A 54,866-nucleotide genomic window follows, 5' to 3' on the forward strand; every position below is an offset into this window, starting at 1 on the left:
TTTAAAATCTTTCAAGTGACTTTGAACTTTGATTTATTGTTAAAGTCACTTGGAGGCTGCCCCATGTAACCCGTAACCCAACTACAAATCAATGTAACCTACGCCTCTGGGAGAAGTACTTTATTATTTGTAAACCTGAGTTAGCCTCTCTGAACAAACAGAATGAACTGATTAGATAACTTCATGTAGACATGCAAACAAATTCCTCCTGAAAAATGTCAAATGTTAAATTTTAAATTTTAAATCTTCTCTTGTATTTCAATAATAACAGAGTTTATTCCTAATTTCCAACTTTCCTTTGTTTTGTAAAAGCATTCGCTTATTGTAGCTATCACATTTCCAATGGTCGCTTGTGTATTTCAAATCAGTGTAATGATGTAAATTCCCATTTGGCAATTTTAGCCGATGAGTACTGCACACAAGTTGTGTAGTACGAAACTAAATAGTAATAAAATGTCAAGTCAAATCTACATTTGATTAGTTCGTCATCTGTTATTTTATATATACATTACATTAAGGTACATGTAAACCCTTTTTCATTGATGACCACTACAAATTTCAAGACAATTTGTTATAGTAATGTCAAACTACAGTGAAACTTTCATATAATGAAGTGCCAAGGAATTGGCAAAGTATGTTCACTATAACAGGGTTTTGTATCAAGGTTCTTTTCCCTATAGTCTACTATTACTGGGGCCATGAAAATCATTTGTTATACTGAGGACCTCGTTATATAGAGGCTCATTAAATCGAGGTTCCACTGTACTAACCATATTCCTTCCAAAGGTAAATATTGAAAATTGAGTTTTATTACTCATTTAGGTTATTAGCCTAAGGAGGAATTTGTTTGCATGTCTACATGAAGTTATCTAATCAGTTCATTCTGTTTGTTCAGAGTGACTATTAGCCATTCATTTCAGGTTAAGAGCTGAAAATTCAGAACAATATTGAATTTGATACTCAAATTTTGATTGGATTAATTAATGCATAAAAAGTTTGCACCATATCTAGCAAAAAATGAAAGGCTTCTAGAGCTTGCCTACCTTTGTCAGTGCAAAATGAAACATAATCTGTAACCTTGAACATTGTTGCTTGAATTGTTTTAATGTGTTTAAGCCCACAAACTCTGGCCCTCACATCCTTTCATACTTTGTTTGCACTGTAAACTTGATTAATGTGCAACACAACTCTCTCTTCTCTCAAAGACATCTTAAGTATGTTTTTGCATGCACTAGAAACCCAGGTGCTTACAGTGTAGCTTTCCAAATGTGACTGTAAAACTTTTTGGTCATCAATCCTGTCAACACTTAGTGTTGATCTCAGGTCTTGGTTTGAATTTTCAGCTCTTTGTCTTGAGGTTACCCTATATCTTTGCACCCACACCATTTAGCATGTCTAATTAAAGCCAATAAAGCTGGCTATCAATCTACACGTACATGTATACCAAGAATTTAGAAATAAAATGCATTGTCAAATTTTTCAGGGTTTCTCTATGCGAGCATCCAAATCACTTAAATTTGAAAGCTAAGTCAAAGTGAGTCTGCCTCAAATTTTGGACAGTAGCTAGTTTATCATCCACGTCTGTTAATTTTTATTTTGAAATATTTTTTCTCTGAGAGTGATTTTTGAATGATCACTCCACCATTCTTTAATCCTGTTTTGGAAATGTTCTGTAACTTTTTACTGCGATTGAATATGGCAACACACAGGCAATTTTTTTAGTGTTTTGCATCCAGAAACTGCGAAACAAATTAAATTAACAAGAAACAAAGTTCACTTTGACTTGTATATGTAGCTTTCAAAATGTGATAATAATAATAATGATTTGGACGCCAACACTTAAATGTCTAGAAAAATTTGGCAATTCATTTTATTTGAAAGTCCTTGGTATAGTTTGATGGCCAGCTCTATAAGTTTTAATTTGATATGGGGTTTACATACAATGTCTACAGATAAAATCGGATGCACTACATCCCTTTTGTGTGAGACACCTCTAAAGGTATATGGTAATGTTAAGAGGGTTCCAATTGTTGAACCAAATAATAATGATGTTAGAGTGGTTTTCAATTGAGTGTCGTAAAACCAAAACCAAAACCAAAACCAATTACTTACCAATTAGACTTCTCAGCTAATCTCGAACTGTAGTAAAACCAAAACCAAAACCAAAGTAATTGTCTAATTACTCTCGACACTCAACTGAAAACCGCTCTAAATATGCAAAGCAGCATCTAGTTCTAAAGTTTGCATACAAAATGTATGTGTTCTTTTAGACTGCTTCTCAGATGGTTCCGAACTTCTGCTTTTTCATAATATAGCAGCATCTAGTTAGAAAGTTGCATGCAAAATGTTATAGAAGTGGTTTTTTAGACTTTGCTTCTCAAATGCTTCATTATGCCTTTTCATAACACAGCAGCATCTAGTTATAAAGTTTGCAAAAACAAATGTTATAGTGTTTTTTAAAGACTTTGCTTCTCAGATGGTTATGCTTTTTCATAACAAAGCAGCATCTAGATATAAAGTAAATGCATACAAAATGTTATAGTATTTTTTTAGGTTTTGCTTCTCAGATGGTTCCTTATACTTTTTCATAACATAGGGTCTTGGCAATGTAAATTCTTCCATAGTTTGATGAAAATAAACATACACGAACAAGTAACATAAGTTTTATTATTTCAGTATTAATAAAGTATTATTTGAAATGAAATGAAGATGTCATAACGGCAGTTGTTTACTTTTTGTTGGGATAACATCCATATTGTCCTGGTAATTTTCTTTCTTTTGGGTGGGTTTTGTTAGGAATCCAAAGGAATTTAAAAGTGTGTTACATCGGCAGTTTGAACACAGTTTGGGGGATATACAAGCTTTGGTATGGGTCCTCAGTTGGCGTCAGTATTCAATCACGAATACGTTTCATACTTTACATGAGTCTCGTGTTCCAGTCGAACAGGAGACATGAATTGAAGTGTGTCGTTTAGAATACCTTAAAACCTCACGTATGCCTCAGTATTCGAACATGAACACGTTTCATACTTCGCATGAGTCTCGTGTTCCAGTCGAACACCACAGAACACTTGAAGTGTGTCGTGGAGAATACCTTAAAACCTCACGTATGCCTCAGTATTCAAACATGAACACGTTTCGTACTTCGCGTGAGTCTCGTGTCCCAGTCGAACACCACAGAACACTTGAAGCGTGTCGTTTATAATACCCTAAAACCTCACGTATGCCTCAGTATTCAAATATGAACGCGTTTCATACTTCGCATGAGTCTCGTGTTCCAGTCGAACACCACAGAACACTTGAAGTGTGTCGTTTAGAATACCTTAAAACCTCACGTATGCCTCAGTATTCAAACATGAACACGTTTCATACTTCGCATGAGTGTCGTGTTCCAGTCGAACACCACAGAACACTTGAAGTGTGTCGTTTAGAATACATTAAAACCTCACGTATGCCTCAGTATTCAAACATGAACGCGTTTCATACTTCGCACGAGTCTCATGTTACAGTCGAACACCACAGAACACTTGAAGTGTATCGTTTAGAATACCTTAAAACCTCACGTATGCTTCAGTATTTAAACATGAACACATTTCATACTTCGCATGAGTCTCGTGTTCCAGTCGGACGCTTCGGAACACTAGCTAGCGTGTTGTCTGAATGAACTACGCGGTAGCGTATATTACCTGCATAAAACCCGTTCTTGACGACACAATACATCTTTGGCTGTGAAAAATGTGACACAACTTTCGTATTCATAGCGTGCGATTCTCGAAAATTAGAGCATACTTGACGTATTCATTAGTATTCGAAGACGTTCACGTCAGAAGTGGCGTCGTGCATCGCGTTTTCCAGTCGCAAACTCTCGAACAACTGAGAGTATTCGAAAATGTTCGAGTCATAAATGATCGCTATATCTTCGAAGAACATCTAATGCAACATTAATCTACCAAAACGTGGCCCGTATGATTTATCGAACACTTCGAGTCATTCACGAGTATTAAATTTGAATACGGAAAAACAGGCCGGATTCCTCTAGAATATTCCAGGCGTATTTCGAGTCAGCCGTAATCGAATACGTCAGAACATTGCGGCATACGCGGCGTGAGCCGATCCGTATTCGAGCGAATTCGGGCCCGAATATTTGGCTTTTCGCGCAATGTCACCCGAGATGTCTTGCAGGACAGGCTCAATCTCAACATCGGTACAAACCATATTCAGGAGTTCGGCTTCTAAGTCCCTCAGCTCATTGTGACGTTGGGTAACGAACCCACCTTTCTTGCATATCATTGCGCGATCCACTGTAAAAGCATCACCGCATACACAGGTGGAGGGGATATCATCAACCGGCCAATCGTAGCGCAGTTTGATTGCATCGCGGAACTCTCTCTTATTTAGATTGAAACCCATTTCACGAAGGGGGAGTACCGTCAGCCAAACAGATGACCCTTTTTCCGCAGCAAGGTCAAGTGCCCGTTGGACTTTCTGTGGGGCTACCCCTCTGATATGCTCTGCCCTGTCTTGGAGCACCGTTGCTCTCTCACTCCTCATTGCCTGTTGTAGTGGCTTGACCAAAGAATCATCCGGCATCTGATGGGATTGGGCCACGATCTGTTGGACCAGCGGGAAGGTAACTTTGACGGAGGAGGATTGCTCAAGATTTGCGTCAAGACACGGGTTTGTCATGCCAAGCCCCCCTAGACGGACTGGCAGTGCTAGAATTAAACTAAACAATAATTCTTGAATATCAGGCAAAGTTCTCAAAAAATAGGTCCATCGGTGCTTGAGGCCAAAGGTGTAAGCAGCATAACACGCTTGAGGCTGAGAAAGAGCAAACTCTGCCAGCTTGGTAATCTCGCTGACCCAGTTGGTCACCTTCTCGCTAACGTATTCCTCTAGATATTCCCGTGAACATATCACCGCACCCAGATGTTTTTGTCCCTCTACCGTCACATTGACAGCCGTGTCCTTGAACACTTCTTTCACGCTTGCCTCTTTACCTGGCTTTGAGATAATCCAACATTTCTTGGGGTTGGGAAAATAGCCAAAGACTGGGCCAAGGCTGTTGAGGACATCCCACCATTTCTTGATTTCCAGTACAGAGCCAGCTCCACAGGCATCGTCAGCAAACCAGCACTGTTTAGTAATGGACGCCGCCTGCAGGCTTGTGATCAGCGGCTGCACACTTAAGGCGTAGAGGGCCATAGCAAGTGGGTCACCCTGTGTTGTTTCTTCAGCTGACATGATCTCTTTGCCGCCGGTAATAAACAGGCGTGCCGACTTCCTGTAAGTATTGATGGCATATGCTGCAATTACAGGGCAGAGAACCCGGATATTATGCAGTGAAGTTGCTCTGTTAAGTGCATTGAATGCATTAGAAGCATCGATGAGCAGTACCGCGTCCGTGTCATCTGCTTCAAATATGGCGTGCATAGCATGTATAGCAGCCTTGCTGCCGGACCTTTGACCTGCGCATAGCTGGAGTGAACCACTCGCCTCAACCACGTCTCCCTTAGAAACGTTCATTACACACTTTCCAATAATCCTTCGTATCACCTCGCCGACCCCTATAGGCCTCACTGCACCTTCACCTTTATCCAGGGGAATCAATCGGCTTGCCACTAGTGGCTCTATGGTTGCAGGGTCGATATAAGTTGTACGTAGAGTCCTTGTCATTGTGGCTATCGCCTCGCATAATTTTGTAGACGACTGTTTAAAGGATTTGCAAGCCATCATTCTTCTAAAACCATTAGCGTCAACACCGCATGGTCCCCCTGATCCCTTTGTTCTTGACGCAGCCTCCCTTATCACCTCACCATTTATCTCTGAGTACACCGATTCAGGGACATCATCATTAATCGGCCCGAAGAGAAGTGAGCCCAACGTTGTTGGTTGTGGGTTTGGATGTTTCTCTTTCAACTGGGCCATGACGTCATCTGTTAGCTCCAGCACGCCCCCTGTTGATGTTTCGCTAAGGGAACGCAGCGCTGAATTGATTTGTCCTTCGAGCACAAGCTTAGCAAATATCTTGGACTTTTCCGGTTGATCAAATGTCTTAAGCTTTCCAGTACGCCCCTGAAGCATTCTACCTTCGCGTAGCAACTTGCTGATTTCCCCTTCCTTCCAGAGCGCAAGGCGCTTAGATAAGAAATCCTGATGGTCTTTTGCCTTAGATTTCGGGCTTGGCTTTTGAAGTGCAACAGCCAAAAGGACAAAGGCTGCTTTCAAGGACATGTGCTGTTGATCAGAGTTGCTATTCCAGTCATTAATGTGCGATGTAACCTGATCAATAAATTCTTTTCCGGTTTTACCATATGGCACCAGAAAAACATTCTTTCTCCATGTAACAATCTCATTGTAAGCATCTGTTATAATGGAGGTTGGTATAACAGTGAGACTGCCATCACTTCGTGTGCCCCAAGTGATCATTGATGGCTTATCAACAACATTGTGCTCTGGCAGACACCCCAGTACACTCACATTGTCTAGATCGTTCTGCTCTATCTGCTTCATTAACTCTGCGCCTCCTGGAATTTCCGTACTGGTACTGGTCATATTCAAATCGCTCGCTATTTCTTGTGAATTAGCATATCGTGATTCATCACTTCCAGCATCTTGAAAATCCAAAGTAAATAAATCTGCGCTGTCTGAATGATCAATATTAGAAGCAGACCGAGTTCCAACGCCAAACATAGATTCATCAATTCCTGACATCGCCCTCGAGTCGCCCGAGGTGTTGTCCACTGACCTTTCTTGAATTTTTTCAAGTCTTGATGCTTGGTCCCGCAAATTTTGAGGTTTTAGTCCAAGGTCTCCATATCCTTTAGCGTCCCATAGGTTTTTCATAATCTCTATGTATCCCTTTTTCCTTCCAATCCCATTAACTGGGGCTCCGCTGGATGTTATAATAATAATAATGATAATAATAATAATAATAATAATAATAATAATAATAATAACAATAATAATAATAATAATGATAATGGTATATAATTATAATAAATAATGATAATAATAATATTAAAAGAGATTTATTTAGCTCCAGTATCGCCAGTATGTTCAAAGGCGCCTTACAATATCAGCGAAAATCTAAAACTAAACTAAAAATTAAAAACATTAATTAGTTTGAAATAAATCGCAAAAAGGCGTTTTTTAAAAGCAACGTTTTGAGTTTTTTAAGACGAACTATTTCTTATTTTAAATGGTAGAGCATTCCATAGCGTAGGTGCTGCCACGTAGAAGGATCTTAAGCCATATGTTTTCCAGTTGTAAGAGGGAGCCGGGGTCGGGGGAGAACACTCTGCGACGCCTGACACTTTTTGTGTATCTATTGTAGATCATCCAATGAAAAACAACGTCACATCAGGTAAAATGCGGGCTGAGGGGCAAAATCAAATTTGATCTCTTTAATTACCCTGTGTTTCGCGGGAAAAAAATTAAAAACCCAGCGCGCGTCAAAAATTATATTTTTTCACCAGAAAGTTAGCTCGGAACATATACATATTTATATTCGTTTGAATCGTCGATGAAATGACCTTTTCGGGATATTTTTTCCTTTGGGGTCAACAAAATCCTCCGATTACAAATTCACGCCGAACCCACACGTTGCAAAAAAAGTATCTTCAAAACCCTGATTTTGAAGCGATATATCACTTTAGTGTTAATAGCTACCACACATCGGTAGAAGGTAAATCTATTCCTTAACAATCCAGCTTTATCATGTTAAAATTTCAGCGAAATCGAACAAAACCAGAATTAATTAGAATTTTTTTGCGACCTCACTTCTCAGACTTGACCTAACAAAGGGCGCTACGGTCGCCCATAGCAACCGAAAAACACGGACATAACAAAGCCGACGTTTCGGCCAAAAAACTCCAGAATTATCACCTGAGAGCTTAAACTTGAATGGGAACATCATTTTCGAACTTTTTTCAACTGATTTAGACGAAAGAATGGCCTCGGCAGGCTAGAAAAAAGACCAAGAGAAAAAACAGAACAGGACAGCATAACAAGCCGATAATATTTCACCGCGTGGCTTTCGGCACGAAAACGAAAATACAGCTTCCCTCTGGATAAATTCAGCCTTAGAAGCCAGCAACTGGTCCCGAATTACTTTCTGTATCCTTACAAATGTCCTGACTTCCATCTCCGAAAGATTTTGCCCCAATTTTGAGCAAATAAACATTTCGCCGAGAGCGTCCGCCATTACGTTGTCTTGCATACTTAATTAGCTAACTTGCCAAAAATCTCCCGAGGGGGGGATATGACGAAAAGAGCTGAAAAATGGCCTGTTATTGGCTAATGATGAGATCATCCCACTGTCCAAATTTGGTGAGAATCAAAAGTAACGCCAATTTTCTGTCACGTTTTCAATCTATGGCCACTGGAGTGACCAAAATCGGCCAAGTGGTAGGCATTGCGTTAAGGCATAATCCTTCTCTTAGTAAGTAAAATGGCAATATTTCGCAATCGGCCGAATATTTTTAACGTTTTATTTGACCACGATAAACAAAATTCTGGCTTCTTCCTCGTCATGCATATCAGTTTGTTTGAAGAACAGGGTAATTATGTATTCAAAAACACGTTGTGTTGAAGGCCTAGGCGTGTTTTGATGCCGTCATTTCTTTGTCGCGGAATTCCACAGAAGTCATCGTTTGCGTGGAAATAATGAGTTTAAGGTAAGTTGCACTCAGTTCAAATATCTTATTCCCTTAGGTAGGCATTACACTGGGGGAAACTATTTAACAAAAGAGCATTTTTTCGAATTTACGTTGCCAAACACTCGAGAGTACTTGAGAGCTGTAAATCGTATCGCTTCAAGAATAGACCCACGTACAAAACGGGCTTTGCGGAACACTACACAAATTCATGTTTTTGAAGGTGGAAAAAATGGGGGTACCAATCACGCATTACGCTGAATTTTTCTATTAAATCACGCATAACGGAAATTTTTTCCAACCAATCACGCGTCACGTAAAAAGAAGTAAGTACATCGCCAATGTAGGCTGTGTGTAGGTATATGTGGGGAATTAATGAGATGTAAACTGTGTAGGTGTATTTGGGGGATTAATGAGATGTATGGTGTGTAGGTATATGTGGGGGATTAATGAGATGTATGGTGTGTAGGTATATGTGGGGGATTAATGAGATGTAGACTGTGTAGGTAAATTTGAGGCATTAAAGAGATGTAAGCAGTGTAGGTATATGTGGGGGACTAATGAGATATAAGCTGTGTAGGTATATGTGGAAGATTATTAAAATGTAAGACTTGTAGGTATATGCAGTGGATTGATGAGACGTAGGCAGTGTAGGTGTACTAGGGGATTAATGAGATGTAAGCAGTGTAGGTATATGTAGGGGACTAATGAGATGTAAGCTGTGTAGGTATATGAGGAAGATTATTCAGATGTAATATGAGTAGGTATATGTAGGGGATTGATGAGATGTAGGCTGTGTAGGTATATGTGCAAGATTATTGAGATGTAAGATGTGTAGGTATATGTGGGGGATTAATGAAATGTAGGCTGTGTAGGTGTATGTAGGGGATTGATGACATATAGGCTGTGTAGGTTTATGCAGGGGATTAATGAGATGTAGGCTGTGTAGGTATATGTGAGGAATTAATGAGATGTAGGTAGTTTAGGTATATGCAGGGGATTAATGACATGTAGGATATGTAGGGGATTAATGAAATAAAGGTTGCGTAAGTATATGTGGGGGATTAATGAGATGTAGGCTGTGTAGGTATATGTGGGGGATTAATGAGATGTAGGCTGTGTAGATATATGTGGGGGATTAATGAGATGCAGTCTGTGTAGGTATATGTGGGGGATTAATGAGATGTAGGCTTTGTAGATATATGTGGGGGATTAATGAGATGTAGGCTGTGTAGGTATATGTGGGGGATTAATGAGATGCAGTCTGTATAGGTATATGTGGGGGATTAATGAGATGTAGGCTGTGTAGGTATATGTGGGGGATTAATGAGATGCAGTCTGTATAGGTATATGTGGGGGATTAATGAGATGCAGTCTGTGTAGGTATATGTGGGGGATTAATGAGATGTAGGCTGTGTAGGTATATGTGGGGGATTAATGAGATGCAGTCTGTATAGGTATATGTGGGGGATTAATGAGATGCAGTCTGTGTAGGTATATGTGGGGGATTAATGAGATGTAGGCTGTGTAGGTATATGTGGGAGATTAATGAGATGCAGTCTGTACAGGTATATGTGGGGGATTAATGAGATGCAGTCTGTGTAGGTATATGTGGGGGATTAATGAGATGTAGGCTGTGTAGGTATACGTGAGTGATTGATGAGATGTAGGCAGTGTAGGTATATGCGAGAGATTAATGAAATGTATGGTGTGTAGGTATATGTTGGGGATTAATGAGATGTAGGCTGTGTAGGTATATGTGAGGGATTAATGAGATGTAGGCTGCGTAGGTAAATTTGACGGACTAATGAAATGTAGGCAGTGTAGGTATATGTGGAGGGTTAATGAGATGTAGGCCTTGTGGGTATATGTAGTGGATTAATGAGATGTAGGCTCTGTGGGTATATGTAGGGGAAAAATGAAATGCAGGCCGTGAGGGGATATTGGGGGTATATTTAGGGGGGTGGTTGAGGAAGAATACTTGGTTAAATATCCAGGAGGTGTTGTTTTAATAGAGATTAAGAGAGATCTGTATATTGCGGTGGAGTTAACTGGCCGCCCCACCATCTGGGTGGTGTCACACTTATAAAACGAAAGAACAACAGGCTTGGTTGTGAGCCAATGAGAAACCACTGACATCATAGCCAAACGGGACAAACGAGTTTCTGACACCGACTGGATTTGATTATTTAAAATGGCCGACATACCTTAATTTAAGGCTATAATATGCTAATTTGCCAAGGATTCTTTATATGCACGCTTATGTTCTGTAACGGCTTTGTAATTTATGCTATACATACAGTTACAGTATATTAACATAAGCGTTCACCTTGTGTATCTTGAGTTATAGTAGCCAGATTAAGACTTGATTGGTAAGGGTCATTTAAGGTTCTCTCTGCCATCTAATATTACACGTTGCAGCGAAAGGGTGGTTCAAATTCGTCGACAACGGCTACCGTCTACGAATGCGTACGAGCGAAAACAACTTCCGGTGCCTCGCCGCCTAAAGCATCACAATTTTCAATGTTATTCCACCAGATATCGTTGTCCCTGCAACATTTAGATTTGAGGTCAATTAAGTGGCGAGATCCTCGAGAACTGCATGCTATGGAAAGAAAAACACCGTTATAATTACTTGGTTTGGAGCGGGAAAGCCCCGAATGTCAAGACCTATCAACTCGCCATGTTCAAGCACGCGATTGATGACGATGGCCACTGAGGAAGAAAAAGTAAACGACTGCCGTGTAGTAATGGGGAAGATGAAAAAGTATTGCATCGGCGAAGTAACGTAAACGAGATTGTTTCAGCAGGAGGGAGAAAGTTCCTACCGAAACGCTCGACAACTTAATCGCTGAATTAAAAGAACTTTGGAAAAGGGTTGCAGTTTATGTGATTTTTTACGGTTTTTACACGATACTCTCATCTGCGTTCGATTGGTCTTGGGATAAAAAAACATGAGCAAAGCACAAAGCAGCCACTTAGGATGACAGACCCCACGTCAAACAAGTGTGTAGACCTTCCAGCATCCGAGATGCAAATATAGGGATCTTGACAATGGCGACGGCAACGCCGAGGACAACGCCTTGTAAAATTGAATTTGTCCAGGGTGCCTGTGGCTTTAAAATCTCGCTCAGACTAAGTATGCAATGACGGCGTTCAATTCTAAATGGAAATACGAAAAATTATTAGTTCGACTCACCGCGTTCGCGGTCATTTTGCCTTTTTAGGGAGTTTAGGAAACCACGACGGCGACGGCGAGGACAACGTCGTTAAAAAAATGAACTTATATTTTACCCTACCCGATTCTCGCGATACCCTTAAGTCATTTAGTTTGTTTCTCACTGTCAAAATTATCTCGAAACTGAATATGGAACACAGCGTTGAATTCGGAAGATCAATTTTAAAAAATTAGCCGTTATCGTTCACGTTCTCCGGACAACGCAGAATTTGGTCATTTCACGTTGTTGTTTTGCAAGGGACGGCAAAGAAATGTACCAAGAATTATAACGCACGTCCACAGCCATTGTTCTGCTCATTAAACCTATTGTTTAGCGATGTTCCCGTTGCCGTTGCCGTCGTGGTTTTCTTAAACTCCCTTACTGTTTTGCAAAGGACGGCTATCAAATGTACAAAAGGTTTACTGAACACACCTGTAGAGCCTTTGTTTTGCTCATTAAACCTTTTGTTTGGTGGTGCTCATTGACATCGTGGTTTGCTCCAGACTCCGTTCACACCACGCCGGAGGAATTTAAAAACGTATACAGCTTTATTTCTACGGTTAGGCCTACGGTCCAGAGCAATCCGTCATGAGAAAGGAGCTTTTCGAACCGCTTTTCAAACCGGAGGAATTTGAAAACGCCGGCTTTGAGTTTCGTATGGACGGAAAACATTTCAAAACGGACCTTTTCGAACACTATAGGATCAGGAGAATCACGTGATTTCCCTGGGCGAGATTTCCTCAAACAAAAATATAAAAAACGACCGGTGTTTGTTGTGTTTTTAAATTGCTCCGGTGTTGTGTGGACGCTTACTATAAAAGGCTCCTAATAAAGGCAGTAATCAGACGGCGTTCTTCAAAGAGTCCAAAGAGAAAAACGTTGGAGGAGGTCCCGCGCAAAGGAGAAATGCACCATAAATATTCATCGCAAACAAAATAAATATTTAGGAGTGGAACTCGATCAAGTTTAAAATTCGTTATATGTTACTAGCATTATCACAAAGGCTAACCCGGCGGCTAAATAAAGTTTTACTTTACTTACTTTTACTGTAAGATTTATCAGAAGGAACCTGCATCGAGGGTCCATAATAGGGTTTTCAGATCCCACTTTCCCGCCCATTTTTCCTGTCAATCCCGCTATCCCGCCCTTTTTTGCCTGGAAATCCCAATCCCGCCCACTTTTCAGAGACGTTTCTGCTTTAATTATTAATTTGTTAAATTAATAATTAATTTAATTATTAACACAGAAACTATTTAAAAATAGATATCATATAAAAGATCACAAAAGAATTCAGTGGGTAGCAGATAAGTAAGCAGGAATGATTATAACGTTTCTTTCCGTAAAAGGTTTACTGCTTTGTTTTCTTTTGTCCACGTATCAGTGGAAGAAAAAGATTGCTCATTCCCATATTTAAGAGATGGCCTGTAAATACACTCGACAGTTTCTTTTAAAGCTTTCAGCGTCTTCACTTCACTTGAAATCTGGGCTCAGAACTTTTCTTTCCTAATGATGGCATTCCTGCTCGCGCATCCTTTTCGTAATATATGGCGACGCAATTCGTAATATCGCATACTTCGTACGGTAAATCACTGTCACTGTCATCCGGTGTGGCCATCCTGGTCCAAACAAACCAAGCGCTCTGGAAAAGGTCGAAAGACGAGAAAAACTAGAAAGGATCGGGAGACCAAGATTACAGACACAAGCGTCGAAAATGTCGGAAATGGACAGATGTCATTGATGTCAGAGGTCAACACAAATGGTCGCAATCAGCAGGAATAGGACTTAAAGACCTCATAGGTCCTCATACAGTCTCATGATGCTAACGAAGTCAAGTGATAATGGATACGTTTGACAGAACCTGACAGGATACAGAGCTGTTGCTATTCATTACTTAAAACCCGACACAGCTGTACGCACGTTTCTGCCAGTTTTTGCGCTGGTCAGAGGTCATGTAAGAATTGAAATCTCATACCCCGCTCGGTTCTCCCTATGAATCCCGCATCCCAACCATATAAAAACACGAAATCCCGCTCCCGCTCCCAATTGTAAATCCCGCTTCCCGCCCCTGTTTTCAGCTCAAATCCCAAATATCACGGCGAAAAAAAGCCAAATCCCGCATCCCGCCAAACCTATTGGGGACCCTCTGCATCGTTGCCCCGAACACATTTAAGAAAAACTCTTGTTATTTATTAGAGACCATCTATGTGGGATTCACAAACCCAAAATGAAATTCATGACATCCAAATCTTGGGTATACAATTTATCATCGAATACCAGGGTATGTGATTCGCATACCTAAAAGGAAATTAATGACATCTAGATCTAAGGTGTAGAAAGACAAGCCGCACGTTTTGTTTAACATTTTTATTATCCAATACCAGGCTATGTGACCAGTAGTTTCTTGAATGAGCTAATAATTATAACGCATCTCATTCTGCAACCATTTCTCATTAAATCAGTTATCAGTTCATGTGGAACCAAGCCGGCTATATGCCTGATACATACTACTTCCGCGACGGTCGCTACATGTAACATCAGGAGCCATAATCGGGGACGGAGACCGTAAGTCTCGGGATTCGCGCGCACCTATGATATGGGACAATTTTTCTATTTTTAGAACAAATTGCGCCATCCTGACGTCATACATCCGCGCGGATTCACGCACATGTCAGGGACTCTCGCGTGGATGTTGTCACGTTGCGTGAACAAATGGTGAGAGTTGAGAGATTCTCTTGCGTATTTTACACAGCGATGGCAGGGAATAAGGCATGGAATACGAACCAGGGCGCTTAAATGTAGTTTTCTGATCTGAGCTAACGGAAAAGGTGGGTTTTTCAGGGTCGAAAACAAGACTTCAATCTCGCGCTGGGAATGAATAATAAGATCTGCTCACGCTAGTTGTAAGCTTAAGCGTATGTTTTTGCGTTTGCTCTTACTTAAGAATATAGCAAGAAAACTCTCTACTCTGGTATCGAGTTAATTTGTGAGTTTCTCAGACAATGGTTCATCATAACCAAAACCTGTTTTAACGGTTTCTTATTGTTTCTGCTTGTTTGGTGAGTTTGCAAAAGTTTTTGAAAGGAAAGTCTGACGCGTGCAGTTAGCTCATTTGCATAGTGCAGCTCGTGCACTTTAAAGTCCGAGTCGTTGTTTTCAATTGTCAACAAATCTTGACAAAGATTTCTTTCGTTATCTTTTGTGCTGAGATACTGTAACAAATTTCACGAACGCAAAAAAGGCTACTAACATCATGTGTGCTTCTTCAACATAAGCATAGTGAAGTTTTACACTGCGAAAATGAAAATAGACAAGGAGTTTTGATAGCTCGATCAACAAACTCGAAATCGTTATTCCAAGTTGATTAAAGAAAGCGTCATCGTAACTTTGCTGATTATTTCTGCTTTATTCACATATTTTCAGCTTAGCTTTAATATGTTCTCAAACATTTATCAATCTTAAACATATTTAAAAACTATAGAGTTATTGTTTGAGTTCGATGTACGCTTTCACACGAAAGTGCGGCGGAAGTACAATTTAAATAAATAAATAAATAAATAAATATACATTTATATAGCGCCATTTTCCACTAATTGTCCATGGCGCTTTACAATACTTTAAAATTAAAATCGTAATTCTTTAAAACCTAAAATCCTAAATCCTAAAAGTTAAAATCCTAAGAATTAAATACGCTATATAATACAATTAGGCTACAAATAAAGCAAATAAAATTTGTCATGTTTACTGACTGTACTGAAAACACGCATCGGCGGGCGCTCTCATTCATTGACAACAGAGAATTTACTTGATTTTTACACGAATAAAACTGAGCAGTATCTACGGACGTAAAGCTATTGGGCCTTGATGAAACATCAAGCGTTGCTTAAAATTCAAGCGAAACTCAAACTAGCAATTATTTTGTTTTACTTTTCGGTCGCGATAGACTGACAAATTCCTCGCAAGCGTGTGGCAAGAGGAGCTAGGAAACTATGAAGCCCTGAAGCTCTGCTATATCTAAATATATCCAACTAGTTTTTTGCTGTGTAATGGAAAAGCTGTTAATCTTCAACATATGTGAAATTTAAAGTGGAGTAATGTACAGCTCATGTAAAAGAAGTATCCGTCGGAACACGACTTGATCAGCGATATATATAAGCTTACAGCGGAACATGCCTAAATTCGACACTGTCTTACTTCACTCAAACTGGAGCAGCTTACGACGAAAATACTTAAGCAAAATTCCAACAGACGTGAACGCGTTGAGTTGTGGGCCAAAACCATGAAAATTTTCGGGAATTTCGGACGCCATTTCCCCCGCGCGACATCCGCAAAAATCCTCGCAGCATGTACGCGCGTGTGCTGCAGGCGATGGCGCAATTTGTTCTAAAAATAGAATTATTGTACCATATCATGGGGACAACCCCAATACTAGAAATGGCGCGCGCTTACGGTCTCCGTCCCCGATTATGGCTCCTGGTAACATGCAACATTCGTTAGATTTAGAACAATTAAGATTGCAGAAAATGGACATCAGAGAATGTGCTCTAGTGACGGTTATAACTTATTTCTTCTGTAATCTTTGGAGATCAGGTGCTTTTCCCTTGTCTACTTTCAGAGAGTTCACCCGTATTTTATCGCGTTCCGCTATTTTGTATTTTAGTCGGTTTTCAATTCGTTAAAGATGGCTCTTTGAACGAGAATTCGTCATCAATTGCATCTTTGGTTAGTCGACTCAACTACTTGATGGCGAAATCTCAGAAGATCCAGCCGATGAAATGTCTTATTCAAGGTGGGTGATATCATAGTGAAGCGGTATTCTTCAACTCATACCGTCCAAAACCCAAAGGTCTGGTTGTGCTATCTTGCGAGAAAAACTAGGCCACCTCTTTACATCTAAGTGCAACTCCACCGCTGTGGAGATGCATATACGAAAATTTCAGGAGTCTTCTGCTCCGCCCCTGGACGGAGTTAAAACTATGATGCTTGGATGGTGAGCGTAGTTGACGTGATGGAGTGTGGGCTGTAAACACATCACGAATGTACGAAGGTACATAAGCGATACGAGTTACCTCAGAAATTTTCACTAGTTTCAATTGACTGTTGATCAGAAAAATAAATATACCGTTGAATTATGCTATCGCTATTTTCAGGAGGATTGGAGTGGGCTCGCTACTTTCAGGGAGTCTACTTTCGGAGTCAGCTACTTTCCGGATTAATGAGATGTCACTGTTTTTCGTTATGTTGGAGGGAGAATCGCTAGTTTTGGCGATTGTTACTTTCGGAATTTTGCGGTATCGTAATTATAAAATTGATTATAACAGCAATTGAATTAGGATTCTATTTACCCTTTTGTTTCGACGAAAGTCAGCACTTTTTATTGTTCACTTCGCAGATTTAGGTGTAGTTGCTACTCTCCACTTTACTTTGATCCCGCTTCATGTCCTCGAGGAAGCTGCTGCTGTGATAGCGCAATAGACAACCTGTGACAAAAGTGTCGGGATCCCCCCTCCCCCCTCACCCCGCCCCCTCTTGCGTTTCAACGGATAAAGGCGATCAAATCTAGACGCCGGTTCTGAGGTGTTTTCCTTCGGATAGAAATAAGAGGAAATGCTATTGGTACACTTGCCTTCGTTTGTGTAGATGGTCCTGGCGCTAAGAACCAAGTTTTGGAGGTCATCAAGTCTCGAAAACTGCAACACCTACGCCTCTCTTATAAACATGAAGCATTCCAGAAAGTAAAACACAAACTGGATTTAACAGAACAACCATACCTTGACAAAATAAATTCTCGCTAAGGAGAAATGTAAAAGGGCTATAAACACGCGTCGAAATCTTGTGCTTAGGTGACGAAATTACCATCCAAAGAAGTCCTTGAGTTTTCTTTCCTGCTTTTCGTTTGTGTGCTCCTCCACTTCGTATCCAGCTTTCCATTCCTAATATAAAAGCGGCTCGTCCGCAAAGAACGAAGTCTTCCCCGTCGTCGCTTGAAACATTGCAAATTGCTCTCAAAGCTCTAAGCAGTGAGTTACAGTTGTCGAACGAGCTCGATCGTAGTTTATTTCGGAGTCTTCCGAACCGAAATTTAACTCTGACTCCAGTGATGAAAAAGAAATGATTCTGAAACAAAGCTTGGACGTTTTAGTCCCAAACTATATTGGAACGATTAGTTTTGTTTTCCATTTTCTCGAGCAAATACAGAGAGCTGATTGAGGCTCCATTGTGTTTCGTTCCTGGGTAGACGTCATCAGCAACCGCCGCCCCAGACTCCCTAAAACGCGGTCGCACAACACTTCAAGCGCGACTTTGAAAGGGCATAAAAAATCGAGGATTAAATTCAAAATTTTTTCGCCACAATGCTTAGAATAACAAGTGGATTTGTTTTAGCGAAAAAAAAATTGAAGGGTTAGGTGTACTTTAACTGTTGCTGGTTAAATTTACTAGGAAAGTAGATGATGATTACTTTCAATATTATAATGCGCCGCAAAACACTCGCTTTTCCATCCACGTCTCATTATATTTGAATATAATTTCCCTTAAATGTCAAACAATTTAGATCTATAAACACTCAAGATAAACAATTTTACTGTTTTTCTTCACAGAGGGGAGTAAGGTGGAAAAGCTATTTAGAGAAAGGCTCATCAACAGGGAGAAATACATATTTCTATATTCTGAAAATCACACAGTTTTTTCGTACTCAATTTTATAATATTAGTTAAAATGTCTTAAAGGATATGGAACGATTAATTAAAGTCTCGAGTCCATTTTCAAACAATGAGATGAAATGTTTTCCACAGTTTCGTGTGGCGGCAGGTGCCGCAATAAACATGGCTCATAATTAGTTTCTTAAGATCAGCGCTCCCGGCTAGATAAATTTTAAATGGCTTGACAAAACAAATAAACAGGGAACTCCTTATACGAAACTCTATGACCAAAACTGGTCCGGCATCTGTAATGGATATGACACCTTATAATAGATTGGACTGAAATGAAGGCAAACCAAGTATACCCTATGTGATAACGCTAAACAAGTTGCCTTAAGCTTGGTCCAAAACATCTAGAAATTGCTATTATTAATTACTTGAGAGCGAGCCGTTTGTCGTTAGCTACGGGTCATGCAGTTAGCGCAAAGGCCACCTTGCTTTTCTGTAGCTCTATGTTAACATTGTGACAATCATATCGCCGCCTTAAGGTGGCTGAACACAGTTTTTGATACCTGTGTTTCATTCACCTTTTTCTCTAAAACCCTTGATCTCTCGGTCGCCAAAAATGGCAGCAGCAAGTTAACAACACAAACTTTGGTTTTTTGATGGTTAAGCTGACGTATGTGCCGTTGCCATGGCTACACGAATAAAAATAAACAGGCCTTTGAAATCGGTTTTGTTTATTTGTAGAAAATCTAGTCATTAGATTTTCTTTATAATTTGCATGCAACAAGTTTGTAACGATTCTCACAAGTTAACACCATTTTGCTAATAATTCAACAGAGAGATCTTTAATTATCCCTTGTTGAAGGTTTACTGGAATATCTAGAGTTTCCTTTGTTAAAGTTCAATTATTTTCAATACTCCAGTTACTTATTTCCTAAAGTATTTTCGTGCCAAATTTCGTGAAATTCTAATGAGTGGTTCTCGAGAAAAAGGCGTATTTCCGAGAGTGCAAATTTTCATTCAATCGCAATTTTTTGACTTACTACGCATTCGCTGCATTTAACTGGGTTCTTTCGGTAACAAAGAAAAAGCTGAGAATTGCTGAGTTCTTTGCATCTTTACCTTTTCCAACATATATTTGTGATAAAAGACTAAAGCCATCAATACACTGCGTTCAGTTATAGAGAAAAATAGCACAGATACTGCGGGTGCTGAGTAAATGAAATGATCGCTCTATTGACGGCATGTTTGTATTTTTGCAATCCTTGTGCGCGCGCTGAATTGCATTTCCAAAAGCGGGCGCGAAAACTGTGTTCGGCCACCTTAACCATTTGACTCCCAAACGCGAAAAAGATGTTCTGAGCGACCACGTTCCTCAGTAACACTTGTGACGTCATCACGTTTCGCAAAAGGCCAGGTTTTTGGTAGCAGTTGATAGAGTGCTCACAAAGTTCTTGCAAAGTATACCTAAACAAGCACCATGAGATCAAAATTCGGGTTAGAGACGCAGGCAATAATTTACCTCAAAAGTAAGTAACGAGCAGAAAGTAGCCGGTAATTAAGCCAATAAGCTTTCAAAATCCTATCCGTTGTTTGCCTTGCGCCTCATATAATGAGTTTCTCTTTGCAGTCCATAGTTAGTTTTGTTGTGGCTTGCAGGTCGAGAATGCGCCAGTTGTGATAAAATGCACTAGCATGGCTAAAACTAACTCACGATGTTAAACTGATGCCAGAGGAATATTAATTACTAACTAAGGAAGGAACATCAAAGCCATGTGACAACAAGTCATATGTTTAATATTTTCCCCAAAGACCTGAAAGATGTCAAAGCTAAGCTACAGGTGTTATCTTGTTTTGCGTTTTTCAATTCGATTCAAATTCAAGGAATAAATAATTTAGTACAATATTTTCTCATTTTAAGATAAACATTTATTGAAAGAAGATTCTATGTAAAGACAAGCCACGCTAGGAAAGGATTTCTTGGAAAGCCTTATCAGTAAACAAAAAACCTTCAAAATTAGGCACCTCTTCTATTGATGATAGTTTCGATTAAAGATAAATTAAGAGCTACAGTGTATACAATGTAATTTGGTATTGTAGTTTTGTCACGTACTTGTTTTAATGACTTACTACTGCTGGGCTAGCATTGGTTAGTGTACTTGCGTAAACGATGACTCGAAAGTTTATTGCAGCAGGTGTTGCAGGTTATTTTGGCTGTTTACAGAACGCTTCATCAGTCTTTGTCGACGAGCTGTGAGTCGGGGCTTGTCAATTACTAACAAAACGTTGACGAGAAATGCCAGCTGAATTTATGGAGAATTGTATGTCAAGGCATTGCCCAAACACCACTGTTATTGGAAATGTAACTAGTTTACATTTAAACTCCTCACTTCCAGTGAACGAGACAATGGTCATGGCTGGGAGAATGGAGTCATCTCTTGTCGATATTCTAAAACTAGGTCTCGAGGTGTTAATCGCTATGTTTGGTGTAGCCGGCAACGTGTTGGTAGCAATTGTCATAAGCGGACTGGGAAAGAGAAAATCAACAACTGATCTCTTTCTGCTGAACTTAGCCGTTGCAGACCTTGGCATTCTGTTACTATCCTTCCCGCTCATTACTATCAGGGAAAAAGCACCCCGGAACTGGCCACTTGGAGAATTTGTCTGCCTTTATCTGTACCCCGTTCCCGACGTATTCCACGGCGCTTCCGTGTGGTGTATCGCAATGGTCGCTGTCCTTCGATATTACGAAGTAGTCCTCCTGCGAAAACCAATAACAAACAAAAATAATACTCCTAAAAAAGCTGCCAAGTTTGTCGCTGTATGCGTTTGGCTGACATCGTTTTTATTGTTTTGTTTACCGTTGTACCTTGTCGTTGAATATAAAGAAGAAACAGCGGGAGAGAAATGGTGTGGTCCCGCTTGGCCCTCGTGGATGGCGGCCCAAGTTTACACTGTGTTCCTGACTATTTTATCTTATATCCTGCCTCTTATTGTCATATCTTGGACTTTTGTCGCTGTATCACGTACATTGAATCACAGCAGTCGCTTCCTCAAAGACATGAAACGGGATCAAGATGGTGTGGAGAGTAACGAACAAAATTCTTTAAGTAAACTCAAAACTGGTCGTCTTCGTCAAAATAAACGCGCTAAACGTATTCTTACACCAGTCGTTCTGGTATGCGCAATTACACTGCTCCCTTTGACCATTCTTCGTTTAACTGTCGTAGTTTGGCCAGCGGTCGCGGATCAGGAATATTATGAAGAATACCTTTTGTATATAGTAACCGTATTTGTTATGCTTAACTCTTCTGTTAATCCTGTCATTTACTCCATAGCCAGCAAGAAATTCCGCAGGAGCGTTTCCAATTTACGTTGTGCGGAAGGTCGTCGAGAAAGATATTTCCAAAGATTTTCCAACCTTCGGCAACAGGTCCTTCTTGGGACATGAACACTGAGTTCCATTATTGTCTCTGTTCGTCAGTGATTGCGATGTCTGGTAGATTACATAGGGTACCATAATTACAATAGTACTCCTAGCATGTGTTGTTCGCTCGCATCGAGCGATGCTGAAGGACCCTTAACCTAACAAGGAAGAAACTAAACTTATAAATACTTATATAAATGTAGATGAAAAATTTTCACTGGAAGGAAATGCGTAATCATCATTTTCATAGATAAGATTGCCGTCGCTTAGCTCGATATTATCAGAAATACCCCTTCTGAGAAACTAGCAGTTTTTTCCGACTGCATTATCATAGCTCTAACCTTACAAAGAGAAATAACACTTCTAAAAATTCAACTACTGATAGACATGAATTGTCTTTCGGATTTATATATTGAACAGATGAACAAAGATGCATTCATCTTGCTTCGACGGAGAAGAACAAAACAAACGTTTCAATATGTGTAAATGCAGAGGAGATTCTGTTTTCAATTGGCGCGCTTTATAGTGCATGCAAATTGAGTCATGAAATATTTACGTATCTTTGTTTTTTTTTTTTCTCCATGGAGTGTTCGAGAGATTAGCTTGATAAGTTTATTACATGATCGTTATAAATGTGGGAAGTTCAATACAATCGTTGTAGGTGTGACAGGTTCAATACATAATCGCTATAGATGCGCATGCAGAAAAGATAACAAACCGCTTGTGATTTGTACAAAATTACAACACACTCCGTTGAAACTACAAAACCATCGCGATAAATGTTTATCAATAAAACTAAAAACAAGTTGTGCACAAAGCAATGTATTTCATGAGCTCATGTAATAAAGCACTTCAAGTTATGTAAAATCGTAATACGTACATACGTGTGACTTTGTACGTTTACGTAATTACACGCCTTCAGGAGCATGTATAGTCCGACAGGTAGACTAGGAATCGACTGACTGCGGCCATTGCTACATTTGCAGGGCATGCTGTTCCATATCGTGTAAGTTTTGAACAGCGTTCCACCAGGGGTTGGTTACAGTATTAGAAGCTAGTTATTTTCCATTTCTCAATCATTCTGTTGTGCTCTTCTTTAATTTTATCGAACAAAGGCCTTGTTATCTTTTGTTTCATACAGGCGATGCTGAGCGAGTTTCTCCGCGTTGTTTTGCTCAATCGCGCAAGCCTTTACCATATCCTGGCTCAGCTAGTATTATTTTTGGATTGCACAGGAGCAGTATACGCTGCTACAAGCCTCGTTAATAGTACTTTCAAAGAAGTCATTGTACTTTCCTGCACTCAAACGAGTGTCAGTGATTACACACAATTATCATCATGTGTCACTGTATTGTGCAGAGTCACATTGAGCTGGGACTTCAGTGGAAATGTTCAACGTACTGTAGCTTTTTTTTAATACATGTTTTTTTTTTTGTTTTTTTTTTCTTTGTATTTTAAAGGTCTAGGACAAGACCAATGTTTGCACACAAACCAATCGCGTGTGAATCTCAAACGACAATTTTTATTCTCCCAGAATTCCCCAGTGACATCGCCTATTACGTCATAAGATACTTCACGCCTCCTCCCTGTTACAAGAGCGGTAACAAACCTCAAACACACCTAGATAACAATTAACTAGAAGAGCCACAAGTCCAGTCTCTCAGGGGGTTTACTCACTCGTCCAGAAGAGTAACTTTAACAGCAGTACCCACAGAATGAGTATTTGACACAGGAAGTTTAGTTGTGTCAGAATCAGGATTAATCTTTACCACTGTTGAAGGGACTTCAACCAATTCTGGACTTACACTAGGAACCACCTGGTCAGTTGGGGGAATTAACGGAATCTCTCGTGCAATTAAAGGAGGGGGACTGCACCCTACAATTTCTCTTTTCAAATGTTTCCTTTTCAGCATGCATTCTGTTCTCTGCATCAACAGGTATCACGTGATTTACATGCGCAATCTGTGGTAATTACCTGACACTCCCGGACCTTATGGTATGGTAACATAAAGATGTTACCAGGCGTTGCAGATAGCAATTCTTCCAAACTCATCAATGTTTGTGAGGTTTCAGTTTGGTCCTAGTCAACTGACTACGGAGCCAGCGGCGGTAGCAGCTTATTCGCAGTCCCTACTTGCCGTAACTAATACTCCTGATAAAATAGTTACGTCAGGAGTTGTGCCGTTTGGTATTAGTGTCCACTCCCCTATTTTTCTAATTTGCAAAACACATGAATACCATCCCTGGATTAGTCAAGATTATCAGTATTCGAAGTTTTACAAATTTATAAAAGAGCGTTGAAATCAGACAATGGGATCGGATATCATTAGCCTTTTCTCTGATCCTTACGAAATGTGGTAGGTTTGGAAGAATATAGCTAATTAATGAGCTGAGGTCTCGTCAACATAAGAAGAAAATTATTGCTGATATTGAAATCGGGATATGAAAATAAGCTCTGCATCTGAAATGGCATAATGCTTTGTAACTTTTATTTTGCAAACTTGGACACGATTTGGCAAGAGACATACCTTCAGCTGACACTGACGTTCCAAAAAATTATCTCGTCTCACAGACAAGACTTACTCTTTTAACAGTTGTAGCACTCATTGAACCCCGAAAACTACTTGAAAAGCTAAAAATTAAAAAAGTGACAGGTTTGGATAATTTGCCATCAAAGATGCTTAAAATAGTGTCAGGTATGAAAGTGAAGAATGATCATCGCAGTATATTTTCCAATTTAAGCAATTGCAGTTCATATATGAATTATTTCAGCTCAGTTGGTAGAGCATCGCACCGGTATCGCGGAGACCACGGGTTCGAATCCCGTTGAAGCCCTGATTTTTTTTCAGGCTTCTTCTTTCCAATTGCTTAAATTGGAAAATATACTGCGATGATCATTCTTCACTTTCATCTACAACCGCAGTTCATATATGAATTATTTCATATAAAATTCACATCATTTCACTCCTCACGGGAAGATATGAACTCAATTAAGTGGCCTCGCTCCCAATGTGTGGCTTCATAGCTCAGTTGGTAGAACATCGCACCGGTATCGCGGAGGTCACGGGTTCGAATCCCGTTGAAGCCCTGATTTTTTTCAGGCTTCTTCTTTCCAATTGCTTAAATTGGAAAATATACTGCGATGATCATTCTTCACTTTCATCTACAACCGCAGTTCATGTATGAATTATTTCATATAAACTTCACATCAGTGTCAGGTATCCTGGCAACATCCCTGGAATTCTTGTTTAATCGGTCGATTTCCTGTGGTACTGTTCTAATTGAATGTAAGTTAGCTAGACTTGCTTACATTTTTAAACTAGTGAGATAATCTGAGATGGTATACAAACCAATGTACAGCTCTCACACAGAGGCTACAACGCAGGTTCTCACCCGTGCCATTCACTCCAAAAGGAGAAAAGAGAGAAGTTGTCTCTTTCTCTTCTCACGCGCGGTCGTTATGAAACCTGAGAATCTCTCCCCCTCCCCCTCCCCCTCCCCCCTCCCCCTCCCCCTCCCCCTACCCCCCCCCATCCGCCCGATGAGAGTTCATAGTTAATGAAGATAATGAAAACTCGAGACGTAATCAGAGCGTCGTATTTAGAAAGAGGAGACAAAATAATATTTGAAATGTAAACCGCCTTCCCAGTATTCAAATCCCTTCTAAATGATCCAAAAAGTCACAGGAACACAGCTAAATTACAGTTGTTGTTCGGGTCCCCTGTGTCTTTTTTGATGATTTGGATTATCGAGCCTCCAAATATATCTAACAGAGGTCAAAGGAATGAGCAAAGTAGCTAATTAAAGCTATAAAAGGAATGAAATTCGCCCCTCTATGCTTACAACTTGAAAAATTGTTTCAAGCTACAAAAAACCATAAAATTTTGGACGCAAGAAGCTAATCTGAAAATAGCTCGAGATTGAGAAAAAGAGGCAAGCAGCCCATTTTTCTCCGCAGATACTGTTAATATTCATTACTGCGGGTACACTTACGCATAACACAGCTACAAAGTCGCGCCAACAAACTCAGTGTACATGTACGCAAGCGTGCATAATAATTCAATGATGCAAGCTCATGGCGTGAGCACAGTAAACTTCCCTTATCCATTTCCATTTACAATGTTATAAACATTTTATTCATACTTTTGGTTATGCATCGAGTCTGTGTATCGTCAAGCTTTTCCAGCATTTAGAAAATGATGCTGAGTAAATTTTTAATGAAATAAGACTTACTTTGTTATGCCGCTCACACAATTAAGGGGGCCTCACTCTAAAAACCTGCTTTTATAGGTCTCCTCGCCCTATCAAAATCCTTTTATTACCGTGGCGAATGAAAAAAAAAAATGATGCCGATGATGAATTATGATAGACTGGGAAGTTTGGAGAGCAGTCAAGAAGCTAGAGTTGCTTTCGGCTGAGCATCAACCAATTCTTACCCTTCTTTCGTGCTCTAAAAACCTTCATTCGTGCATCCCAACGCTATGATTGATATAAATGCATTGTTAAGTACTCTGCGCTCCTGCGGAAGTTGAAAGTGGAGTGTGCGGACGCAATGAATTGCGTGTCACGTATCTACTTTAAACCTTTTCTTATTCAGATTTCCAGTTTTCTACTTTAGGCAAACTTTCGCTCAACCGTGAAGAGCAAGTCATAGCTCAAAACAAAGCAAACAAAAAATGAAACTTTGAGAGGTTTTTATGCATAAGTGTTTTGCTGTTAATGATCAAATACTGAGGTAGATGGCTTTACCGGAATCAGCTGGAAATTCAATTAGATAGTGTCATTCAAGATTGACCACATTTCTCCAAGACCTATTTAGCTTACTGAATTGTATTACTTCAATTTCAAAGATGCTGCTTATCTACACGGATGTTTGAAGACTGGTTCATGGAGGAATTTTCATATACACGAACTTATGTTGGAGATTTTTTCTAGTTTTCCATTCAAAGTATTGGTAAATTCTATTTCACATGACAAACAGACGTCATACTTAGCTTCATTTGTATCATTCATCAGACGAGGAAATAGAAGAAAAACACCAAAGTGCTTTTGTCATCCTGTTTTTGATTACAAAAGGTAAGTATAAGTAGAATAGCATAACTTCTAACTTTCGTCAGGTATTTTAGCCTCGTCTCCTCCTCCGCTTCTTGCACCTTTTTCTGGTGTTTCATTTAATTTCTGTTAACGTGATCTTTGTTGATTCATTGACGTAATATCGAGCCCTTTCATCATTCGCAACAAGAGATTTTTTTGTCGTTTTATAAGAGCCGGCTACATGCTTGAGTTCATCAGTTTTCTTTTTTTTCATAAATATATCCCAAGGATTTAATACATGCGTAAATTTAAATTGATAAAGTACATTGAAGGATTTGTGTTTACGTCTGCATGTAACTGTGATGACAACCACGGAAAAGGTAAACTGTTAATATTGAGTGGAATATTTCGTGTTGAGAGCTTTGTCTTTAAGATTGACATATTCTTCGCTTCTCTTTGGCTTTTGGTTATTCTATTAACCTTTGGCAGGTAATATTTAGACGGAAGGCGTTTTCAGAATGATAAGAGCAATGGGATTGGATTGTATTTTCCTTAACTTGAAAGCCAGCATGGGCGATATAACTAATTCAGTGAAAGGAAGCTAAGTTGTTTTATAAACGAAGATGCTCATCACTAACGGCTAGCTCCTTGACAAGGCGAACTTGACTCCTGAGAAATTGCTTTATTCTGTTTGAACGCCGCTCGATGTGAATAGGTCGCTCGCTTTTCAACAGTTGAGCTCCGTCAGTCAGGCCACTGTAAAGGAATTGAATATGTTGAATATCATTGAATATTGAAATCAAGGAATTAAGCTGTGTTATCATTTTATATTACAATAAACATTAAAAAATTCTTTACAGGAAGGAAGATCTACAGGGACGAGCTCTTACAGTACTTGCAAGCACTGAACTCGGACCCAAGGAAGTCAAAGAAGGGTACCGCACAGATCGCCAGATAGACTTATTCGTGCGACGTCTACATCACAGGAAAACAAAAAAAAGAAGAAACTACACAACAGCCAGGTATTCAAACGACAGGAAAAGGAAAAGTCACATGAACTATGGCGAACTGCACCGTAAGGCATTGTGGAGCCGATCCGAACGTCTCCTTGGCGAATGATTCCGTTGCCAGGGACATACCCTTGGTGGAATCGCTAAAACTAGGTTTGGAGGTATTAATCGCTTTGTTTGGAGTTGTTGGTAATGTTCTGGTAACTGTTGTTATTTGTCAAATGGGCAAGAAGAAGAAACCAGCGGATTTCTATCTACTAAACTTAGCCATTGCAGATCTTGGCTTTCTGCTATTTACATTCCCGCTAGGATTAATCAAAGAGAAGTTGCCCTTGAACTGGCCTCTTGGAGAGTTTAGCTGCCTCTATCTGTATCCAATACCGGAAATATTTCACGGTTCCTCTGTATGGTGTATTACAATTATCGCTATACATCGATATTTAAAAATAGTGACACTTAAACCAAAACGCGATAATAGGAAAACTTCGCTAAGAAATTCCAAGATTATTGTCGGGTTCGTATGGGTGATATCATTTTTTGTTTTCTGTTTACCACTGCACTTTGTTGTTCAACATCATGAGCTGTCCAACGGATTAGCTTCTTGCGGTACAGTTTGGCCTTCGTGGGATCGCTCGTGGATTTTGCCTCGCTTGTATGCAGGTTTAATGACATTTTTCTCCTACATTCTGCCACTTTTCCTGATAGCTCTGACTTATATAAGAATAGGACGTAAAATTAACTGCAGCAGCAAATTCATCAAGGATATGAAAATCGAACATAGCGTTATTTCATCTGATGATAGTAAAGTTGTTAGTTTTTCCAAAATGGAACTCCAACGTCTTCATCAAAACAGGCGAATCAAGAAAATTTTAACGCCAGTTGTTGTGGTGTTTGCAATAACAATGCTCCCGTTGAGTATGCTACGAATCGCTTCTATTTGGTGGCCAGTCATCGCCACTCAGGCATATTATAAACATCTTCTGTTCATAGTTGTAGTGTTTGTCGAGATCAACTCTTCCTCAAACCCCTTAATTTATTCGCTAGTCAGCAAAGACTTTCGCAAGAGACTAAAGGAGTTATTTTGCAAGGGTTGTGACGAGTCTCGAAGTGTTCTCTAGGGATTGATACACGAGTTCTCTTACTGACGCGTCAATTGTTACTGATTTAAGGAGTTAATTAACTGATGTAAGGAAAAAATGCAATCTGCTGAATTGTTCATGGTGAATGATAAATCTCGAGAAATGAAATCAACTACTGTTGAGACCTCGGCTAAAATGAGTCTCGGAGTCTCGATCGGAGTCTCGGCATATTCTGAAACCTCAAAGTCCCGGAGTTTCGCAAGATTATTATATTATAAAGGGGAATCAGGGTCAATATTCGGTTTCTAAATAGCAGAGGTAGGCGCAAGGGCCAGCACAGCTGAACTCTATTACGGACAGTCCAACACGGAAAGACACGGCGTGACACGGACAGGCACAGTGTAAAAAAGGACACCCACAGCCCATTCTGCGAAAGACTGGTAACCAAACATCTCACAGTCATGCATTTGTCTTTAAAGATGGCGGCAAGATTTGAGACAAGACAGGTAAGACTAAGGATGAAGACATGAAGACAACTACCCTAACATTCAGGCCAGGCGATATGAGCCGTTTTCCAAAATTGTTCAGTGATTTATCCAGCACGAGCTAGCGTTTTAATAAGAATGTTGTTTTATGGCGACATGAGCCGTTTTTCAATTGGTCAGTGATCTATTCAGTATGAATTTGCTGAACAATGCTGTTTTAAGGATGCTTAAAAGCACATTCTTTCGTTCTGTTATTAACTATAAGCTTAGCGTTATACATATGGTCTCTTCCCCTGTTTAGGATAGGATGGAAATGGTTCTTGATCACGTACGCAGGACATTTCAAGAAATTTTCAGATATGTAAACAACGGTGACCTTTGTGAAGAATCTGTGGACTATTGACGCTATGGGTGTCTCAAAAACTAAGACCTAAGACCTAAGATCCAAGACCTAAGACCTAACATCCCCTCCGAACCTCAAAAACTAAGACTTCAGACTCCCTCTGAATCTCAAAAACTAAGACCTGGTTATGCAACAATGCAATAATCTTCTGAGCTTGAGCATACTGAAAATAATCACGGCTGCTATGTTTATTTCGGTCAGACTCACGGGCACAGGGTTTGAAATTGAAGCCGTGGTTGATGTGCATAAAATAACGAGACAGTGTTTTCTGTCTGAAAAGGAAATATCAGAGATTGATCCAACGTTTGGTTAACAGTCTTCCGCAGAATGGACTGTGTCTGTCTTTGTTACTGTGCCTGTCCATGTTGGGCTGTGCCTGTCTTTTTTACGCCGTGCCTGTCCGTGTTGGGCTGTGCCTGTTCGTGTTTGGTTAGGTCTGTACGTATTACGGTTTGCCTGTACGTGTTACGCTGTTCCCAATAGATTTCAACTGTGCAAGCCCTTGCGTGTGCCTCTGCAGTTTAGAAACCGAATATTGACCCTGATCCCCCTTTATAGGACTATCCCCAAACCTACAAAGAGTGCTATAGTCGGTGTTACGGGTTTTGATGAGTTTACGGAGGGTAGCATACGGATGGACAGCCATACTGTATCTTGGCAGGAGGACACTCGTAGGTAGAAGTCTGAGCGAACTGCTTTGATATCAGAGTTTTTCTTCCTTTCTATTTCTTTTTAGTTAAAAGAACGCTTAAATTGCTATATACATGAATTCTCCATGTTTAGAAGCTGCAAAAATGTTCTTATAACGTATACGATTACGTATAATGTACATATAAGGTATTATATTCGGTCCTCCGACCCCTTACATCTTGCCAGTATAGGAATTAACTTAAACATAAATGCGGTTATTTCATTAAAATAACTGCACTACATGTTCATTACTGGCCTTGTAGATATTGTACATATTACCTATCAGAAAACGACCGGACATATATCCCCTCTAACAACTTAGAGCTAAAATGTGAGGCAGGTGTCATTTATTGCCAGTGTCCAGTTGTAGCTGTAATACATGTACATAATCTTAAAAGCTATTTTATTCACTACCTGGATTGGAGGTGTGGATATCCTATGGACTTTGCTAATGATCTGTAGTTCCCTTCAAGCCCCGCCACCTCAATGAACGCCATCAGTCTGTACATATCCAGGCATAGCGCTCCTCAAGACACAAGCCCAGTCCGAACGATCAGTTCGACCTAAATACAACATTGAAATCAACCCTGAAATGTAATCAGCAAATCTAGGGCTTTGAATCATAATGGCTAACAAACATTGAAAATAATTACTCCTTCACATCGAATCATTGTCATGGTGTAGTTAAATTGCTTAACTCTTGAAAACCTGAAAGGAAGCTATGTATAAAAGTTAGGGCTACAAGAGCAATCTCTGTGATGACCAACTATTTAGGGGTGGACGGGGGTGGGGTTAGGGTTGTTCGTTCGCGTGATTTGTTGGATGAACTTGGTTGGGAAACGTTAACAAAAACAAAGGACTGCAATAGTTAGCTGTGATTACTGTACGTACAAAATCCATAGTAATCTTTCCCTATGGTATTTGAGACTGATATTTACCAGTATTTCAAGTTTACATACAGTGTTAGAAGCTATGAGTCAAATTGTTATATTTCTACAAAATGGTATCTGTTCTGTGGAACAAGATCCCCTTCATCAGATCAGACAGCAGCCCAATTTGAACGATTTTAAACCTGTACTGCCCGGGAAAGATTACTTTAAACACATAAATTATAGAAACCTTGATAAGATATATAAGATTTCATTGCATTTCATTTTATTGGTTTAGTGGTTCTGCAGTTAATGTGTTCTAGTGTAAAGTAGAACGACTCTTAGGAAGCCATGGTGTATATATCATACCATTTCGTGCTTAAATAAAGATTGATTTGATCTGACTTAATATGAGATATTTTGCAAATGTTCATTGTAAATCAACAACAACGACGACAACAACAACAACAACAACAACAAAACATACATTAGCTATATAATTTTCTCTCGGAGTAATGATTAATTTCTAAAATTATAACAGTAGATCGAAAGACCACAAGTAATATACCAGGTACTGTTTGGGGTATGTCCTACATCACCACAAAAGACATACAAGATGTCACAAATTGAACTGAGGAGTCTATAAAGTAAAAAAATGAAAACGTTCAAAAATACCTTATTCCTTGTATATACTGGGTATACCCCTAAACAATAGCTTAATTTGAAGCTCTGGGTGTGCAGATTTTTATCAGATTTTCATTTGACCGTAAAATTGTAAAGCGTGAAAGTTTCAAAAACTTGAGGAGTGGTTAATCAAGTCTGATTCAGGAGGGGGTTATGATTTTATGCTTTCAATGTGAAGATCTCTCACAGATCCTTTTGGCCTCCAAATTTGAAATGAATTGGCCAAATATTAAGCTTATTATAACATTTTGTGCCATATGGCACTATCGAGACTTAAAGGGTTAAGGAAAGAACCAGACAGAAGTGTTGTTTCGTGTACTTGTTTATTTCCTTAGCTTTCTTTACGTGCCTGGTGCTGTGCGTGACATTTCTGAGCAAAGTAGTCCATCTGGGGTGCCTTCCATTCGACCAAATATTCGGGAATTCCGAGTGAGGGGGTCGGAAATTTCCCGGAAATGATTCCGAAATTTTGCCGAGTTTCTCCGAGCCCGGAAATCTGATTCTCAAGCTTCTCAATATCAGTGCTCGTCATGTTTCTAACTGGCGACTTTTAAAAATCTCTTACTTCAACACCGTTGTAGTGGAGTAGCAGTTTGCCCAGATCTGTTGCAATTTGGTATCCTCCCTTTGGGCTCTCAAGTTTGTCTCGTCATTGGAAAGTGACTCTTGAACTCGTCAAAAAAGTAAAGAAGTATCGTACCGTCAAAATAGTCGGGGGTTCGATTTAAATTCATCCCATGTAAATAATTCCAACCCACTGTAAAAAAGTTAAGTTGTCATCCTCACCAAATACATCGTTTGATTCAACATCTGAGAGTCGTCATCTGTTTCCCCTTTGTTCATTTCATATTGTCGTGCGAAAGTTGGAACGTGATGGCCTGGGACGGTCTGGTCCAACTAACCGGAAAATTCTGTTTCATTCGTCACATTTCAAACCGGAATATTTCTTCATACATTTAATGTAATTTTACCCTAAGTAACTCGAACCTCCGTTAACTCGAAGCAATTTTCGTTTCCATTCACGTAATTTTCTATATTATTTTACTCTCGATAACTCGAACCATGTTTGTCAACGCGTGACATCTCAACGTATTCAGTACTGTAGTTCAAAACATTAAAATAACTATTTCTAGAAAGAGTAAATCGCATGAACGCTGTAGCAGTAGCCCGACGTTGTTCTCTCAGAACTTGCAAAGTTAGCTGCACCTGGACTTCAGCCTCGTTCCTGGGGTCTCTCATTTTCTCGCCCCCTCCCCCCGAGCGAGAGAGAAGAGACCCTGGTTGGCTCTGGTCAATCAATCAATCAATCAATCAATCAATCAATCAATCTTTATTTGTACTCACTATTGCTTAAAAAAGTTACATGTCTCCTAGAATCTGGGAGATGACAATTTAATTATTGAAGGGAGGGGCGGCCTAGTATGAATTTTGTCTAAATTGAGCCTACGGGGGTGCGGGATGTGTTGTCACCAAAATAAACCATGAAAGATATGCTGCTCTGTCTGGCGGTAATATTCTGCAAACGCCAAAGAAAATTCATCCGTTCTCTGATAGCGGAAATCCAAGTTGCTGTAGGTTGAATGGTTCAGTTTAGGACGCTACGCCTTGTTAAAATCTCTTCAAGAAGGCGAATGAAACATTGCTCGCCGCGACCGTGGCTGTGTATTTAAGATCATTTATACCTCGGAATGAATTAAGACCACATCTACTATGTGGTCCTTGTGAACGGTGATTAAATAATTTGTGAGCATTCACTGAGGGCCATGATAACTGAAAGCCGAAGTCACTTCGAAAGGATGACCCGAAGTGAGCTGTCGGCGACCCGAAAAGCGCGAGGGATGATATCATCACACAACGATTCGTCGGGGTCTGAATTTTGTCAACGCTGCTTATAATAACATTTGCCTTCACCTGAAAGGAGGCCAGAAAAAGAAAAATATAATTTTCATTGCGTCGTTAAAAAAAATCAGTGTAAAAATGGGGTTAATAGTCCTACACGACTATTACGGTTCGTGACATTTTCGCATTTGCCGTTCTCTTTTAATTTTCGACCTCTCGGCCTTTTCTTTGCTTCACACCTGTTTCTGAAGGCCACTTTATGCTGTGTTATTAGGGGGAATTAAAAGTAGAGAAGAGCCGTTTTACTTTGTTATAGGAAATTTTTTAGCGGTCATAGGTCTGCAAGGTTTCCGCTGTTAACTGCACGTCGTTTCGCAGAGTTTGCCTTGTAGTTACACTTTGTTTAGGCTCAATTCAGGCCCGGCTGTTTGATTAGAATGTTTTCAATTCAAGCAGAGAATGCTTGCAAGCACACATGCTGCTTCTTGTCACGAATATCATTTTTATCTTCGTCTAGCTTTTCTTCAGAGAATGCCGTAGGTCCTGTAGCTTTACTTCGAGAAAGCTATGCGTTTGTCCAGAGACATTCTTATGTTTCTTACATCAATCTGATCAAGCGCATTCAAAGGAGAAACAATTACTACGATATACGGAATGAGATTGCGCTGCTAGCGCTCGACGTCTACAGTTGATTTTGTCGAGGAACAACGAAGGAAAAAGATGAAATATGACTTACGTTCCATATATCCAGTGGGTAAGACGGCAACAACATCACGACCACGGTAAGTTGCCTCGAGACGGACTTGCTTTGATTAACGTTGGAATAAATACTATTCAAAATTGTAGCCTGAAGGCTAGTGCTAAACATTGCGGGTAATGGCGGTGGCAGCGCGATGCTTTGAATCCGAGAAAGCTCAACCGACGCCACAAATTGCCTGATTAGAGAGGACCCTTCCCTGATTTTCTCGATTGTCAAAGAAGCATGTGACCAGACGCAACAAGCGTATTCACGGTTTTCTGAGTTTCACAGTAATACAATATTTTTATACAACAGTTACTATATGAAGCATGAGCAACATGCACAGTATTTGAACGATTTGAATACAACTTTCACAACTTTAAAAAATGATATGTAGCCTCACGAAATCCTGTATTTGAAATCTGTAGTTTTATAGTTAGGTTTTTCTTTGAATGTCTCGATCGGATTACCTGAGATGTACTATTCTAACACAGGAATTTCACTATATCCTCAAATTCGGAGACAATTGGGAACTCCTAACTAAGCTGACTATATTTTGGTGTAGCTTTCGATACAGAGGCGGAGATTATTGAGAGGGAAAAAAATGGATTGTATAAATTTTAAATCCAGTGTCCAAATTCCTGAGTCCATTCATTTCCATCCTTTTGTTCTAGGCGATCATTTCCGGTACGAGGAAATTTACATTACAATGTGGGGATCATTTTATATACGGTCCTGGGATCATTTGCGGGCTGCTCAGTACTCTGTATGAAAACAAACACCGTAAAAACCGTTTTTTTTTCCCCATATCTCGGGCCATTTATTTTCAACTCCCGATAACTCGGACCTTTTTCAATTTCCCTTGAAGGTCAGAGTTATCCATCGGAGTTGACTGTAGCAAACCGGAAAGCTGGAATGTCGAACGCTTTTCCAAACTCGCTGCAACTAACGATCCAAAATTTAACCTGCCTTTACTCACTTCTGGTCGATAATCAAGGTCGCGCTCCTTTGTCTTCCACACAAGCTGAAGCCTGTCAACCCTTCAAAACGCAAATAATAGTAACATATCGGCCCATTGTCGGCCTCAAAGTCGCCTGCATATTTTCTAAAAAGGAGCCAGCGTTATTAGACCAAGAATCTGGCCAATAAAAACATGCAATTTTCCTAGAACTACCGTTTCCTCTTTTCAAGGCTCCCCCCCCCCCCCCCCCCCCGTCCCTTCTCCACTAAGAGAGACACAAAGCACATCGTGATACAGGTCTAAATTACCGATCTGTCTACAACCACATCTGGACATATTCGATAATAATACAGGGCTCGTTTGGAGCTTCATAAAGCGGTTTCTCGTCACACAAAAAAAATCCGACTCATTTGTGTCATATGGATGGCACACCACGTGAACATACAGCAATTGACGGAAAAGGCGAAAAGGAGGCCTGGGAACAAGGAAAGCAAATAACCAAAACTGAAAAACCGTTTTTGTTACCTTAACAAACGAGTAAACCAAAAACGAGTTTCTGGAAAACCCGAATAGCGAATAGCGAATAGTCGGGAATAGTGAATAGTTGCGAATAGCGAATAGGGAATAGTCCAGAATGGTGCGAATAGCCTCAAATAGTGCGAGTAGCGGCGAACAGTCGCGAAAAGTGGCGAATAGTGACAAATAGTCGTCAATAGTCACCGCTTTAGATCTAATATCTAGCGTTAATTAATTATCCAAATAAGCAACAGAATTTCAGTGAATTTTTCACCTTTTCTTCTCCGGACTCAGGCTAGGGCTATCCATCGCCGACATTAAGAAAACAAAAAAAACAAGGATAACTTTAATGAAGACGTATTTACGCTTTTGCAGCGGTTAATACAGAAGAAATTACGTTTAGAAACACCTTTTGTCCTGATAAGCGTCTGTGCTTTTTAGCGGGAAAATCCCATCCTACGTTGCTGCGAGGTTGACTGCGAGTTACTGGCAACCCTTTTTGCTACGATTTGTCACGATTTGCCACTATTTGCCACTATTTGCCGCTATTCGAGACTATTCACACTATTCGTACTATTCGCTATTCGGGACCATTCGCTATTCGGGTTTTCCAGACACCCACCAAAAATCGCTACGGAAGTTTAACTTTGTATGTGTAAACCGAGAAGCCGATCTCAAAAGGAAACAAAAGCCGTACAACCCAAAACCCCAACGCACACTTCCTCTACACTTTTTTTTTCATTTCATTTTTCATTTCATTTTCATTTCATTTCTTAGCACAATGCCTGATGTTTAGTTATTTCGTCCTCGCTTCTCACCCAGTCCACACAAGAGGATCAATCATCTGACTTCTGATTGCTTCTTGTTATAAAACCTGGGAGATGCTTTGCAGCGGGGAGCATTAATGAAGTTGTCGTTTGAAAACCGTTTTAATTTTCAAAAATAATTTCTCTTCATATATTTTTTTTCCCTACGTCGTATGCTTTTGTATCTTAAGCATTCTACGCCAACAGCTATCGATTAGACAATTCGCTGTTGATTGCTTAGTGTGTCATTCATGGTGAACATCAATTTCTTCGCTATGATAAAAACTTTCCCACTTAGCATATAGGCTTACATGGACCTTCGGACTTCGGGGGTGTGGCGGGGGGGGGGGGGAGGGGGGGGAGGTGACCATATCGCCCGGAAAAAAAATACGCAATGCCCGAAAGCATGAGTGTTTCTCAAACGCACTCAAATCGCAGTAAAAGCAAAAACGTTCCCAATTCTCACATCTAATGAAAATGTTACCTTTCCAAAAATAGTTATTTTGAAACCTTGCATACTCTATGACATCAACCTCAATCGACAGCCTGGTAAAATCAGAAACTTATAAAAGAACCAGTTAATTCTTCCTTGTACGAAAAGTTCAAGAAAACTTTAAAACGGACCTGTTTGGAGCCGCTCCAAACGTAATTTGGAGCCACCACAAAAAAGTCTTGGTCCTCGTTTGCCCGGCTTTGATTCTTTTGTGCATCGGCCCGTAGGCCTATGCCATTTAGCCTCACATTCGCCGAGCTATTAACCTCCCACTCATACGTTTTTAGGGCTGTCTGCGTGGGAGGCTACCGAGCTATCTAAGTTATTTTTCCTAATTAGTTCGCTAAATTGCTTAAACCTTGAGCTGGGAAATAATGAGTCTCGACTAAACATTTTACCATTTCGCTAAGATGAATCATTAAGTGCACATTACTTCCACTGTGAAAGTAAATAAACCAATTCAAAAAAATCATGCGTTGTACGCCGACTCTGGCTCGCCAAGAGAAATAGATTGGATTATGTTATTGTGGGATACAATCAAAAGACCAAGTTAAGCGACGAAATGCTATGCACTTTTTTAACTTTCACACGCCCCAATCTTTTATACCCGTAAATCTACATCAAATTTAAATTCTCATTGTTTAGCATAACAAAAGAAAGCTAAACGCGAACTCTTTACACCGCGAATTTTCCGCCACATGTGGTGGAATCTGCTGATCCTGGAGAAGATATTAAAGATAAAAAGGTGCGTATGAAGAAAGATGGCTTTCTTTCGTTCCTTGGAAAAAAAGATCTTACCAAACGGATTCGTTTCAACGACGTTGCGTAAAGTCATCAAGTGGAGCTGCAGAGGGTGCGGGCGAAGACTTGAAGCTACGAGAGTGCAGCTGCAGCACTGTTGTCAATCTTGATTATCTGTGAACCAGGTGAAGATTATTGTTTTGACTTTCGAATGTAACATGAAAACAACACATGTTCTGGTTATATTAGCTTTGACGCCAATCGATCGCTTTCGTGACGATCTAGTGACAAAGATTAACTCAGGGACACTCTTAAAGCCATGCATGCTCTTAAATCTACTTCTCTAGTGTATTTTTCGCAACATACAGCTGTCCAGAAAGCCTGATTTTTCTCATGCATTTCAGCTATTGTGAAATGACTCTTCTACTTTAGCAAGAGTATTCAGAGCTGATTCTGTAAAAACCTAAGGGGAGCCGTCTACGATAAACTCAGATAACTTTGAACAACTACGACATATGGTGTAATTAAGAATATTTTACTGTTGCAGGTTCCGAGGCTTTGAAAATAAAAGGGCTCTTTTTGTGATTTTATGTAGGATTTGTTCTCCAAACCAGCTTTATTTATAATTCTCAGGTGGAACAAACATAGCGAGCTCCTAATTGCCTGAGCATCAACAAAGAGCTGAAGTTAAAAGCCCATCTCATGGTGCGCCATTAGCAACCCCCATTGAGATGTTTAACTTTCACTCTCTCATAAAGTGCTGCCAATGCAAAACAGCTCTTCTGACATTCTATATTGAACTCAATTTATGAAATAGGTAAATACGGCTGTGTTTTAAAAAAATGTCGTGTATATAAACTTGCAGCACTTTGTTTTGAAGTGGTACGTTGCTTAGGGAAAAGGCGATCAGGTTTGGTCAGCATGATATGGGTGTGGACAGATGCAGAAAACAGCTGAGAAACGCCAGACGGTGCCTCTGTAAACTAAGAACTAATATGTTAAAATTCTAGGTTGCTTAGGCAAAATTCCATCTGATCATGATCTTTGGACGTGCACACTGACAACACATCACGCAAACGGTGGCCACTTGATTGTTTTTCATTCTTAACTTATTGTCTATTAGCAAAGTGTTTTGACGACAAAAATATGGCCTTCAGGGCTCACTGACCTTCATGCTTCATAGTCAAATCTCATGGGGGAGGTAAACGTCCGTTTTTATGGCCGAATTCGTCAGGCCCTTGTCAGAATCACACCGGGATAACTCAATTCTAGTTTGTGCGATGTAGCATCTAAAACTGAGCGCTTAAGCTACTGCATGACGCTCGACGCAAATTAACAAAAAAACAAGTACTAGTTTTTTTAGTTTATTTATTTATTTATTTTTTCCTTTTGTTTTGTTTTGTTTTGTTTTGTTTTGTTTTTTTTGTCAACTTTATTTTGGTTTTTGAAAGACGAATGTAAGGTGGCTCTGTTAAGAAATACTTTTGTTCTTTTATTCAAATTGGCATACTCTCTTCGATAATGCAGTCGAAGTGAGGGAACCCTTATCAGGTGGCCACCCTCGGGGAAATGGGAGTGACCGATTAATAGGGGTGGCACAAGTCGTAGCTAGTGGAAACGTTAATTTATTCAAATTCAAACATGCTTTAAGGGCAAACGTAATCACAATAATAAACGGGTGTGTTACGGGAATTTTTTTCAGTGGTCGTTTTCTATTTCGGACTCTTATCTGTCATCGCGTTTTCAAGAAAATTATGCACCCAAATCAAAAACAGTTTGAACAGACATGATCTTAAGCCTTAAAATCGGCATATCTTTTACAGATTTCGATTAAATTCAGTCATATAGAGCATGACTCTTGGTTACTTTCAAAACAATTATTTTACTCACGTTATGCATCCTAGCTTGGCCCACTGAAAGCGCTTGATAAACCAATAAAAGCCGAACCTCTATTACCGAGTCCTCTATGTTAAGGCCAGTTGCCTTTGTCCCAGAGAAGCAGAATTCCTGTAATCTAAAGCTCTCCCTGCTCTTTCTGTTGCATCGTCTTAAGAATTGAAAGAATCAATAAAAAGACTGGTTACGACAAAATAGCACGCTCAACATTTATCTCCCCATACTCCCACACTTTAACGCGGTCAAATGTTTGATAAGGCGTGAAACTATTGTCCCGCTTGTTGAGCTAATTGGCGATATCTTTACAGACTGTAAAACGGCAAGAATTAACACAGACGAATCGCAGCGGAGAGACTTTGGGAAAACAAGCTTCTGGAGGTGTCAACGTACTGACTTTATAAGGTAAAGTTTAAAATTAAAGTTGTACAACGAGAGGAATAATCTTATTATTATTAGTCGCGGGACGATGTTGTAAGTTAAGGAGGCTTGGCGTGAAAAAACACACGTTCACTAAAAAGGCAAAACATTTTCTGGCTTAAACGAGCTAAAACTGTTATCTATAGCTTAGAAGCTCTCTACTCTCTAAACAAAAGAAAGAAAAGGGCGCTTGGAAAAATAATTTTGACTCCACGTTGCACTGAAACTGCATGACAATATACCAACAGAACACTGTTTACATTACTGCTTGGTGTGCATCCGTTGAATTTATTCCAGCTACGTGCTTTTGCATCTTAGAATCCCTATATATACTTGTATATGGAAGTTGGCTGGCAAGAAACTGAAGAAAGACAATTTTTTTAACATTTCCGCTAGATGGACAAGCTTTGAGACTGGGAATTGTAGCAACGATGAAAAATAAAGGCTGTAATGTGATGCTGTGAGAACTCGCTCGGCTCAAAAGAAAATCTGCTTCGGTCATACTTTAAAAGAACTGATATCATTCGGAGAAATAAAACAGTGAGAGGTAATATTATATACGAACCCTCTAGATCTAGGGTTGACTTAACTGTTACTGAATGTCGAACGCGTTTCTTCGCTTAAAAAGTCGGTTTCACTCTTGATCCCAAATTAAAATATCGATGTCAACATTAAAGTCCTTCTCTGTTGAGCACACTAACTCACCTAGTCGTAACTGGTATTTAAAGAAGAAACCTTTTCATAGGCCAACTACTCACCCGGCCAGTCCGTTACACACACGACACAAGCACGTTGCTCGCATACTAAACGACCGTACTTTTTCCCCGTTTAGGGTGGAACAGAGAGTGAAGAGAATAACTCCACTGGTCAGGGGAAAACTGAAAACTGGCACGGCCTTTACAGACACGCATTTGGTCAATGATTTTTGATTCAGCAAACTCGGGGAGGAAGGAAGTTTCCCAGCTCCCTTTTATTTTCTGATTGATGTTCACTATACGTATAAAATACAGCCATTTGGATGATCTGTTTGTTTTATTAGAAAATTTGCTTTGATAAAGATGCAAATGACTGATTATTTCCTCGTATGTCAATGGAAGTCAGTTTTAAAGCTATACATGTTCATGCTAGCAAGCCTGGCTACTATAAAAGAATAAAGTCGCTACATTTACATTCTGTCCGTACATTAAATAAATAACAACAGGCCTTGGTATTTCACCTCGATACCTAGTTACATTCGAATTTACAAGGTACATACAGCATTCTATCTTACTATCCAGGAGTTACCAACTTTTAAATTCGCTTGTTTTACGACGGAAATGGCGGCTTTGTTTTCGAAACCGTTTGTCAAAGTAAACTTCTAATTAAACGCGTTATAACTGTTAGTATGCTACAACAAGTTTCCGCGTGTGTAAAGAAAAGCAGGAAACATGTATTTGTTCAATTACCAAACGTTCAGTACTTTCAAGTAATATTTTTTTCTATGTCGTTTGTTTTTCATCGGGAACTTCACAGTAGCGAGGCAGGTAAGCGCGTGGCCAGAGAAAACAATGTTTGTCTAAAACGAAATTAATTTTAAATCCTTTTAGTCACTGAAGACAAGTCGGCCTGGAAAGAGAATAAAATAAAACCCAAGCCATTCAACTGTATTCATGGTTGTCCACGTGCATATTGTGAAAGTTCAATGTTGAGAAGACAGGCTTTTTTCCAAAGTTGTTTAATTTGAACGTTGTCGAGTTATACCATGAAACCAGACGGAGGAAGACAAATGGAAGCAGATTGCAATTACCCGATTGATACGAAATCCTGAAGCTCTTTTGTGTTTTATCAAAGCGCAACCCGTTTGGTGTAACTCGATGCGCTTATAAACAACTGCAAGAAGTGAGAGGCGAGTCTGACGAGTACAATCATCTCTTTCACAACAGTTCACGTGGGTCTTACCATTATTAGAAACAAAGAAAACTTTGGTTTAATACGATAGTTCATTTATCAGTATGTATATTACAGAGGATAAGTGAAATCGCTGGGTTAGAGCCTGTAAAAGTGAGCACCTTAACATTGTCAGCTTATATTTTTGATTACATTCGTGTCGCATCGCGGCCTTTTCATGGAATGAGCGCGTTTAGTATCGACTTTATAATGTGATTAAAATGAGATTCAATTGAGTGTTTTAGTTTTATTTCTGATCCTAAAAAAAATCTTTAAAAAGGGCTAATTGCTTCGCCATTTCCAACGAAGCGGCTGAAAAAATGTTTTGTTTTCTCGAGCGGAAAGAAACATTCACAGTTCATTGTTTAATGGAAAGGTTTCCTTTTGTGAAGTTATCTCTGATTTCATCGCCAGTCCACGTACCATTTTCTAGCCAACGCTTTGCCCTGTTAGGTATTTGTTTGTTTTCTTCTCTTTAGTTTGAGGATGCAGACACAAAAACGCTGATAATATAATTATCTTTTTTTTGTCGCGTCCCACATGGGGTGTGTAAAATCTGGATTAACATTGTAGAAACGCACATATTACAAGAGTAGTAGTATTGGTCATTTCCTTTGTTTGCAACTAAAATCCATCTGTCTTTTAGTGCTTTCCGCAAAAAGGGGTTTGAACGAAGTTGCCTGTTGTTTCAGTAGGGTCTTTTAAAAAGACATTAGCATTTAAACATGAATTATATCCACTGATATTGATCCTATGATATGTTGTTTATACAATGTTTTGTTATATCAAAAGAGCAAATCTAAATATTGAACCGCCTTGGTTTAAAGCTTGTCGACCGTTGCAAATTAGAAAGTTTTCAGTTCGAAGTCCGAAAAAATTGCCAAGTCGGACTAAGCTCTTGAAAAACAGAAATACCAGAAAACAACAACAATTATTTTTAACATTGATTCTTACAAACATATGTCGCTGTTGCCTAGCTGGTTTGATAATGAGTCTGATAAAGAAAAACATTAGCAAATTTTAAATGATGGGACATTTTGAATAACATTAGTTTATTGAAAGCAACGTCCATGAAACAATACAACAGGCAACTGAGAATTACTAAGGCTGGTTGCGTCTTTCGAAGCCCATTCAATCTGATTACGCAAAATCTAACGCACGGTAATTCAAGGGAATTTTACAAAATGTAGGCTGCAAAACGACGAAATCTGATTATGCTTATATATTTGTTTGTCCTTCCTTCCGAGGTTTAACAAGAAAAGCTTTACCACACGTGATTATGAGTAATTATAATATGAGAAAAGCCTAAAGGCTAATCGCTTTTTAAAATATGATATAACAATCCATTTACTAGTGTTAAACAAGTGGAAACTCGCTTTGGCTGTTAATTATGAGGTTATGATTTTGTGCACCTTTTAGTTTCTTCAAAAGGCTTACTCAGTGAAATACAATGGTTGCCAAAAGCAACGAACGTTGCAATCAGCTATTTAATAACAGCTAGTATCCAATAAGACCGATAATAAAGAAAAGGACAAAAATTTCGCCGATTAACGAGAGATGGAAAAGACAATGTCGAGAAGATTGAAATTAAATGTTAGGAAACGCCTCTCAATTTTTAAATAGGTTTGCAAGGTGATTCATCGAAGGTATCTTCCATGTAATCATAATGACATCCTTCGAGGGAAATCACTCGAAATTACAGAACAGAGAAGACCAATGTATCTGGTTAGAACTTAGATGAATTTCAAACCTTTGTTCTGGTCCATGATATGTTATCAAAATCGACCAGCGTGCATTTTAACCGCAGGCACGTCTTAAACCAAAAGTATGGGCTTTTAGCCAAATTCTTATACTCGTTATCAGAAGCGTGTTTTCTCACATTTGCTGCCGTGTCGATTTTCTACCAAATTCGACCTGAATTCCGCGAACAGCGGGCACTAAAATCCTTATCACCGCCACGCCTCGTTGGTGATAATTTATTATTTAAACTGTAAAACAACCCGGTTCAAGGTCTTGATAAGTGTGTTATTTAACTCCAAGAGTCTCCATCTTGACACACATTTTAATCTGTTCGTTAACGCACCTAACACTTTTGAAATGATTACTTCCAGTATTTATTGCAGAGTTAACAAACCAGGTTATACCAGTCTTCTTTATTAAAATCACTTTTTCGGCTTCTCATTACAAGCTTCCAATTTTAAAAGAATGGCAATGGTTTTGCACTTTAGAGTTTCCTTTCATTTCATTTTACATAACAATGCGAAGCATAAAAAGATTTAACGATTTTAATATGAAACCCAGAACGACCTAAATATATATTTGAACAGTTCGTCATCGCGGCATGCTTGTATCATTTGAGTAATTTACTTTGTACATTTCACGCCGTGAAAGTCAAGAAAGTATGTTTACTTTTACGTCCGTGCATCATATAACAGCACAAAATAGAAATTAAAAAGAAAGCAACATCTCTCTGTGTTTGACAAAACTAAAGCACGTGGATTGAGCTACTTAATGTAAATTTCAGGGTACTCGGTTCATTGCTTTCTCTGTGCTAGATATTTGTAGTCATTCACATTTGCATGCTTCTCTCGTACAATGTTATGTCATCCTTTGTTGTCTGCAAGCCTCTCGACTCGCATCAGCAGTGAAATAAGAATTGTAATCTCAAGCTATATTTAAACAAATCATGTAGGCTGATATTTTCTTAAACGGTTCCTTTGTTTAGGCGCCATCTAAGTTGAAGGTAGTAAATTTTCTGGCTTTGTGTACACAGATATTACTGCATCACGTCGGTGAGAAAAACATACACTCACGCACAACAACTTGGTCTTGAAATTCAAATTAGCACAAAAGTGACTCCTTGTTTAATCACGTGTAATCAACAACTGTTCTCCGAAATACACCAATTTGGATGTTACGCATCGAGAAAAATGCTGGAGAAACTCCCAACAGCGGCTGAACTAACCCCTCGGGACTGATCCTCTAAAAAGCATGGAAACGGTTTGGAATCGTTCCTCGGATACACCACTCATAAACAATGTTTAAGAAAGCCTATCGCCTGTGCTGTCTCGCGCTTATTAATTATGCTTATTTAGCCTTTGTACACGGTCGTTAATGAAAGGACAGCCAGCAGGTACCACTCAAAGGGAAGAATTCTTGATAATTGGTTTTCAACGAGGGACAAACCTCAGTGATTTCGTGTCAACCCTATATTGCACTCATTCTTAAATCTTGCATGACTGTATCCTCCCCAACAAGAAATCGTTCCCATTCAAAGTATCGAAGTAAATTTACATCAATGTTTGAATAAGATTGAACAGCCTTCCATTTCAATTTGAATCGAAACATTTTATGAAAGCAAGTTCATGCATGCACCGAGCTTCCATCGCCCCGGATATACGAAGAGTAATCCGCTGAGACTTTCGCTAAGCGTCTGCTGGTGACCTTTTCAAATGGAAAATTTTCTCATGTTCAGGGCACAATGTCAAGTGAAAATAATTGATTAACATTACTTACACCTTTTGCTAAAAACACAGTTTTATCGCTTTTATGAGATTCGTTTTTTCAATTTCAATTTTAATTTTGTACCGTTTATTCTGGTGACACATGTTTATGAAAAAGACAATTTTTTGTCTCTTTCATTGTGTATTTTTTACTTATTCTTTAAACACTGAATCCCTGTACCAGCTAGCTGTCAGCCAGGATTGAATACCAAAATATATGTTGAAAAAAGAATCTATCACAAGCATCAAAAATAGTTAACCGTACAAATGAAAACTGCATCTTGGCAAGTTTATCTGTTTTTATGTTTTGAATGTATTGTTCTAAGCTCCATTATCAAGATCGTCTAAGTTTTTATGTTGCACAATGCGATTTACCCGAAAAGAACACCAGAGTTATTTTTAAATTTCAAAGTTAATAGATTTTTTGTAGTTTGCGGAAAAGTTTGGGTCTCTAAATAGGTGTTTTGAGCAAAATTTAGGCCCATTAAACAGCCATTGTTACGCCCGCGCCAGCTGTATTTCACATCCCTGCAGCTGAACATGGCGCGTAAACTGCTCGCACAGAGCTACATTAATAATTCACGATCTCATTGAATTTATTGTTTAGCCTCTCCTATATCAAGTACCGAAAATTCGAAGTGGCATTAGAAGGATTGTACTTCGCTCGTGTCCACTGATAGACGCGCGATATTGAAAGCGGTCAAAAGAGAAGTGACAGAACCGCAGCACCTTGCTCCCGTTTGCTAAGCACTGACAAGAAAGCGGAACGTGTCAATTTCTCACAACGCCAGTTTCATTTTCTGCGTTTCATCGGAACGCACCTCCCTGTGACAGCCCTGAGTACGCGCCCAAGAGCTAAGCCTAGACAAAATTCACGGAAAGCGACATGGCAGATTCAGATGAACACATCAAGCGTCCAATGAACGCGTTCATGGTTTGGTCGCGAACCGAGCGACGCAAACTCGCTCTCAAGTACCCGAACATGCTGAACTGCGAAATCAGCAAGCTGTTGGGAGCAGAGTGGAGCCGCTTGAGTGATGAGGAGAAGAAACCTTTTGTTATGGAAGCCAAACGACTTCGATCAATTCACAGCCAGAAGTACCCCGACTACTCGTACAAGCCTCGTCGAAGAAAGAACAAGAGCGCTCGTAGCAAGGACACCTATGCTACATTTGCGTACAGCTCCAACTTTGACGCACTCTCACCCAGCTACAGCTACCCAATGCATCACTACCTGAGCCCACACGTTCCTCCACCGTACAGCGAAGCCTTCGTTATGCCGCTGGTAAGTGCTCCCACAGCAACGGTAGCTAAACGTCCATACATCCCAAGCGGCTACGCTTTGTCCAGCCAGGACCCTCATATCCCACCAAGTGACTATCACCACAGTCATGTACCAGTAGCTTTGGTTCCTCCAAATTCTGGATATCAAGGGCATTCCATGTCCGAGCGAGCCACAGAGAAAGCGCCCTTGTTTTCTCCATTCCAAAACTCATATTACAAGTCGTACTATGGACACGGGCAATGTCCCATGGCTTCACAGAGCCAGATCGGAGCTAACCTGCCTCGCTAGAACAAGCAAGCGATGCAACGGATCATGAACAGGCCTGTAAACGTCAATTTGTTAAATATTTCGTCTAGTAAATTATATCTGAAGACATGATTGATTATCGTAGTAAATTATATGTCTTGATCGTTTTTCTTCAAATCTATGTAACTTCAAAGCACATTCGATGTGAAGTATCATGAATTTGATGTATACCAATACTTTCACTTCATGTCTTTTTAAAAGCATTTATTCGATTGTAATATTGTTAGTAGCTTTAATTCAATTGTACACGAGCTGCACTGCATCCTGGAAAAAGAAAATGTGGGTGTGAGGGAATATCGTTGTTGCATTTTAGGTTTAGAACAGCGCTTGTTTCGCGATCGATTATCTTTCTACTGGCATATCACATAAATGTTTCTTAGTCGTTCCTTTCGGAAAAAAGTTGTGTCACTTACACTAATATAAAGCAACAGCTGAAGATTCAGCAGTTCACGCTTCTTTAACGTTGTAAGAAATAATTCACAGCTTAACCAAGTGACAATAAAGTTCATGTCTCAAAATACCCCTACCTGTCTTAGAGAAAACAGATACCAGAATCTATGTCATGGAAAGACAATACGACAACCTACACCTTGTGATTCACTGAATAGAGTGTTGAGGTCACACCGAAATTTTAAACTAGCAATTTTTCAATTATAAAATTTCATTTTGTGTCGCGATACGTTTGAAAGACAGAGGCCACTTATCACGGATATCCATACGGATATGTGAGGAAATTTAACTTTGACTTTCGAAGACTGAAATTCCCGACAGTAATTTGATGGTTTCAGGAAGGGTTCAAAAGCAGGTAAAGTTGTTTTACTTTCTCCCGATGTTTATTGACTTCAGTTTGAATGAATTTTACTTAAAACAATGATGCCTCAAACACTTTTACTTTGCGGCTCGTGTTTGCCAGCCATCCAGACAAAAAGTTAGCCACCGAAAATTCATGTGAGCCTTACATAACCGCAACAACCCTTGCAAAATATTCACTGGCAATTTAATTAAAATATATGGAGACGAATAATTTAGTTTAGTTTTTTTGCATTTAGGAAGTAAACCTGAAAAATTTAAAGCAGAGTTCTTATATTCCCATTCCAAGTTGGGTTTAACGGACGACACATTATTAGGTTAACAATACAGTCCTAATTGTAAATTAAGAACAGAAGTCTAAATCTGCTCGCCAAGAATTGTCAGGAAACAATTTTCCTTAAAACGTTCTTATATGAAAGTATTATTCAATAAAGCCGTTGGTGATAAGTTATCCAACACAAAAGTCAGTTACACCGTAAATTAAGAAATAATTCCTCTTCAATTCAAGCATGTTAAAATACTATATATGATATATATCATAATTTATTGCGTGCCCGGTTTGACAACAAAAATTAGCAATTTTGTATCATTTTCTTTAATTTTTCTACCTTGTTATTTGATACTCTTGCCTTTCGTCAACCTCGTTCGATATGAAATCGATTTCGTCTTGAAGCAGAAGGGGAAATATATGGTTATTTTCTTTCAGGAATTTTGGTTTACCTCTCAAAGCCGCGTGGCAACTGTTAAAGTGCAACTGAAAGATGTAAAAAGTATTGCAATGTTAACAGGAGTAACCGAACGTAAAGATGAAAATCGGTCGCGATCTTTTCATTCTATAACTATGAATATCAAACAGCCTAGACACGACAAAATATAGTCAGATTAAATTGAAAGCGCATGTACCTCTCTATTCAAAGATAACAAATGTTATATGTTGCAGCAAATAATGAAAGGAAACTCCTACCAGTGCAAGTGCGAACAGAATGGAAATGATTATTTATTTCACTCCTATTGTAAGATTCTCTAACTTTGTTCAACGGATGAAACATGGCAAAAAAAGACCTTTAAATGAATTTATAACAGTTCAGTTCATGTTTGTGAATTCATCCGTTGGCACTTCGGAAACACCTGTCCCACTCGCCTGCAATCAACAGTGTCAAAATTCAGTTGCGAACTCCCAAAACAAAGGTGAACCCTTAAGCTCCCAAAATATGGCGGATGTCCAAAGATGCATGGCTTGGAAAAAGCAAAGAGCCATTGAATTTAAGCATCCGATGCGGATAATTCCTCCCGGACGTCTACTAACTTCAAAACAAAGATTGAATGGATCGTTTTCTTGCCTTTTTTACCGCCTTCCAGTATTTAAGTATCATCTTAATTAAAAAACAGTGTTTAAATGGCAAACATTATCAAAGGCCAAAATGTTCTCCTATTCCTAAAATTTCATTATTCATTTCGAAAACCTATTTTTACGATCTCAATAACAAATTCAATATGATGCATTTAAAAGCATGTGATGAAAGTGTTTGAAAAGGATTACACTAAATATATATCTCTTTTTCTTGTGAAAGTGTCGATTGAATGCATTCTCGTCTAAGGACATTCATTTTCTTGACTTGTTTCTAGATTTAGACGCGTATCCTGTCGAGATGAATAGATAGGCATTCTGGCAACTACTCGTGTTTATTAATATGTAACGAGTGGGTTGAAACCCTTTCTCAATTTCCCTGGTACTTTCCCTTGTTCGTTACAAGAGAATTGGTATTTTTAGCATTTTAAGGCTGCGTTCTCCTAACAATCAACACAGACAGCTGAGATTTTTAAAGTCTTTACTGTCGTAGGAAACAAAGTCAGTTTTACCTTCATCTTTAGCTTTGTAAGTGATGGTTGATTTAATCAAGTTTTGGAAATTTTTCAAACTTTCTAATTGCAATTTGCTTGCGGTTTTTGACAAGGCGTAGTGTTTCATGAAATATGCAATTGTCTAACGCACCCCTTAGCTTTTCGGAGCTTTGTCTATTCAGCTTGTAAAATGGTGCCACCGACTATACGAGCAGAAACTTAGTAAACAATCTATATTCTTCCACGAAATCAGTACAAAATTCTGATAATCCTCCTGTGCAGTTTATAAGAAGGCTTTGAGTCAGTTGTACGAACAAAATGTTTGGAATTGAAGCCCAATTTTTCTATAATTAAAGGTGGTGATGAAATGCTAAATTAAAGTATTGGCAGAACTCTGGACTCAGCTGTACCGGTTCAGACAGGAAATCCAACAGTCAACAAAACAAAATTATCACAATAGAAAAAATGCTGCGAATTGATTCACAGCATAACGTGCTTCTTGTCAGACAACTTGTCAATAGGCACAGCACCAACCTCTCTATTCAATAACACATTTTGCATAAGAACTTAGTCAGGCAAAATTGAATTTCGACAATTCTTGGCTGGTCATTTCGTATTTCGGTTACCAATCTACAACTAGATTTATATTGAATTAAAAACCATGCTGTCCAGACTTGGCTAGTGTGGAAGGGTGGGATGAGAGACAGGTGCATGAGGGTCAAGGAAAATCGTACGGCATGACTCAGAGCGCATAACAAACAGTGTGAAAACCATACACAGCTTTTGTTTATTTCCCCAAATAAATATACGCATGTGTTGTGATAAACAGTAATCTCAACATTCGACCGGTAAATCCTTTACCCGATAGAGAATTAAAGGCGCTATTCGGCTAATAACCATCTGCAAACAAATGCCGCCTCGTTTAATAACATTTTTTTCCCTGACTCAATAAAAAATACAGTTTGCGAACTGCTCTTTGCTGCCTTCAGAGATTTTCATGCATTTTATATTGGTCACATACTTTTTAGAATGAGGAAGAATTGTAACTTACAATACTGATTTAGAATTAACGTGTAATTACTACTGGAAGCAAAAAGAACAGAAAAATGACAAAGCAATGTTATTTACACCGTTTCCTTGGCACATAACTGAACTAAAATGTGAAATTTAAGCATGGTTTTTTTTCGTCATTCTGTGAACTGTGTTGTGAATTGTTCTTGCATGACAATGGTTGTAAGACTTTTCGATATAGTTACCAGTCGCCATGCAGGTAGCACTTCTTAGAGCAATCACATAGAAGTAAAAGCTGAAATGTGATTGCTTTAATTTCGAACTTGCACAGTCGAAGCCCTGTTGCTGACTACCTTGAATTTTGAAAGCAGTGGCGAATGGAACTCTTCGCTGATGAGAATTCATCAGGGAGCTTAAGCAAACCACGACGACGACGGCAACGAGAACGTCACCAAACAAAAGGTTTAACGAGAAAACCAATAGCTGTGCACGTGCGTTGTAAATCATTGTGCATTTCTTTGCCGTTCTGTGCGTCTACTGAACGGGTCGACGATAGCTAATTTTTCGCATTTCCATTTGGAATTGACGGCTCTCAATGCATATTTAGCCTGAGCCCGTTTTTAGAGCCATCGGCGTACAGAACAGATCTAGACAATGGCGAATTCTGCTTGTAAAATGTAAATTCATTTTTCACTAGGCGTCGTCCTCGACGTCGTCGTCGTCGTTACTTAAGCTCTCTAATTGTTAGAGAAAACACCGAAAAGGTAAAAGTTGGTTAACTTCGAGAAATAGTAGCATTTCAGAGGATCAGTAATACAGTGTTCTAATCAACAGTATACAGTTCTACCGTCCCATCAGCAACGTGCTAAAATCTTCGTGTATGCAAATTTGAGAGGAAGTAGTTGGCTATACTTTTTTCACATTACAGTGCTGAATAAGTGCAATCAGTCTCACTGTAAATTATTTTTGTTTTCACTTCTCTCAGTGGTGGAGAGGCTCAGGAGAGCTTGAAAACAAAGACACAAGGCAGGTTTCTAATTACCAAAGGCGGTCGTGGTCGCCTAATTCGGGAAAGGTTGTTCATGATATAAGAGCTTGTTATTTTAATGCTTTATTGGGGATGTAACTGCGGTTTGCCAGTAACTGAAACTGGCTGCTAACGATAGCGGTTGTAAAATAATAATAATTAACAATTATTCACCGAAGTGGAGGTAAATATCTATCACTTTCACCGACACTGAGGTGAATAATTGTTTTAGTATATACCACACAAGCTGAATAATTAGCGGACCAAAACTTTATTTTATGTGTGACAAGCGGTCGGAAATTTTAAAATAAGTCTCGCGCCGGCTGCTCAGAGGTGAATAGCACTTGCTAATCACCCCAGAGGCAACCAATCAGCGCGCGAAAAGCACTATTCACTTGTATGGTAAATACTAATAACATTTATTACAGGAAGCTCCCTCGCCTACCAGTGATATACATAAAGAGAGGTCCTGTTCTAAATATATCACTAGTCACATGAATAAAGGAATAAAATATGTTCCAGAACCAAAATAATACAGAGAGAAAAAGAAATTACATTATTGAGAATGATTCCAAACTCAGTTTACATTTAAAATCGGATATGGTACACGAGTTTCTTAAATCTCTATCTAAATTATTTCAATCTTTGAAGGCATGCATGGTGGCAAGTTCTTTGCCTTCCTCAATTTCGTTTTACAGATGGAAGTGTAAGATCGTCAGTTGAGCTAGAAACGCGCTTAGATTGGTTTTGAATAGTCTTAAAATATCTCTGTTGGTAAATTACTGTATTCACCTTTTGTAAAGCTGATGTTCTTAACATGAACTTTTAATTAAGAATTCTGTCATTTTACTTAGACTGGAAGATTTATGATATATTCAATTGGAGAAATTCATAACTGACCGAGAGTACAATTCCACTCATGCTTTTGTAACAAAACCTCCAGGGTTAATTGTAAGATTTCAAAACCAATTACCAGTTTATATCATAATACACAGAAAAAGAATTTATTAATATTTCATGCAGTATAGTCTAAACAGGCACGGTTTACTTTGTTGCAAATATTTCATTTAAGCAAGCATGTTGCTATCACAATAACTGGAGTTCTTTTGCTTGCTAATACCTAATTAGAAATGTTTATTCCCTTCGCTGGTTACCATACAGTCCTCTTAATGTCTCTTCTAATATACATTTTGGCCTTTTAACTACCAATTAAGGGTGCCATTAACTTAAACAAGATGGCTCAAAATTCAAAATGGTGCAAAATTGCTCGACACGCAATTGTAGCTCCGTCATGGCCTGTCGTTCATTTTCACAAACTTTTCATTCGTGCCGCTTTTGCCCAGTTGATTTCCATTTCTAACTGCCCCTGGATTTCCGAGAATAGCAATTCCCCTACAATTTGAGACTATAATTGGTAAATCTAATTCACTCCAGAGATCTTTTTATAGTCGTTTCCTTAAACGTGATGTCCATCGAAAAATATATATTTAAAGATTCACCGGAAAAAAATTTATAGAGAAAAAGTTTCAAAGAGTCATATTTTTTAACAACTCGTCACGGATTACCTTAAAAATGCAGCTACATAACTTCCAGGGAAAGAAAGAAAACAATTCCCAGGATAATAACAGCACGCCAAAAAAGAGTGAAACACTTGTTCAAGCAGCATAGGCTAATCAGAGGACGAATACTTGTGTACTGATGTTCATATCTGCATGAAGTAATTGTCCATACTAGTGACGCTACATACCTCTGATAAATAATTTGTGCCCTTAATTGCTAATTTGGTGTGCCATTAACTTTAACATGATTGCCGAAAGGATGAAATCAAGAGAAGAACCGCTTAGCCAAATTTATATTTTCTCATTCCAAAGTATTAAGGTGTAACATTTGACGCCAATTAACATGGAAAAATCATATCGATGAACTTCGTCCTAAACTTTCAAAACCTGTGGGTATCTTGTCTAAAGTGAGGTATTTTGTCGATAGAAGATTATCATTCTTACGCTTTATCTTTTCCTTATTACTTTTGCCGTCCATGTTTTGGGTTAAACTTTTCCCTCAATTTTAACACCATTAATTGCTGCAGAAAAAAGAGGAATCAGAATTAACAACTTTTTTTCTGAAACCAGAACTCCTTCAAATCTCGCAAATTACTAAACCTTAATAATATTGTTAAATCCCAGGTACTCTCCTTTGTTTACCACTGGTCATCTGGACCATTACCTCCATGTTTTAATGACTATTTCCATTCTACCTCTTCAGTTTGTTATGTGTGCTGGAAATCTTTATTTATGCTCAAGATGAATTACGCTCCTTAAAATTTACTTTAAATGTAATTTTAATTCACCTTAAAATTATATCAAGTTCGGAATTCCCTGCCGATAAATATTATTTTAAGTCAAATTCTCTTTCAACCTTTCGTGGAACCCTCTAAGACTCTAAACTGGACAATTATAGTTAACAGTCATAACCGTACGCATAAAAGAAATACTTTTAATCTTGAACAACTTCTTTTTACTCTGTGCGAAACTGTATTCTATTGGGATCA

At 39.1% G+C, this 54,866-nt stretch overlaps 4 protein-coding genes and 1 long non-coding RNA gene across 5 annotated transcripts; 4 read left to right on the forward strand and 1 right to left on the reverse strand.

The window, feature by feature from the left end:
• Nucleotides 1-2,647: 2,647 nt before the first annotated feature.
• On the reverse strand, nucleotides 2,648-6,939 carry LOC149097881 (uncharacterized). Its single transcript, XM_089278048.1, has one exon. The coding sequence runs from the start codon at nucleotides 6,844-6,846 to the stop codon at nucleotides 4,081-4,083; it is 2,766 nt and encodes a 921-aa protein (XP_089134174.1). The 5' UTR covers nucleotides 6,847-6,939; the 3' UTR covers nucleotides 2,648-4,080.
• A 13,709-nt stretch (nucleotides 6,940-20,648) lies between these two features.
• Nucleotides 20,649-22,819, forward strand: LOC110056398 (galanin receptor type 1-like). The gene has a single exon (XM_020762868.2). The coding sequence runs from the start codon at nucleotides 20,816-20,818 to the stop codon at nucleotides 21,968-21,970; it is 1,155 nt and encodes a 384-aa protein (XP_020618527.2). The 5' UTR covers nucleotides 20,649-20,815; the 3' UTR covers nucleotides 21,971-22,819.
• Nucleotides 22,820-27,635: 4,816 nt separating this feature from the next.
• On the forward strand, nucleotides 27,636-31,553 carry LOC110056396 (somatostatin receptor type 2-like). Its single transcript, XM_020762865.2, has one exon. The coding sequence runs from the start codon at nucleotides 28,041-28,043 to the stop codon at nucleotides 29,106-29,108; it is 1,068 nt and encodes a 355-aa protein (XP_020618524.2). The 5' UTR covers nucleotides 27,636-28,040; the 3' UTR covers nucleotides 29,109-31,553.
• Nucleotides 31,554-40,410: 8,857 nt separating this feature from the next.
• LOC149097882 (uncharacterized) lies at nucleotides 40,411-42,254 on the forward strand. The gene is made up of 2 exons (XR_016203772.1): nucleotides 40,411-40,593; nucleotides 41,441-42,254. It is a non-coding gene; the product is annotated as an uncharacterized LOC149097882 (long non-coding RNA).
• A 4,382-nt stretch (nucleotides 42,255-46,636) lies between these two features.
• On the forward strand, nucleotides 46,637-48,148 carry LOC110056399 (transcription factor sox-3-like). Its single transcript, XM_020762869.2, has one exon. The coding sequence runs from the start codon at nucleotides 46,924-46,926 to the stop codon at nucleotides 47,608-47,610; it is 687 nt and encodes a 228-aa protein (XP_020618528.2). The 5' UTR covers nucleotides 46,637-46,923; the 3' UTR covers nucleotides 47,611-48,148.
• The last annotated feature ends 6,718 nt before the right edge of the window (nucleotides 48,149-54,866 follow it).

The sequence above is a fragment of the Orbicella faveolata genome, unplaced genomic scaffold (assembly GCF_042242905.1).
Source record: "Orbicella faveolata isolate gen_17 unplaced genomic scaffold, um_ofav_v1 contig_46, whole genome shotgun sequence".
Taxonomy (NCBI): domain Eukaryota; kingdom Metazoa; phylum Cnidaria; class Anthozoa; order Scleractinia; family Merulinidae; genus Orbicella; species Orbicella faveolata.

Excerpts from the sequence above, each read along its gene's own strand:
- LOC110056396 (XM_020762865.2), top strand. The coding sequence starts at position 28,041 with ATGGCGAACTGCACCGTAAGGCATTGTGGAGCCGATCCGAACGTCTCC.
- LOC110056398 (XM_020762868.2), top strand. The coding sequence starts at position 20,816 with ATGCCAGCTGAATTTATGGAGAATTGTATGTCAAGGCATTGCCCAAAC.
- LOC110056399 (XM_020762869.2), top strand. The coding sequence starts at position 46,924 with ATGGCAGATTCAGATGAACACATCAAGCGTCCAATGAACGCGTTCATG.
- LOC149097881 (XM_089278048.1), bottom strand. The coding sequence starts at position 6,846 with ATGAAAAACCTATGGGACGCTAAAGGATATGGAGACCTTGGACTAAAA.